Here is a 72,089-nt window from a genome sequence, read left to right on the forward strand (position 1 = left end):
CTATTTCTTCCTCTTCGCCTGGTAAAAGCCTTGATGCTAGTAACCAGGAGGTTAAGAAGAAGAAGAAAGGGAAGAAGAAGAAAAAGAAGAAGAAGCAAGATAAGAAAGAAGTCAACCAACCAACCATGGCTGTAAGTGTTAATTGTGTTGAGGAAAATTCCGACATGCACCGTAAACCCAAATACCCTTGCAGGCTTTGTAAGGGTGACCACTTCCTTGTCAATTGTCCTGGTATTCCAAAGGTCTTGGAAGTATGGTAAAAAAACTCTCATCAACTTTCCGTTGATCCATCAACCAGTGATAGTCAGGTTCCTGGGAAAAAGGGTAAAGTTAGGTTTCCTTGTAAGTTATGCAAAGGGAGTCATCAAACTCACATTTGCCCTCACATGGATGAAGCCTCAACATTGTTGGAAAAACTTACTGTTCCACAGCAAGAATTTCCAACTGGTTACCGTAAACTTTCTCCCAACCTACCGTCAACTGACAGAGTGATTGATTTAATTTCAAGTACAGTCAATCACACTCTTCCATTGGAGAGTGAAACTCATGTCACTCAGGTTGATGATCCATTAGTTGATCAAGTGGTCGATTCAATTTCACATTCGGTCGATCACACTTTCCATTTAGAGAGTGAACTTCATACCGCTCAAGTTCTTCTTGTTACATCAGATTCTTCTATGCCTGGGGGCATTTCACCTGTTTCTACAGAACCCCCTCCAAGTACTGAGGTCTTTTCCTTTGACTGGAATAGGCTGACAGAACCTCGTCTTCCTTCCTCCATCCCTTTCCAAATCATTGTCAAGGCTGGTGGTAGGGACATACATCGTACTCAGGTAGATGAAGGTGCTTCTGTTAGTATTTTATCCTCAGCTGTTTGGAAAGCTTTGGGTTCCCCTCAGCTTGCGCCTATTACGCAGAATCTGAAAGCTTTTAACAGAACAATTAGTGAACCTTTAGGGATCCTTCCTAAGTTTTCTATTACCTTGGAAGGTAAAACTGTTTGTGTTGATCTTATGGTAGTTCGAGGTCCCTTGGATTTCAATTTACTCCTTGGGCGAGACTATGTTTATGCAATGAAAGCTGTCGTATCGACACTCTTTCGCGTGATGTCTTTCCCTCACAATGGCAGTATTGTGACTGTAGACCAGCTTTCGTTCCCTAGTCTTTTTTCAACTACCAATAATATGACACCCCTAAATGTTCTTGATTCTAAAGTGGTATCTACCCTGCCACGGGTAAATTATGTGGCAACTGGTCCCATGTTTTCAGTTACCGATGTAAGTGAGCCTCTCACTGTTGATTTAGATCCGGTAATTGACATGGAAAACTCTACGGGATTATTTGAACACGATGTTCTTATCCCTTTTGAGTCCCTTGACGTGTGTTCCTTCCAAAAAACTATTCTTCCTTCAGATGAAGACCTTTTGGAAGCCATGATCAAGGTGTGTCCATTGACATGTCTTTCTTCCAGTTGGAAGCCATGATCAATGTAACGAGGATAGTTTTTTCCTGTATCAACCTCGTTAAAAAATGAAATAGGCTGTAGTGAGGAAAGTTCCTTTGACTGTGTCAACCTCGTTAAAAAATGAATCAGTTAGTCCGAGGAAAGTTCCTTTTACTGTGTCAACCTCGTTTAAAAATGAATCAGTTAGTCCGAGGAAAGTTCCTTTTACTGTGTCAACCTCGTTAAAAAATGAATCAGTTGACGAGGATAGTTTGTTCCTCTCTCAACCTCGTTAAAAAATGAAATTGGATGTTATGAGGAAAGTTCCTGTTACTGAGTCAACCTCATTAAAAACTGAATCAGGTAGATAGTAGGTTATATAGGAAAGTAAGATTAGCGAGGAAAGTTCCTTTTACTGTGTCAACCTCGTTAAAAAATGAATCAGTGTGTTCGAGGACAGTTCCTTTTCCTGTGCCAACCTCGTTAAAAAATGAAACAGGCTAGCGTGAGGATAGTTTCTTCTAGTCTCAACCTCGTTAAAAAATGAAACTGGAAGTCATGAGCATAGTTCCTTGTCTTGTGTCAAGCTCATTAAAAAATGAAACAAGGAGTTGTGAGGAAAGTTCCTTTCACTGTGTCAACCTCATTTAAAAAATGAATCACTGTGTGTGTGAGGAAAATTCCTTTTACTGAGTCAACCTCATTAAAAAATGAATCAGCTAGATTTTAGTTTTTTGTTAGGTAGATTGTAGAATGAATCAGGTATGAGGACAGTTCCTGTTACTGAGTCAACCTCGTTAAAAAATGAATCAGGTATGAGGACAGTTCCTGTTACTGAGTCAACCTCGTTAAAAAATGAATCAGGTATGAGGATAGTTCTTTTCTTGTGTCAACCTCCTTAAAAATGAAACAACTCCCTTTTCAAGTTAAATATTGAAAGTAAACCTTCATTTCATCCAGCCAGTTGAATGAAATGAAGCCTGGGGGGCATGTACCTCGTTTTGCATCATTAAAACTGGGGGCATGCGAACTTTTTGAGCATAGTTCCTTGTCTTGTGTCAAGCTCGTTTAAAAATGAAACAAGAGTAGGTTAAATAGGTAGAGTGTAGAGTGTAGTCATGAGCATAGTTCCTTGTCTTGTGTCAAGCTCATTAAAAAATGAATCAAGGATTTTTGAGCATAGTTCCTTGTCTTGTGTCAAGCTCGTTAAAAAAAAAAAAAAATGAATCAAGGTTTTTAGAGTAAAGTTTTTGTTAGGTAGATTGTAGAGAGTAGTCATGAGCATAGTTCCTTGCCTTGTGTCAAGCTCATTAAAAAATGAATCAAGGTTTTTAGAGCATAGTTCCTTGTCTTGTGTCAAGCTCGTTAAAAAATGAATCTAGGTTTTTAGAGTAAAGTTTTTGTTCGGTAGATTGTAGAGAGTAGTTATGAGCATAGTTCCTTGTCTTGTGTCAAGCTTGTTAAAAAATGAAACAACTCCCTTTTCAAGTCTTTCCAAGATCTTGAAAGTAAAGCTTCATTCCATCCACCTCATTGAATGCAATGAAGCTTGGGGGGCATGTACCTCGTTTTGCGTCATTATGCTGAGGGCATGTGAACTTATAACAAGCATAGTTTTTCGTTTCAAGCTTGCGTAAACATGAAACCGAATCCGAGCATAGTTCTTTTCCTGTGTCAAGCTCGTTAAAAAATGAAACAAATCCTCCTCTACTTGAGTCGAGAGATTGACTAGATCTCATAAATGTTAAATATTTAAGTTAGTTAGTTTTGCATAATTTTCTTATAGTTTAGGTCGGGTCTTTCAAATGATCTCGTAACTCAACCTTCATTTCATCCAAATGAGGCTGGGGGGGGCATGCGCTCTAACAGTTATGCTTAGGGGGCATCAAGCACAGTTTTATCTCTGTTTCAAGCTTGTGAAAAAATGAAACTACTTTGAAGCATAGTTTTTATCTGTTTCAAGCTTTTGTAAAAATGAAACCTATTTCGAGTCAATTTCAGTTATTTTCAAGACTCGTTAAACTCATGAAAATACCGAGATTATTTTGCTATCTTTCATTCTCGTAAAACAAATGAAAATGCAAAGTTCTTTCTGTCTTTTCCTGCTCGTAAATTAAATTGAAAGTCGGCCATATGAGTACATTTTTATCCCTTTTTCGAACTCATTAAAATTTAAGAAAAAGTGAAAACCATGAGTACATTTTTATCCCTTTTTCGAACTCGTTAAAACTTACGAAAAAGTGAAACCTTGGAGTTCTCTTTTAAGCCCTTTTCAGACTCTTAAAACATGAAAAGATTGCCGAGCATTTCTTTTACACTCGTTAAAACGGAATTAAAAGACGGTCCCCTTTTAGCTCTTTTCTGACCGTAAAATCAGGAAAAGATTGCCGGGTTTTTGTCGTTTCAAACTCGATAAGGAAATAAAACGGCGTGTCCTTGATCGCTTTTTACTTTTCAGGTCAACGACACTATTATGAAAGTACTCCTTGGTCGCAAGATCAAGCGGTTCCCCTAGGTATTATTTTATACTTTTTCGGGCTTGAGGGACACAAATGTACGAAAAAGTTCAACGTGGAGTCTCCTTTAGTTTTTTCAGACTCTCTAAAATTGAAAAACGCCGAGTTTCTCCTATACTGGGCTCGTTAAAACTTTTACAGTAAAGGACCTGTTCAATTACAAACGGGAACGAACCACTCCTTCCTAGGGTTCGAATTTAAACTAGGTTGGACTCGTCCGAAGGATGAGCTTATAACCAAGCATATGTTATCCTCCTCAAGCTTGATAAAAATAAAGAGGTACTTGCCAGAAATGGTGGGGGAAAAGAGAGAAGAATGAACCTATTTGTCACCTTTTGTCTCAAACGAAACTTTATTACCACTCTTGAACACGACACTTTTCATTCACCTGGGTTGGGAAATCTTTTACCTCACAGTTGATCAAACCACTTTGAAAGTCTTTAACCGGGTTCCGGGGATTAACTTTGAGTTATTCGTCACCAAGCCATCTGTCGTGTCGTTATGTGTTCAAGAGGTCTGCAAGAAAAACTTTCATCTGCAAAATACTTGTCATCCATTTGACCATCCCTGAGTCAGTCCTTACAGCAACATTTCTTCAACTTGAACAATGATTTCGTGTTGCGGGCTTGCCTGCAACGGGTCGCTTTCTATCGACATCGACACATTATCTAGAAAGATGACTTAGGAATCGACAGTACCTTGAAGTCTGCATGCATCAATGGCAGGTTTCTCGCCTTTGACGACAGTTTACATCATTGACTTTCGATCAAAGGATTCCGTGAAGTGTTCGACATCAGAACATCTATTCACATTTCACGGGTTGTGCTTGGTACTTTGAGAACCATTGACATTACTGGTGGTCTCTCTCACGCTTGTTAACAGTTTACATCATCGACTGGTAATCAAGTGGTTTCTAACATGTTCGACATCAAATCATTTAATCACATGTTTAGAATCGTACCAATTCGGGAAGTAGAAGTGAAGACCCTGGATCTAGTTTCTACCATCCAGGCTGCGAGGAGTTTTGTATTCATTATCTATGTAGACTAATCATAAACAGATGGCTGCGTCCATACTGTGTCTACAAAAGTCTATAAAATGATGTACTGCAAGATCATTCCTGTATCAGACTAGTTAGTCCATTAGTTAAAGTTTTGAATCTGAGTATGGGAATGCCTACCTCAGTGATGATATAATCTTATACATGTATTTTGTGTTGAAAATTGCAGGTTCTAACCAGGTCATCCACAAGTCAATCCTTGAAATGATAAAGCGCTTCACCCTTCCTAGAATTACAAAATACCAATCTATTCCAGGCTTCGCACTTTAGGGGGCAATCTGTTACACTAAAAAATGTCACCTTGACTACTTACAGTTAGTATGGCTCAAATCAACAGTCATGCTACCCTCTTAGGCAAGTCTTTATGCCTCTGTTATCCATCTCAAACTCAAAGAAGAGAGAAAGTCTTGTAAAAACTTTGTTTATCTCTGGGGTCGCAGGTTCTCTCTAGCCTTACCTGCGGGGACGCAGGTCATGTTCACAAAAGCTGCATCCATGGACGCTCTGTATGTTAAAGGACAGGTGCGTCCTCCTGTAAAAGGAAAAATGCGCAAGTTTTATCTTGAGAAAGTTACTTGTGGTTACTTCTAGAACATTCTAGAGGTCGGTTTGATGAAATGGATGCGCCTCCAGTTGGTTCATGTATCTCTATTAAGAGGGAGCTTATCCCATCAATAAGGGAGCTATCCCACCCATAGAGGGGGATGATCCCATTGATAGTGGACCTGAATAACCTCTTTACAGCACTATAAATAAAGGCATTGAGCCAGAAGGAGGAGAGGTTGGAGCTATACATTTTCTTTGGGTAAATGCTGCAGGATTTAGGTCTTCCATTAGAACCTTTGTGAGGAGAGATTGTCTTTACATGATTCTACTTGGAAGTGGGTGAGCTTTGTCAAAGTAGGGGAAAACACTTGATGGACCCTGGGAGGAACTTGCACAACACCAAGGCTAGGTTGTAAGAGTTTCTTTGTTTCGTTATTAATACAAACTGGTTTATTTTTCTCAATAGCTTGTGTTAATGAGTTATTTCATGTGTTCCTTGGTCTGCATGTTGAATATATGTTTTATTATATGAAATGCAAGTGCTTGGTAATTGTTTGATTGTTTGTGGTTGCAGGAATTGACTTGAAAGAGGAGCTCATCTGGATCGTCAAGAACAGACTACAACAATAGCGTTTTGGAATAAGGTAAGCCTGAACACTTGTAGTTTTCATGTTGTAAATGGTGTATTTAGAGAAAGATCACTCCATTTTGTCTTGTTTGTCATTAGAATGTCTTAGACTTCTAGGAAGGTCAGTCGTGTCCGCACCCTTGACAAATTCCGTGTGACATGAGGCCATCGTGAAATGGATAGTGCATACTAATGTTTCTAAGGTTAGGATTTTCATTGGGAAAGCAGAGTAGCTGAGGAAATCTATAGGCTCATTTTCAGTGGCAACACCACTCCACCCCCATAATAGAAAATTCCAAGAGTTTAGAGTGGGGAAATGGTCAACAGGGGGCCCTTGAGGACATAAATAAGAAGATAAGTCAAGAACCAATTATGGAATTACAAAACTTGCATCAACCCTTCAAAGTGTAGGCAGATGTGAGTGGGTATGTTATGGGAGAAGTCTTGATGCAGGGAGGAAGGCATGTATGCTACCATTCAGAAGTATTTCATGGGGAATCTCTTAACTATGCTACCTATGACAAGGAGATCTATGCCATGGTGCAAGATGTGAAGAAATGGAAGCACTATTTGATGGTAAAGGAGAGAGTAATCCACACAGATTTCCAACCAATACAGTACCTACAATTCTAGAGTAAGATACAACAATCTAAACATTACAAGTGGATGGAGTTTCTACAAGAGTTTCATTTAGTGATTAGCTATAAGAATAACAACACAAGAAAGTTGGCCAACATGATTTCAAGGCCATCCACATCAAACATCATAGCTTTGGAAACTTTGATGCACATGGAGCCATACTTCCATGATTCATACATAAAGGAATATTCGGAGGATGAGGACTTTAAGGGGGTGTTTCGACTATCGCATAACATATTTGTGTGCATGATGGTGACAAAACCATTAACTATCATCTACAAGATAGTTTACTCTACATGCTAGATAAGTTATGTGTTCTTAAAGGTGATCATTTGCAACTAATCAAATAGGCTCACACCTCCAAGGTTGCATGACACTTTGGTGTATAAAGGAGAATGGACAACTTGTAGAGGTTTGCGTTTTGGCCTAAGATGAAAAAACAAGTGGCCAGATTCATGAGAGGATGCATGATTTTTTATACCAACAAGCCTAGTAATAGGAAATAGGGCTTATATCATCCCTTACTTATACCCACTTGTTGGGTGTGGAGCCTATTTATCTTCATGCTTTAGAGGTTTTGTTTCGCCCATTGTTGAATCCCAGTCCTTGATGGGGGGATGTGGGTTTTTTTTTTGTAGTCAATTTGAGTCATTCATTAGGTGGAAGATATGATAGTAGAACTAATGTTAATTTAGGTATTTTTTCCCTAGAAGGCAACCCTTAGTTTATATGATGGAATTGTATTGCAGTTGTGTAGTATTATTCTGTGTGAGAAAAAGAGAGGAGATTGTGTGAGAGTGAAGAGGAAATTACAATGGATTTTTTGTAGGTTTATATATTCATTTTGTTGGACAATATAAAATAAAGGACCAGATGTTTCTCTGTGACGTAGCCCAAATTAGGTGAAGCATGTATATATGTGTCTCTCTTCTTTTATTTTTTTCTATGCTTGATTTTCCACAATATTTTATGTGTTCCATGTGAAATTTCCTTGAAAACATAGCATCTAGAAAGTTATTCTTATAATTGATTAATTATGTAGTTTATTTGCTACGACAAACAATGAATAAATCACACTACAATTTCTTCACCATAAAATTATTGTGGAAAAATAAAAACAGGAACTGAGATATTAGAGCATGGACACAATACAATTGACATCATGTTTTTTGGGAAAAAGTCCCCAGAAAAACCCAATGTGGGAAAATCGGTGTAGCAGATGAGGATTTTATTATTATTATGCAATAGTGAATTTTTTTAGTATAATCTAGATGCCAAATTGGAAATCCTCAGCAAATAATCTGGCCAAAATTATTAAGGGAATTTTTCCCTCCACAAGAAATTTTGTAACCAACTGTTGCTCAAGAACATGGCCCTAGAATACCCCTGCATGGGCTTCTATGTTGTGTCTACGTAGCATATAAATCACATTTCCTGGAACTACCATTGAATTAGAATTCATGCATATTGTTGTTGATATAAGTTATCCTCTGGCCCTCTAAAAAATTATCATGGCCTCTAACACTTGAATCAAACTCTTTCTCAGTCAAATTGAATTTCCCTCTGAATTTGTCTACACGGCCTCCAGTGGAATAACTCGACCTTTTGTTGCTACCTCTCTGGAACTAGAAATATCCTCTAGAATCACTGTCTCTGGTCCCTCTCTATCTTTGTGTTCTTTCTAGCTTGAACTCTTCTTCCTTGCTCGACCTTTGTAGCTGGATAACTCGATCTTCCAAGGAACTCGCACTGCTAAAGTGTTTCTATCTCCAACCCAACACATTACTCATATAATCTCTCATTGGAGAACCAACAACCATGATTAGATCCCCATCAATGGCTAAGATCATATCAAAATCAATCTGTGTGAGTTTTTAGAGAATTCTCACCTTTCTCAATTAATTCTTGTTAATTAATCACTTTTCCTATGATATACTTAGGAAATATTTAATTATTGATCAATTAACTTAATTGAGCCATCTCTATGTGTTTTCTTTTGGATTGTTTTTTGGTTTTTGGATATATTATGTTTCTTAGCCTCTCTGATCAAATTCAATAGTAGAACACTTGTTTGATGCTACAAAAAACTAACATTCCATTACTCTGTTATTTAATTTCTAACGCCACTCATCCTTGGGAAATCATTTCCATGGACATTGTGGGAGGTTTACCAACAACCAAAAAAGGACATGAATACCATTTCATGTTAGTTGAAAAGTTTAGCAATATGTGTATTCTGATGCCCTGTAAAAAGACCATTAGTGGGAAAGAAGTAACAAAATTATTCTTTGGGCAGGTTTGGGTGCACTTTGGGATACTAAGGATCATCGTTTTAAACAAGGAAAATATTTATCAATGCATTTTGGAATACAATGTGGGAGAACATTGACATGAAGTTGAAGAGGTATATAACATTATGTTCTCAGTAAGATGGAAAAATAGAAGTAGTGAACATGATTTTGGTGCAACTTTTAAAGGGTTATAATCAGAAACATCCGAAGAATTGGGATGAAAAGCTAGTATATATACAACACTCTTATAATAGAGAAGCCTACTCTTCTACTTGTAAGTCCCCCATTTGAATTTTTTTGGATATTTGTCTCTTTCATATTTGGATATTGCATATGGGTAGCAAGGATGAGTGAGGGAGGATCTTATAGGGGATGCCTTGAGGACTAAAAAATTGTTGAGAAGGTTAGTCAGATCCATATGCACATACAAGAGACACTATAAAAGTCAAAGTGTTATGAATTAAAAAGTCATAACTAAAAGAAATATATATATTATTTAAATAAAACATAAATAGTTAATTAATAAATTATTAAGTAAATTAAGTTAATAACACTTAATTAATATTGAAGAGACATCGGTTCCAAGGATATGTCTTTTTATTTTGGCATGGCCAGTCAACTCCTATATAAGGAGAACCATAGCCATGTATTCATCAATTCATTCAATTAATAAAATACTATATACGATTATGTTTCATATCAATGTCTATGAAGACTGGAAGTGTAAGCACACAAACCAGTTGTACCATTGGTATCAGAGCCAACTGTTGTTGCAACACCAGATACACTGTTCCACATCCTGTGTGTTCCACCATCGACTCTGACAGCATTGTTATCCACCCTTGCGTGACAACCAGTGGTCAATTTAACACTGCAGTCATCGTGTTCGTATCCCACCCCGCCTCCCACCATCACCCTTCTGACAAACTCCGTCACTTCACTATGTTTCTCAATCTGTTTGCCACTGTAAACGTTGTTCATTGTCCAATCACCACTCCACCATTCACTCTTTTCAGTTGTTATATGTACCCACTGTGTTGTTGAAACCCCACCATCGAACACACATCGTTGAAATACAAGCGTCCACCCACTACCGTCAAACGATGTAACTTGATCAAACGTGAAAGGTTGGTCAACTGTCGAGCGACATAACTTGGACAAGTGTCGATTCATAGGGTTGAACGGAGGTTCGATACAATGGTATAATTGCAATTGTCGGGTTACGTTGAAATCATATAGTAAATACAAGTTATGTTAAAATCATATAGTTTTTTTAATCATATTAGTAAACTAAGTTAATATAATTTAATTAGAAAAAAAAAATGGGTCTACAAGGAAAAAGAGGAACAAAATGGCAAACATTAACAGTGACGATGTAAAAAAAATCCAGGAAGAACTCAATAAGATAAATAAGTGCCTTGATAATGTCGAGAAGATAGTTAGTAAACAAGACAAAATGGATGATGATATCACATAATTAAAAAACATGATGAGTTAGTTTATGGGAATGCGGACAATCCACCCTCAACCACACAAAGTCCCAAAACTCCAAAAGACGAAAATTCTCCAAATCATGATTTCCTGATACAGAGAAGCCACAAATATCACAACTACACTTCGAAGGTATTCAATACTATACGAAGTTCCCCGAAAGAGACCACCTCAAAATTAAAAGAGAATTACCAAAATACGATGGTAGGGACCACAAAGGCACCATTATATGGGTAAACAAGATGGACACCATTTTTGGAGAAAATCCACGGATAGGTGAACAAGAGAATGTCATGACCACATCCAACTACCTAGAAGAAAAAACGTATGATTGGTTCTTGTGGTGGTCTACTAAGTGTGCAACTCACTCCTTCAATTTGAAATTTTTTAAAAATACCCTGATAAAAAGGTTTCACGACGAAGAAGAGGATGATGTATAAGAGAGATTCATTCACCTCAAATAGGAAGGATCAGTGAGTGAATATACTCATGAATGGGAGGTGTTAGCAATAAGGCAAAGGGGATTCTCAGACGAAGAGTTATTAAAAATGTATCGTTGTGGCTTTAAAGATTACATCTGGGAAGAATTAAAATTATATAAACCCAAAACCATTAAGGATGCCAAACACACAACTATAATTATTTAATGAAAATATAAACTCCATAAGGCACCATGTGCTAATAATGAGAAATCATACAGCTATTCTAAGGGGAAGTCAAATAAATTGTTGCCAGAAAACACTGGTAAGTACGTTCCACCTCGAATGCATAATGAAGGAAAACAATAGTTTGGTGTTTAAAGGAAAAGGGATGGTAATTGTTGGAAATGCTTAGACAAGTATTCCCCAGAGCACAAATGCACAATGTAAACAATTTACAACTGCGAAGAAAAACAAGAAGAAGAGTCTTCAGAAGATAGCTCTGATGAAGAAAACAATGAATAATATGAAAATCCTAATCCAGATTTAGAAGAAGATATGCCACGAATTTCTCTAGTAGCCATCACAGGGATAGCTCAACCACAAAAACTAAAGCTTAAAGGCCATATCAAGAAACATAACGTTATCGTTCTAATAGAATTAGGAAGTATGCACAACTTTGTAGATGTCAATGTCGCAAAAAGACTGAACATTTTTGCTTACTCTGTAGCAGATCTAAAAGTTATAGTGGTATATATGAAACGAATAGATGGAGTAGGAAAGTGCCATAAAGTTAAAATGTAACTAAATGAAGATGAAATGCAATCCAGTTTCTATACATCAACCCTAGGAGGAGTAGACATCGTTTTAGGAATACAATGGTTGAAAACACTAGGCACTTATTTGACAAATCACCAAAAGCAGTTCATTAAATTCATCCCTAATCCAAAAGTATGAGAAGGCTTTTCAAGATTTACCAACGAAATTACCCCCGGAAAGGAAAATTGAACACATCATTAATGTCAAGCTAAACTTGACACCAATAAATGTAAAACCATATTGTTACCCCCATCATCATAAAGCATAAATAGAATGATTGATACAAGACCTATTAAAACATGGAATCATTATGAAGAGTAGAAGTCCATACACTATACCTGTAGTATTGGTAAGAAATAAAGATGGATCCTTCCAATTATGTATAGATTACATAGGACTAAACAAAATTACTATTAAACATAATTTTTTGATCCCTTTCGTTGACGAGATGCTAAATGAGTTCCATGGTGCAGAATATTTCTCAAAATTAGATTTGAGATCAGGTTACTACCAAATGCAGGTAAGATTAGAGGATGTCAAAAAGACAACATTTAGAAATCACAAGGGGCACTTTGAGTTTAAAGTTACGCAATTTGGATTAACAAATATGCCAACCACCTTCCAAGAAACCATGAATGAACTTTTTCACCCATACTTGCGGAAGTTTGTATTAGTATTTTTCAATGATATTCTCGTTTACAATAAGACATGGAAGTAGCACCTAAAGCAACTCGAGGGAGTACTATCTGTATTAGATAAGAATCAATTCTACGCCAAGTTATCAAAATGCACATTTGGAAAAAAGGAAGTTGAATACCTAGGACACGTTATATCCAGGGAGGGAGTCAAGGTGGACCCTAAAAAAATCAAAGAAATCGAAGAATGTGAAAAACCAAAGAACGTGTCTAAGCTAAGAGGATTTCTAGGTCTAACCGGGTATTACAGAAGATTCATAAAAAACTATGCACACTTGATAGCACCCCTGACAAACTTGTTAAAAAAGAACACTTTTCAGTGGAATAAACAAGCAAATGAATTCTTCGAGAATCTAAAGGAAGTAATGTCATCCACACTGGTACTAATAACTCTAGACTTCTCCAAACCATTTGTAGTAGAATGCGATGCTTCAGGATTCAGAATTGGGGCTGTATTAATGTAAGACAACCACCCTATAGCATTTGAGAGCATGAAACTTAAAAAACGAGAGAGTTTTAAATAAACTTACCAAAAGGAGATGCTTGGCATCATACATGCCTTAAAGAAATGGTGCCAGTACTTGCTAGGAAGTAAATTCTCAATCCAAATAGACCATAATAGCATTTAATTCCTACTTCAACAAAAGACATTGTCAACAAAACAAAAAAAATTGGATGGAGAAGCTGTCATCTTTCGACCTAGAAATATTGCACAAGAAAGGGAAGGAAAATGTTGTAGTGGATACACTCTCACGTAAGGATGATTACAACACAACATGTGCCGCCATGGTAGTCATTCAAGAATGGTTAGATGAAATACGAACTAAATATGCCAAGGATGAGGATTGTGATTCTATGATTGAAAATATCAATCAATATACCGATTTTGAATGGAACAATGACATAATATGGTACAAAGGTAGAATTTACCTAACACCAACATCCAAATTTAAGTTGAAAAATCTAAAAGAATCTCATAGTTCTCCTGCAATCGGACATGTAGGATTATTCAAAACTTACTACAACATTCGACAATCATTTTATTAGGAAGGTATGAGAAAGGAAATCCAAAAATGCGTTGTGGAATATGATGTTTTTCAAAGGAATAAGAGTGAAAGTATCTCAACCCATAGTTTACTACACCCACTACACATTCCAAATTAGAAATGGGAGGAGATTTCGATGGACTTCATGGAAGGACTACATGTATATGATGGTAATGATAATATATTTATCGTAGTCGACAAACTCATTAAATATGCCCATTTTATGGCTATCAAAGAAACTGGCACAAATAATCAAATTACAGATATGTTTTGTAAAAACGTATATAAACTACATGGGTTTCCCAAGGTCATATTAAGTGATAGAGACGCAATGTTTAAAGGTAATTTTTGGAAGGATCTGCCACCAAGCAGGAATATTTCTCAACATGAGTTCGACATATCATCCCCAGATAGATGGTCAAAATAAAGTCATAAATAAATGCTTGGGAACATATCTTCGTTGCTTCGTCACTGACAAACAAAATAGATGGACCTGGTGGCTACACCTGGTGGAATGGTGGTATAATACCACCTACCATACTTCATCTAAAATGACACATTTCCAAGCCTTATATGGTTATGAGATGCCTAGGTGGAAGGAATTTGCACTACTCGATTCTAAGGTTCCAACAATAAAGGACCACCTAGAAGGAATCCAAAAAGTCATTAACTTATTAAAAGAAAATCTAACCATGACACACAATAGAATGAAACAACAAGCCAACGAGCGTCACACTGAAAGAGAGTTTGAGGAAGGGGATTGGGTCTTTGTTAGGCTCCAACCTTATAAGCAACTTTCATTAAAACAACAAACGAAAAATAATCTATCACCTAAATATTATGGCCCATATCAAATAATAATAATTGTCAGACATATACATGGCGGAGGCAATATGAAAGATAAACATTAGATTACTTTTCTTATTCACAATGGTACATATTTATAATACATAGGAATGACCCTTGGTTTCATATTCCAAGTGGTCCCTTGCACTCCCTCTGGTTGTTCAGCTTCTACACCAACCCTTGGAGAATTAGGTGTCCAACATTCCCCCCCTTAATCTGAAGGGTTATGTATGAGTCAAAGAAGAGATTTGTAATAAAAAATGTGAAAAAATGCATGGCAACACTAGGCTAAATGTGCTCTCTGAAATTTTGGTATAAAGGGAGGTGGTTTAAGGATGACCACCAACACGAGAATGCTTAGTGCAGTTCCCAGAACTCTTCCAGGTCTAGCAAGAAGCAAAGGTCTTCTGCTAGAGGAAGTGCTCCTGATGTTTTGAAGAGGGAAACCTTCAACCTTAAAAGGGAGGTATCACCTCACATAAAAAGGGAGAACCTCAACTTGAAAAGGGAGGTCTCAACCTATGATGGTTTAAGGATGACCAACAACTCTGGAATGCTTAATGAAATTCCTGGAACTCTTCCAAAACTGGCAAGAAGCTAAAGTTTTCTACTAGAGTAAGTGTCCCCAATTATTTGAAGAGGCATCACCAACTGAAGGCATGCTCAAGGGCATATTTGTCTCTGGATACAACTTTGAATCTGGTATGGAAGGTTGTGGCTCAGGATCGCTTGATGTGGCTTTGAAGCTTGTAGATGACCATCACTTCCCCCCCTGTCAGACACAAGGTGAGATGATGGAGAAAACTCAACTGCAAGATTTTTCAATAATCTAGAACAAGCTCTGACATATGACTCATCTTCTTGGTTTTTGAAGCCCATTGCCAAGAAGTGATCCATCCAAGATGAATCTTTGTTCTTGTAGGAGACTTGTTTATGAAGCATCTGTTTGAAGAATGACTGGTTTTATGACAGTTCTTACATGGATGAAGATCAAAATAATGATATTTCATATGGCCAAATCGGCCACAATGTTGGAATTTAACAACCTTTGGTTGCAAATATGGAGGAGCAGAATCTGGAATATGTGAAGGTGAACTGTCATGAAGGAATCCAACGCTCTAAAACTGGATCGACTTTGAGTAATTTGGAATGTGAAAGGAAACCTCCTTATCATATCCAAGACCTGTTATGTGCTTGTTATGGACAAGCTCTTCCCAAGGTCTGATGATTGGCTTGGGAAGTGTAGGCTGGACTTCTAAATCTGCATGCACATCTACTCTTGAATCTGCCTCAACTTTAATATCTTGATTAGTTTCTGCATGTTGATGGGAGTCAATTTCTGACTCAAAAAGAGAATTGTTTTGAACAAAAACAAGTTCAGAATGATGATTACGCTGTTGTAGCTCATCTCGTTGTAAGTGTGATTCAAGCTGCAAAAATTCAATGTTTTCTTGTGCATATTGTAGATAGGTTCTAATGTCAGCAAGAGTGTCCCTGTTGATGTTTACCATCCCATCAATAGTGGAATGAATTAAGGTTTTTAACAACTCCAATGCATCATCAAGTCGATCCATTTCACAATAATTGAAGCAGAAAAATGGTGTTGGCTTGCACACATAAAAATAGTTCCCACTGCTAAATAGATGTAACTATAGGATGAATAGAAAGCTTCTGTTGGACTCTTGACCACGTCTAGTGCTATATATGAACAAAAACAAATTCAAGCATTCTCAAAACAATAAGTTGTGAGTAAGCTTTACCATCACTTGTGGAAATGACGCAAAGACATGGGCGCAGAGACAAAGATTCATTTGTTTATACATAGTTCAACCACCAATTGTAACATATGTGCTCACAGAGAAGTGGTGAATGATCGGCTTCGTATAGTTCTGTAGAGATTTGATCAAATGTTGTATCCAAAAACTACAGTTTACATGCAAGGCAGTTCTACTTGGTGACTGCTTCTTCCAATCTTGTGATTGCAATTTTTTTTTTTAGGAATGCAAATCTTTTGCCTTCAGTTTACTAGAGCCAAACTCCAATGATAATTACAATGCCTCATGATCATGAATCTAACTTTCTACCTCCTCTCACAGAGCTTCAACACATATATACAAGTTTCGAACTTGCGCCCTCCTCTCATGGAGCTTCAACACATATATACCAGTTTTGATTGCACCATTCAATGCATAGAAAATTTCAACACACTTATAAACCAGGAATGTTAATGCACACCACAAGTAATGACAACAATAAAGGCAGTGTGGCTACTCCGCAGGCCTGGAGTGTGGCTACTAGAGTTTTATGCGACCACAAAAAATGGGATACCTTCCTGCCAATGCACAGTGATGAGCCAACGACACCACAGATGTTAAAGAGCCAAAAAATCACCTTATACTGTCTTCCAAACTATGTTACCAAGACTACTTCAATTATGTTCCGAAGTCAGATTTACAAGTCAGCGAAGAACCATAGTTTAGAACTAACATTCAACACTGCAGAAATTTCACACCATAGAACCAACAATTTGAATTCAACTATAGGGGCACAATGAGAAGTTGATCGTGGAAATTTTGGGACATAGAAAAACAACACAGTGCAGAGAAATCAGGAAAACGTACACTCAATTGCTCAGTTGTATGAGGAGTATTTCTTGAGGCGATTGCAATCAGAACTCACATGGGATTTTGAGAGAGCTCTGCTCCTTTGGTCACTAGATCCCCTAGAACAAAATTCCCTTTTAGCCCATGAGTCAATAAAGAAGTGGAGTCCACAGAACAAGTCACTTCTGGAAATCTCTTGTGCTCTATTTTCAACTGAGCTGTGGTCAATCATACAAGCATATCATATACGACCATAAGAATTCCTAGAGTCACTATGAATTGTTATCAAATGCATTTTTTTTCCTGAAATATACTTTGCAAGGGTTTTTAGGTTGGCAAAGACTTCTATGAAAATTCCATTACCTATTAAGGAATCAGCTTGACGTTTAAGGTATCGATGCTCTGGTAAGAAAGCAAAAATAGCTAGTAATAAGTTGGCTTTGTTATAAAAGTAGCAGTAACGGGAATGGTTTTTACTGTGGGTTCTCCAATTACTAAGTTAGAAGATATAAACCACAGAGGTCTTAAATCCAGAACTAGAATATAGTGAAATTCCATACAATTCGCTACTTTGATGTGTTGGATACCTTAAACAATTGAGGCAATGAAGACATTCCAAAGTCTATAAGTATTCTGCATATAGATAGTTGGAATTTTTATTATCAATTGCAGGAAATGAATATAAGATGCATAGGTCAAGGTTGGGCTACACTCCCTTTATAATTTTTGAACTATGCAGAACTCTTTCTTTGCTGGATGAGTGTGTGAGGAATGCTATTTCCCTGTTATACTTGTTTTTTTTTTAACATAAACTTGGGATGGACGAAGAAGCCCTTATGCGAGTGGTGGTGACTCGTGTTGAGACTGTCCTGAGTAATATCAAAGAAGAATACCACAAAAGAACTAGCAAAACATTAGAGCATGTAATAACAATAGATACCTCTAGAGACTACGAATAATTTCTACTTACTTCGATAGGAAAACAATAGTTTCTAACTGACAAAGATAATAGAGCTCCCATAACAATGCATTTCTCAGGACTTCAAACACCAGGAGCATCTCTTCAACAAGGAAAATTTTAAGGATGGAAAATTTTCTTGAAGTTTAAAACATTGGCGAATCTCACTAATCCCTAATATGCAAATTATAAATGTTTATTGATATATTTGTAAAATTATTCAAATTTATAATTATTTTATATATAGTCTCTATATAATGTTGGCGATTTTTAAGGTAAAATAATTTTATATTCTAAAATTTGGGCGAATCGTCTTTTATAAAATTGGAAATTGGCGAATCTTTTTTTGTGGAAAAATCATGGAAAATTAGCCCACTGGGCGAACATTAGCCCCTAAAATTTTCCATGCTCTTCAAGGAGGTAGTGGACCGGAGCCAACTTGCTATGGGAGAAATGGTATTAAAAATTCCACTGCACATCAAGAATGCCAACAGAGACAGACATGCTCAACGCATCTAGAGAAATCTGTAGCCAGCAATCCCAAAACACGATTCGAGACTATGCCCACTCGCTCAGAAAAATCTTCCAAATAACTTCCATTGGTTTTCAGGAGCAAAGAAAATGACAGTTACAGGGCAAAGATCATAGCTAGAATTTAGATGAGAAAACATTCATGAAATGTAGAACTGATGGCAGAACTGACATGCACAGAAAGGCCATAAAACAAGTGGCTCAAATATGAGCAGGGTTGGATATCACCCCCTCTGATACCATGTCAGACATATACATGGCAGAGGCAATATGAAATATAAAAAATAGAATACTTTTCTTATTCACAATGATACATATTTATAATACATAAGAATGACCCTTGGTTTCATATTCCAAGTGGTCCCTTTGACTCCCTTTGGCTATTCAAATTCTACACCAATCCTTAGAGGATTAGGTGTCCAACAATAATAAATAAGTAGTGTGGCTTATGGACTAAATTTACCAAACAATTGTCGAATCCATGACACCTTCCATGTATCAAGTCTCAAAAACGTACTAGGGAAAAACCAAATAGCTCAAACAGAGATACTAGAGATCGATGAAGAAGGAAGAATCTTGATATAACCTGAAGGTATACTCACTACCAGAGAGAAGGTATTATGGTCCAAGACAATTAAGGAGTACCTCATCAAATGGAAGAAACTACCAGAGGAAGACTTATCTTGGGAGTCAGAACGTTTTATTTAACAACACCCAACCTTACCTATGCTTTTAGGACAAAGAATTTTGAAGGGAGAGGCAATGTTATGAATAAAATTTCATAAAATAATATATATATATATATATATATATATATATATATATATATATATATATATATATATATATATAGATATTAATTAATTATTTATGTTATTAATTATTTATGTTATTATATATATATATATATATATATATAACATAAATAAAACATAAATAATTAATTAATTGACTACTAAGTAAATTAAGTTAATAACACTTACTTAATATTGAAGAGACATCAGTTCCAAAGGACATGTCTTTTTATTTTGGCATGGTTAGTCAAATCCTATATAAGGAGAACCACCATAGCCATGTATTCATCAATTCATTAAATTAATAAAATATTATATATGATTATGTTTCATATTAATTTCTATGAAGACTGAGAGCGTAAGTGTACAAACCAGTTGTACCACAGAGGAAAATAATAAGGTTAGGCATGATCAACACAAAATAGAGAAGTCTTTCAAGGTGGGAGACAAAGTATGGTGACTATTGAACAAGGAGAGGCTACAATTTCTTAGTAAGAAAATCAAGGCTCTGTGATATGGTCCCTTAAGATAATGGAAAAGGAAAGATATAGTTCCTATAGACTTATTCTACCCCCATACTTGCACATTTACTTCGATGTGAATGTGTAGAATTTGAAGCTCTACGAGCCTTCTGTTATAGACATATTTGGGCACTTCAACCCCAATCACATATGTCGATAAACCAAGGGCTCTTTAACCCCTAAAAGTGTTTTTTCATACCCTAAAGAATCATGGTCAACTGATTACATCATTTCCCAGAAGTTCCACCTGAAAAACCACTCAGAACTGGCCAAAACTGGACCATACTGGCTGCTCCATGGTCAAGGTGCGATGCATACTAGCTATTACACTAGCTAGGTGCGATGCATACTGGTTATTACACTAGCCAGGTGCGATGCATACTGAAGAGACCTTCTATAGGGTGTGATGAGCGAGAATGGACAAATGGCTGAGACAATTTGCTAGGTGGATGCTCATGGAATCTTCTAGAAACTTCTCCTATGAAACTTTCCTCTCTGAATTCGCCCAGGGATGAGTAAGAGATCAATGAAATCTCCAAGTGGAACCAAGAACTATCAGTGGAATGACACTAATCAAAACCTAGAGCTGACTCACACCCTTGCAAGACATCTATAAATGGATCCCTCATCTGAGAGATCTAGAGGCTGGAATTTTGTAATTTGTAAGGAAGTGTTGTTGGTTTATTTTTGAGAAGGAACATTGTATTGTTGGGTGATCTTGCTTTTCATGAGGTGAAGAGGGCTTTGATGCTGGGAGAATGATGCTGGATCAGACAGCTGGGTTGTAATCCTCTCTTCTATTTCTACTATTAATAAATTTCTTTAAGTTTTCCTCCATACAATCGTGTATTTGTGGATCTCGTTATTTGTGAATGCAATTGTATGTTCAATGTATTTCTGATTTTGCATTGGTTATGATATTATAGATCGAGATGCTTTGATAGTGTTTTGTTACTTTGGTTCTATAGGTATTCTCTAAGCGAGACAAGTAGGAGAGGAGTGGCAAGCTCTATCAAGGGAGAGAGAAATCAAGCAAGGAATCAAGTGAAAGATTCAGGTTGGTCCTATTTGCTTCTCTTTTATCTATCATACATAAAGGAAATCACAAATTGCTTTGATTGTTTGTTTCTAAGATAGCTACCCATCTTAGTGGGCTAGCAAATAAAAAAGACACTAGTTTTCTCGGAAAAAAAATGGCGACTCCATTGGGGAGCGATTAGTTAGTTAGTTTGTTAGCTTTATAAACTACAGACAGAGCCTGAAGTTAGGCAGATACCCTTCGAACTGCTCTTGCTATGCAAGTGCAACGTAGATGAATGTTGCTTCAGTCAATCTCTGGGTTGGTTTATGAACTGAACATCTAACTTACAAGAATCCTAAACGCCCTTGTGGTAGGTCAATAACCTCTTCAGATCATTCCCCTGTACCTTGTTTTTATTGTTCATCATAGCTCAGCCTAAATCACTAAACTTAGCTGCAAATTTTGAGCAAAAACCCAGCTCGGTTTCGCTCCCTGGCCCATCGCATTGTCTGTAACTGGGAGTCTGTATGCATCATACCTCCCGTGTGTAGCTGGTGAGATGCATCCCTGTTTTCTTGAAGGACAGGGGCGATGACTGAGTTTTATAGTTTCTCTCTTTGAAATTTGGGTTTTTCTCCTTGTTTTCAGCTCTATTCAGTTGTTTTACTGCTTATGATCAGTATATCATTGCTGAAGCCTCTTTCCTTTACATTGTTCAGCCTCCATTGATTAGGATAAGTAGATGTTTTTGTGTATTTGTCATCATTTATGATTCCTAGTAAAAAAGTAGCTTAATCGAACTGTCATTTTTTGATGCAAAAGTGTCGTAATTGTCATTTTGAGTCAAAAAGAAGAGTGTCGTAAAGTCTTCCTCCTCTAGATAGTCGATTGTACTTTTGTCATTGTACTTGATTTGAATTGTTAATATTTTAAGTGTCGAAAACAATTTTCTAGTCGAAATCGAAAAGTGTCGTTTTAGTCTTCCTTTCATTTTGAAAAGAAATTGTCGAAATGTCGCTTTGAAGAAAATAATTCAGATCTTTACTTACTTTTCCTTTTTGGCATTCCCACATTAAGGAAACAAAAAAACAAATACATGCATGTGCATTTGCATTTAGACTGTATGCGGAAAATGATTTAGGAAAAGTGCATTTAGTGTGTGCTCTTTTCTCTCCATTGAGAGAATCGTTATCTTCTTTCCTTAGTAGCTAGGAGTTTCATTACTAAAAGAAAATAAACGATTGTTTATCATTTTAGATTGCATATTTAGGAATTTTACACCTACATCACACAATGAACCTTGAAAGACAAACTCCTAAACAATATCAACACTAAAATAAATCTCAATGAACATAAAAATACTTTGGAACCTAACGCAACACATCTAGAAGTCTAGGCTAGAGACGTATTCCGGCGTCATAAAACCTGGTAACTATCGTTTTCATCAAAGGTTGGGTGATTTGTCCTCTTTAATACGAAAAGTGCTAGTACGGACTTGTGCTCCCTGTACCGTCGAGTATATATTGGGAGACCACAATAGGATGATATCTTTTATCCATAGGAAGTCGTTTTTGCCACCCTATCGATCACAATGCACTAAACATAGCATTCGTGAAGATTGACTGCCGTACATAAGTCCTTGGCATTTTCTCTTTAATTTACCACCAAGGTGTATATTGCAGTTTCGCAATTGATTTGGTAATCCCTCTGTCTAGATTTCCAGAGTAGTCACTTTCGTTCCTTTTCAACTCCTTAAAATAAAAGGTCCATCTGAGCACTTGTCACTTTAGGCTCATTAAAAATTGAAGGCAACTAGAGTCATCTTTAGCTTTTTCTTGACTCTTAAAAATTGAAAATGCAAAGTTGTGTCAAAGCGTCATTAAAATTGATTTAATTTTGAATAACATCCCTGTTCCTTCGTTGATCTTAGGTTGAGGTAATGGAGTCCACCAATCAAGGAATCCCTCTTGGGGGAATCCTAGTCCTTTCTCTTCTTGGGGAGATATTGGTGCTCCACATATGGCTACATTTTCCCTTCCGCGAATCATAATTGGCCTACTAGTATGGCTATTCTCAACCTCTTTCGTTCAAAATATCGTGATTCCTCAACAATAGAATCAGCAAACAAATGATATTGAAGTTGTCCCTTCACCTTTGACTTTGTTTGTTTCTCCCTCCCCTTCTTCCTCTTCGCTTGGTGAAACTAGTGATACTAAAAATCAAGTGGCTGAGAAGAAGAAGAAAGGGAAGGAGAGGAAGAAGAAGAAGTCTGTTAAGCAAGGGGGCAACAATGAATCATCTGGTGAAAATCCACCCATTAAATCTCCTAGATATCCTTGTCTAATTTGCAAAGGAAACCATTCTCATCAAGATTTTCCTTGCATTCTACGGATCTTGAGAGAATGGTCTCCCCGTTCGCACCATCCGGTGTCACCGACCTCTAGCGACCAGGTTGACAGCGCACCATCAACTAGTGAAAATGAAAGTCCTGGATAGGAAAGAAAGGTCAAAAATCCATGTCTATTATGTGAAGGAGACCATCACCTTCCCTGTTGTTCTTTTCTAGATGAGGCAAAGAGAATCTTGCATACTCGTCCTACTTCACCACAACGACTTCCACCTGGATACAAGAAACTCTTACCAAGTCCATCACTAGTTGAAAACTCGACTGGCGTAACTACATCATTTGTCGAAATGCCTATCATTGAGAGTGAACCTTATGAGTCCATACCAGACCAAAGTCAATAGGTCGAGATGGCAGTTGAACTAGTCTTGCCTTCAGAAGGTCCACCTTCAGATGACACTATTTCCAAAGAGAATGAAAACGATGCCATTCAAATTCTTTTTGTTAATACAAAGTCTGATGAACTTGGGGGAAATCCACCCGTTCCTTTACAACAAGAGGAAAGTCCCCTAGTTCAAGGGGTTCATTTAGCCATTTATCCGGTACCCCCTCCGAGCAGTCTAGTCGTTTCCTACGATTGGAATCAACTAGCAAGACCCCGCCTTCCGTTTAATGTACCATTCTGGATCATAGTACAAGTTTACAAAATGATCATGTCTGGAACTATCATAAATGAAGGGGCTTCAGTGAGCATCCTTTCCTAAACTACTTGGAAAGCGCTTGGTTTGCCATCGCTTATGCATGTTACTCAAAATTTGTCAGGCTTTAACAAAGGAACCGGTCGACCGTTAGGGATCCTTCCGAAGTTGCCTATAACTTTGAAAAGGAAAACCATTCACTTGAAAGTGATGGTAGTCCAAGGACCATTAGATTACAGTCTACTTCTTGGACGTGAATATATATATAGAAAGGAAGCTATTGTTTCCACACTCTTTCGAGTGATGTGTTTCCTGCATGAAGGCAAAATGGTATTGCTTATCGACCAGCTTTCATTTCTCGGTTCAAACATAGCTTCAAGTCAAACATCAACCCTAAATGGTCTCTTTGCATCAAGCATGTCTCTTCAACCTTCATTCCATCCACCTAATTGCATCGAGTAGTCCGATGAATATAACAAAGCTTAGGGGACATGCACCCTGGTCTGCGTCGGCAGACAAACCCAGCTGAAAAGATAGGTTTCCTTGTAGGTTATGTGCTCGGTCTGAAACACCATTTCCTTGTAGGTTATGTGCTCAGTCTGAAACACCATTTCCTCGTAGGTTATGTGCTCGGTCTGAAACACCATTTCCTTGTAGGTTATGTGCTTGGTCTGAAACACCATTTCCTTGTAGGTTATGTGCTTGGTTTGAAACACCTTTTCCTCGTAGGTTATGTGCTTGGTTTGAAACACCATTCACCTTTTTCCACTATGTGGGCATAGCCAAGGAAGTGTTTTATCTAGCCACTGATAAAAAAAACCCTACTTAACTGCAATGACTTCCACATGGTTACCTAGAGACTCTCCTTTTCTTAATACCCGGGGGCATGCAAACCTTTTTATGCAAGTGAAAAACGACCAATTCCATTTTTTTTTAGCTTTTTAGTTTTAAATTCTTAGGTTAGGTGATTGGTCTAACCACCATTCACCTTTGTTTATAGCGCACAGATGAAGCAAAGGAAGTGTTTTCTCTAGACAAAAGACAAAACTATCCTACCTAACCTCAGTAGTTCCTTAGCTTTTAGTGTAGTTAGTTTTGTAGTTTGGTCATTTCTAGCCTACATAAAAAAACAATGAGAAAAGTTTCGCATGGTGCAAGCTCGCTAAAAAATGAACCTACCAGTGAGAGAAATCTTTTAAACGAATGGCATGAGCAATGTTCCCGCAAGGTTCAAGCTGGTTAAAAAATAAACCCGCTACTGAGCATATGTTAACGCGAGGTTCAAGCTCATTTAAAAATAAAACCACCTTCAGTAAATGACCTCTGTGATTGCCATGCTATCAACCTTTTGAGCCTTGGTTGTGTTCTACCATCACCTCCATTCATTTGGCCAATCATACGCTTCCACTTGATTGTTTGCCCTTTTAAGTAATAGCTACGACGAGTGATTCTGTTAGCCACTCTCTTCACACTGCCATGTTTTGACAAGCTCCAAACTTACCTGGAACCAATTGCTACCCGAAAACATCACTCGTTCCTAAAAAACGAGTCTCTTTTAAGCTCTTTTTAGACTTGTTAAAAATGAAAAGATTGCCGAGCTACTGGCCTTTCCATCTCGTTAAAGTAAGGGGAAGCACCATCCCTCTTGTATTTTAATCTCTTTTGACCTAAGGGATTATCTCACGAAAAGATTGAGTGCTTGTTTTTTTGGCTCGTTAAAACGATTGAAAAGTCATCCCTTTCATATTATTTTATACTTTTTCGGACTTAAGGGATTATGCTATGAAAAAGGACTGTTGGAGTTTCCTTTTTGTCCCTTTTCAAACTCTCTAAACATGAAAAGGACTGAGTTATCCTTGTCGTTAAACTCGTTAAAACAATAGTGACAAACTTGTCCACCCAGACAAGAACGAGTTTCATTGTCGCTAGGCTTGCTAAAACATAGTGACATGTTTTCCCAAAGGGAAAATTATAGAACAAGCATATGTTATCCTCCTCAAGCTTGACAAAAATAAAGAGGTACTGGTCAGCAATGACTGGGGAAAAAGGGAAGAAAACTTGAAGAATTTTATTGGTAGCAGGTCACTCTTGAACATGACACTTTCACTCCATCACCATGATTGAGTCGGGTTGGGTTATTCTGTTCACCGGTCATATCACCATTGGTCCTCCACACCATCCATATTTTGGGGTTAACGCTACCAATCCATCTTAGTGTCGCCTATATGTTCAAGAGAAGTTATTCAAAGAATTTACCGCCCAGCTAATGCCTCATCCACTACAACACCTTCACTCTCGATTTTTCATGAATATCATTCCTGAACCATGTATCATCAGATCATTTTCACCTCCATAAAATAATTTTCTTCGTTTCGTGTCGTAGATGTGGGGTACATTAAGGCCCTCCTATGACAGGTCACTTCTTGTCGACATCAGCTCATTATCCAAGAAGTTGACTTAGAAACAACCCTTTTAGTACTTTGAAACTTGCATGCCTTAATGGCAAGTTTCTCACTTCCGGAAACAGGTTTACATCAATGGCCTTCGACCGAAAGATTTTGCGTGGTGTTCGACATTGACTCATATATTCACATCACGTGAATTTTACTACAGTACCTTGAGGGTCATTATCATTATCGATGATTCCTCTCGCGCCTGTTAACAACTTACATCATTGGCTAGTAATCAAGCGATGTCTTTCCATGTTCGACTCCAAAACATCTTTTCACATGGATCGACTTGTACATCGAGCAAAGATTGAACGAGTTTGAAGACCCTGGATCTAGTTTCATCCATCTGGGCTGCGATATATTCAGGAAAATAAAGACATCATATGTACACAGTAGCTGCATAGATAGTCATCCAAGCCAGGGATGATGACCCTTCATATGAAGAATCACCAGTCTGCAACTGCAGACGATTATCTGTTCTATGTACATGAAAATGAATTAAGCTAAGCATGGGAATGCCCGCCTCAGTAGATCATGAAAATAGTATGATGATGATGTATTGTATTGTATCTTATACAGGTCACCTTCCAGTTCGAATTCCTCGGATCCTCATGATAAAGCATTTCACCTGACATCAAAAGATTTACAACCTCATGCTTTAGGGGGCAACTGTTATAGACATATTTGGGAACTTCAACCCCAATCACATATGTCGATAAACCAAGGTCTCTTTAACCCCTAAAAGTGTTGTTTCATACCCTAAAGGATCATGGTCAACTGATTACATCATTTCCCAGAAGTACCACCTAAAAAACCACTCAGAACTGGCCAAAACTAGACCATAATGGTTGCTCCATGGTCAAGGTGTGATGCATACTGAAGAGGCCTTATATAGGGTGCATTGAGCGAGAATGGAAAAATGGATGAGACAGTTTGCTAGGTGGATGCTCATGGAATCTTCTAGAAACTTCTCCTATGACACTTGCCTCTCTGAATTCACCTAGGGATGAGTAAGAGATCAATGAAATCTCCAAGTGGAACCAAGAACTATCAGTGGAATGACACTAATCAAAACCCAGAGTTGAATCACACCTTTGCAAGACATCTATAAATGGATCCCTCATCTGAGAGATCTAGAGGCTGGAATTTTGTAATTTGTAAGGAAGTGTTGTTGGTTTCTTTTTGAGAAGGAACATTGTATTGTTGGGTGATCTTTCTTTTCATGAGGTGAAGATGGCTTTGATGCCGGGAGGATGATGCTGGATTAGACAACTGGGTTGTAATCCTCTCTTCTATTTCTACTATTAATAAAGTTCTTTGAGTTTTCCTCCATACAATCGTGTATTTGTGGATCTCGTTATTTGTGAATGCGATTGTATATTCAATGTATTTATGATTCTGCATTGGTTATGATATTATACACTGAGATGCTTTGATAGTGTTTTGTTACTTTGGTTCTACAGGTATTCTCTAAGCGGGACAAATAGGAGAGGAGTGGCAAGCTCTATCAAGGGAGAGAGAAATCAAGCAAGGAATCAAGCAAAAGATTTAGGTTGGTCCTATTTGCTTCTCTTTTATCTATCATACATAAAGGAAATTGCAAATTGCTTTGATTTTTTGTTTCTAAGATAGCTACCCATCTCAGTGGGACTAGCAGATCAAAAAGACACTATTTTTCCTGGAAACACTTTCCATGTTAGATCAGGAAGAGGAATAGGTCATAGCTTATGTGGAGGATTTAGAACCATATTCTCAGGCATAGTTGATAGAATATACAATTTTGTAGAAGAGGTCTAGAACTACAAGATGGGGGAAGCATGACCTTTGGAACTATTAGGTCCCTATATACTAGTGCATGCCCATATTATTATTTTTGTGCTCCATAGAAACCCACTATTTTTTTTTGTTCCCTTACACTATTATTTTTGTGTAGGCCCCAATTATATTTTGACCCTTTAGACTCCTCTATATACCAAGGAGGTTTGTCATTTGAATCATCCAAGAATTGTTTATTTATGTGATGTAAAGGGAGGTTTCTGCCTTAAATTGGCTTACTATCAAGTTAGTGTTCTATATTTTCTTATGTTTCTATGTTATTCTAAATACATAACATTTGGTATCAAATCTCTTGATTCTATGGTTTTACTCCTTCAAACGAGTCATCATGAAATTTTGCTATAATTTTTTTGTTTTTTTATGAGGCTTCAGACTATGAAATTGTTACCACATGGAGAACAAATCTTGATGAAAATAGTAGTACAATTTTAGATCTTTGTTTGTTATATTTTCGGAGATATGGTTCAAGTAAGTTAAGGTTTTGGTATACTACAACATTTAGTCTCGACAAGTGCCTCAAGGAAAATAATCATAAATTTGTTCTCAAACATTAGATTTGAATTCCATAAAAAATTATGGAAATTGCAAACTCTATAGTTTCTATTATATGAGTTTTCGGGTTGAAGGTTGAAATAGTGACACATGGCAGTTCCTACAATTTCACTTTACGGAACCCATCCATAATCAGGTCATAGTGGGAGATTTGGCATAAATTTATCTTGAAAAATCCAATCTCAGTGTAACCTATTGGGTTAGAAAGAAGACACAAAGAGATACATCAAGGTGGAATCTAAGACCTTGGGGGGCTGAAATCATAGAGATACAATCGTTTCAAATCCATATCAAGAAGCTCAAAATCAAGCCCTTAAAAGGTGTGTATTTTTAAATTTGCATAAATTTTGTTTGAAAAAACAATTTGAAGTGATTCAAAGGGCATAGTGAAGACTAGATATCATTAAGTGGTTCCAAAATGAAACCTAAACAAAAAAATTCTCCACCCATTAAGGCCTTAGAAAACTCTATTATGATGCATGAAGAAGAGGAATAAATACAACATGATATATCAAAATTACAAGAACAAGTGCAACAATTTTTACTATCACAAATAGCAACCAAAAATGAATTGGTAGCTAAGATGGATGGTTTAGAAGAAAAATAGAAAGGAATATGGAAGGTTTAAAGGATGGTTTAAAATCATAAATGGAAGTTTTGACAAAGATGCTACAAGAAACACTTCCTAATGGTGACAAGGTATTCCATGAAATTCATGATGAGAACAAAAGGAATGTGAATCACGATTTTAGGAACTCTAAATTTGGGTTGAATACCAACCATATTCCAAAGATCGATATGAGGAAGTTTGATGGAAAGGATCTGGTAACATAGATACTACAGATGGATCAATTATTTGATCTACATGATGTGCAACACACATTAAAGATACATATTGCATCTTTATATTTAGAACCCAAATAGTTTATGTGGTATCAATGGATTTTTCTTGTATATCACTTGTCACTTAGAAATTTTTTATAGAGTAATTAATAGTGAGTTATGATGATAAAAATAGAAATACCTTCTTTATCCTATTGATGAATCTCAAACAAAAGGGTTCAATGTTAGAGCATATTGATCACTTTTAAATATTGAATATCAAGGTAATTGAAATTCCAAAGGAGCATCTAATTGTTCTCTTCATAGGGAGTTTAAAGGATAACATCCAACATGAGGTTTTCCTTTGGGAACCTAGTTCATTGTAGAATGCATTCAGGGTGGCAAGAAAAGTTGAAAGAAAAATTATGGCAACAAGGAGGTCTACCACTCACAACTATAAAGATGGAAGCGGTGCAGCTCCTAGCCTCCCACAACTTACAAATTTAATACCAAAAACAACTGGAGGAAAAAAGAGAAAAAGGGATTTGTTATAGCTATGATAGAAAATGCACTAAAGGTCATAAGTTTTCTAAGAAGAATTTTTACATAGATTGTGAAGAGGAGGGAGAAAATGAACAAGAAACATCAAAGGAAGATATACACCAAGAACCAACGCCAGGGGTTTAAAAAGAAGAAATGAATATAACCATATCTTGCAATGCATTGGTAGGAATTACCACTCCTCAAACTCTCAATATAGAAAGATATATCAAGAAGAAAACAATAATAGTAGTAATTGATTTGGGTAGTACCTATAATTTTACTCATTGTAAGATAGAAAAAAATTGAATTGCTTTCTATATCCAAAATTAGAGTGTCAAATGATGGCTGCAGATGGAGGAACTATAAATTTCTTAGGGAAGTGCAATAATATCAACCTAACCATGGGGAAATATGTATTGAATAGTCCAATGTTTGTTTCTAATGGGTGGTTTTGATGTTGTACTAAGAGTCCAATGGTTACAATCTTTGGGTATCAAAGAAATTTGAAAATTTTCAGGGAAGGAAAGGAAAATGAATTAAGGGGTATCATAGGGAAACCTAAGAATATAGTTAATTTTCATGGCATGACAAGGCTTTTGAAAAGGAAAAACTAGGGGTAAATGCACAATTTTGCTCACTAGATGTTCAAACATCTAAGTCATCAATTTCTCCATATATCCAAAGAGTCCATGAAAATCATTCCAAGGCATTTGATACTCCCAAAGGTCTCCCACCTATTCACAATCATGATCATGTTATTCACTTGATTTAAGGAATTGTTCCTCCAAACAATAGACCTTACAAATATCCCTATGCCTAGAAGAGTAAAATTGAATATATGGTTGCATAAATGTTAGAGGCAAGTATAATTCAACGAAGCCAATTTTTTTTTCTCTTCTCTAGCAGTATTTGTGCAAAAGAATGATTGAACTTGGTTTATGTGTTTGGATTATAGAGAGCTCTACAAGCTCACTATTAAAGACAAATTTCCCATTCTTGTCATTGATGAATTTTCGGATGAACTAAATGGAGAAATTTACATCACCAAGTTATATCTTCATCCATGATATCATTCAATTAGAATGAATACATAAGACAGTCTAAAAGCATCATTCAGAACTCATGAAGGCCATTATGAATTTTTGGTCATGCCTTTTAGCCTTTTTAATGCACCTTCCACATTTCATGGTTTTATGAATTCCACTTTCAAACCCACCCTTAGAAATTTTGTGTTAGTATTTTTGATTATATATTAATCTACGACAAGTCTTGGAAATATCATGTTGACAGGGTGCTCAAACTATTGGAGGATAAACGATTGTATGCAAAACCCTCCAAATGTTTCTTTGGGTACAGGAATTGGAATATTTGGGTCATATTGTATCACATGATGGTTTTAAGGTAGACCCTAAAAAAATTAAATCCATCAAGGAATAGAAAATCCCCACAACCTTAAGGAATCTTCGAGGATTTCTCAGTTTGAGAGGGTATTATCACATGTTTTCTAAGAATTATGGGAAAATATCATCACATATAACAACATTATTGAAGAAAGATGTATTTTTTTGGACTCCAGAAGCAACTAAGGTCTTTGAACATATTAAATAGGTAATGTGTCGAGCTCGTGTCTTAGCTACACTAGACATCACAAAATCATTCATTATGGAATGTGATGCCTCAGGAATTCACGTAGACCCACTAAGTTTGAAAGTAGTCCAATTGACAAGAGATATTATTTAAACAAACCTATTTATGAGAAAGAAGTGTTGGAAATACTTTAGGGGAAATGGCACCTTTACCTAATGTGAAGACACTTCAAGGTAAAAAAAATCATGATAGTCTTAAACACTTCTTGGAACAAATATTATCTTCAAAAGATTAGCAAAAATGGTCACGAAGATGTTGGGTCGTGACTTTGAAAAAGGGAAGCAAAATTTTGTCGCAAATGAACTCTCAAGAAGGGATGAGGATATGGATGAATTAATCTGTGTAATTTATATTATCCAACCTAATTAGATAAGTGAAGCAATGGATGAATAGAATAATGATGAAGAGGTGTGGAAAATCATTCAAAAGTTGTAGCAAGATCTCATTGCATCTCATATATTTATCTAGAAAAGCGATTCATTGTGGTACAAAGATCACTTATATGTATGTAAGAAATCCTAAATAAAACAAAATGTTATTTTGGAATTGCACACCTCTCCTATAGGTGGGTACTCAATATTTTCAAAAACTTACCAAAGGGTCAAGAAGGAATTTTTTTGGGATGCCCTTAAATTTGATATTTAAAATTTTGTGGCAGAATGTTTGGTTTTCCAACAAAATAAAGTTGAGACAATTAAGACTCTTTGTCTTTTACAAGCATTGGTCATTCCAAGTCAGTGTTTGGAAGAGGTATCAACGGATTTTATCAAAGGTTTAACCAAGTCCAAAGGAAATATTTTCATCATGGTGGTAGTTGTTAGACTTACCAAGTATGCACACTTTTGTGAATTGTCTCATTATTTTAAGACTAGTACAATCACAACTGCATTTGTGGAAATAGTTCAAAAGCTACATGAAAACCCAAAGATTATTGTAAGTGACAGAGATTCCATTTTCACTGGAATTTTTTGGATAGAATGCTTTTCTTGTCTATGTATTCAATTAGCTCATAACTCAACTTATCATGCTCAATATGATGGGAAAACTGAGTGTTGTAGTCCATTTTTTCGCATCTATTCAATATGCCTACAAACTAGATCAATCCACATCTGTGAACATGTTATCATCATGCCTACGCAAATCCATGAGCATGAACATTCCACAATGTCTATGTTTCTGAGATTAACTGCTCAAAATCAAGCTTTTAAGCCCCAACACACCCTGCCCCTTTAGAGACATGTGTTCAATGTTCGTTTCTCCCTTTTTCACCAACATTGATCAACAATAACTTGCTCCTTTCTGGGGGTGCAATGATTCTATAAATTCATGAAAATTAAAAATATTTCTAAAGAATTCTCTTCTAGAAGCTTCTAGGGGTTGTTTTAACCATTTACCTTGGATATGAAGTTCGAGTCCTATCTGATCCTACCTTGGAGACTTCACCTCTTATCCCTTGAGCTCATCCTCCCATATTAAGTGGATCTCAAGCCTAGATTGGTAAATGGATAAGAATTCCTAAACTACCATCCCTCTCCTATAAATTTACTGATATCTACAACATCAGGGTTGGCTTTTGGAGATTGATCATGACCTCATGTTGCTGCCTTGTGCTTTGTTAAAATGAAGAACAAGTCAACATAAGGAGATATCTACAAGATAAGCTACTATTCTTGGTTGTAAACTCTCCCCTATTTCTATTAATACAAAGAGTATCTTGTTTTCCTATATGTTTTGTGTTACACTTACATTCATGTATTTCAATGTCTTGTTGATTCATTGAATAGAGTAATTGAATTGTGCTACATAGATGTTGTGGATCCTTGGCTTGTTTTGGTTATATATGCAGGTTCTAATTATAGCAATCATAGCTACGATTGAAGCTTACAAACTGGGAGGAAAGTAAATCTTACAACAGATTCCAAGTAAGCTTCTTTCCCATTCTTCAAATTATCTAAGGGAAACTATATATTCTTTGCTTTATATTGTTCTAAACTAGTCCATTAGGACTAGGGAAGATAATTTTGTCCAGAATCATACATTTTGCTTAAGAAATTGGTGACTCCACTGGGGAATGCTTATTTCCCTTAGTGGTTTCCTTAACCTTTGTTAGCTTAGTGGGTCCTGACCTAGGTTGAGAGTTAGTTGTGCTAAACAAAACCCTACACTACTGGCCCTTTCGACATCAACTTGTGTAGCGCAAGTTGAAGTCTCACCCAAAGCAGTATGGGGGGATGCTGGAACCAAGTTTCCACATCCAGAGATCAGTGTGATGTCTTTCATTGCCCTAGATTTTTCTTCGTGTAGACATATAAGCCCCTAAGGCTTGGTACTGCAACTTCACTTAAATGGACCTTAGACCTCTGCGAAGGTCTATGATAGGGCTTTGTGGACCCTTCACAGATGAAGCATTCAATTACGCACACCATAAAACAACCCTAGATCTGAGTTCGCCCAAATCTACTTAAGATTTAATAAACATAACATAATGTATTATAAGCTTCATGTAAATACTTAACATGCATTGCGTATAGTTAACAAGACTTATCCAATAAATTCATGCATTGATACATCAATATTTCATAAAGAAATTTATTCCATCATGACATATATCATGAACATAAATAACAAAAGTATACAGATAAACACGTGAATTTCTCTAACGATCTTCTTTATTGATACTCAATATGCGGTTACAGACTCAAAACTGCCATGTGCACTCAGCTATAGGGGTCCACGCACTCAGTTGTGGACTCTACTATAGGCCTCTGGGCACCCAACTGCAGAGCCTTTTCCTCCTCTAAGACTCACTTCTTTACGCTATCTTCTATTGACCCATTACATCCATCGTTCGTTACTATCTCTTAGACTCTCTAATACACCTATATTTATCAAAACCGACTCAATTTTACATAGATGAGGGTTAAAACCCTTTTTGACTCCTAACCACCTACATGCTCCACATCCACAAAGCACGAAGACTTTACATCTTTTTACAATATTTACATCAAAACTTGGGTTTTTAACCCCAAAACTCTCCCAAGAGACCACATCCCAATAGGCCCCCAACACAAAGGTTGTGACTCATCCTCGAGTCACTCGAATGGCATGGTGATCTTGCTATGAATATCCTCCAGCTCCACCTACATAACTTCTACCTCGAAAGCACTCTGCATGGCTGCCTGCTTAACCCTTCGACAAGCTACTATGTAGCTGGATGTTCTGCGACTAGCTTGATCTATTGTTGTGTTTGCTGCAAGCCCATCAACTTCTCCTAAATGTTGGTTGTTACTTGGTAAGCTTCGTATGACCAAGGTCCCAACCTAGCCTTAAGCACGACCTCCTTTTGTTGGGATGATTCTACCTGTACGCGGAGCTTCTTCCCCTCCTGTAACTTGGCGAGGCATTGTGCTGGAGCAACAAAGTGCATCGTCGCCCAGACCTCATCATAATGCTTCTGCAGCTCGCAGACTTATGTGTTCAGCATCTGCAGGGTTGGGTCTTCCTACATATTCGTCACTAATTCCATCGCCTATTCAAATAAGGTCTAGCAGTCAGTGACTGCAGCATCCAAAGTGGTCATTCCTTCTTGTATAGTGGCTCTATGCTTCTCCCTGACCTCGGGCAGAGTCGAAGGCTAATTTGACTTACAGCTATGTGATTTTCATGTTGATTTCAAATTAAACTCTCCTAACCTCTACCTTGACCTCTCGGACACCTGTAGCTAATTTTCAGATCTTGGACTCTAGTTGTGCGTCCTCGGGTATGTGCAACTCTAACATTATTTTGCATGCCTCTGCTACCACAACCATCAGCTTGGAACTCTGTGCCTGGATAGTATCTCTCTCCTTCAGGGCCTGTGTCTTCTCGATGAACAATTTTTCATTATTCACCCAGTACGCAATGATTAAGGTGAGAGCACGTTGCTCCCAAGCTCACAATTTCTCCATTACTCCGACTTGCAGCACATGAAGAAATTTGTTGGGGAGAACTGCAATGTTCAGAGCGATATCCTTAAGGGTGCTCAAAATAACTCAGTCATCAGCTGATCCTGCTCACAGGGACCCTTTTGGTAGGGAAATCGTGCAAAGGTCGAATCCCTTTACCAGTTTTGCAGCCTAACTTGTCCCTGGTGCCAAGCTCATTTGTGTTGCGCTCACTTGACCTGTGCCCACCTATATCCTTCTATTTTGGATTTGTAGCTTGTGCATATCCTTCTAGATCCTCCCCAATGTCTGCATGTACTATTGCTCAAACTGTTACAGAAACTCAATTGTAGTATCCCTGACTTTGTCTCCGATCTCATCGAGATCGCCCTCCGTCAAGGTCATTGGATCCACTACGTGAAGGAAATGGGGTGCTCTGCTCCTCATCTCCTGTGTTGCCCTGTTCAAGTTTTTCTTCCTCCTTTGTCATGGGCAAAGGGGATTTACTGCTTCTCTATGATTCGTGTTGTTCCTGATCAACCTTCTCTTTGGAAGCGCGCTCTTATTCCATCTAGGCCTTCTTGGTGGCTTCGTTCTTTCGCTGCGTAGCCAACTTTTTCACGGCCTATTTTGTTGCATCCTTCCTCTTTTTCTCAGTCGAGCTGCCCATGCCCTTACTAGTTCCTACATTCAAGTTTGATAGGGCACGCCATTCTGCCAGCCAGCGCTTGATCAACTCCTAAATTTCATGGTATGTGACTAAGTATGGTAAATTTTACCATTTATGTTGTGGGTCTTTGCGCGTCTGAATGTAGATGTGGTGGAAATCAGCTTTAAATGCGGCATATGCTGACAACTGCTAATATAAGGTTGGGGACAACCTTGACTCCTGATTGATGGCCATGCAGAAACTAATTTCCATAAAGACCCAAAAGATATTTGTTTCTGTGACACACGTAGGGTCCTTTGTGGCCCAGAGGGAGGTGAACTATGCAGCCTCCGGAAATCCTTACGTCAACGGAGGAAACTAGATGTCCTTCGATAGCTCCCATGAAACTAGCATGATGGAGAGAAACAACCACGCATAGTTTAAGGGCTTGCTCTCATCTTAGACCTCGCGATAGTTTGCAAGGAATTCATTGCATAAGTACTGTGACTAGTTAAATTGCACACCCTTCACGCATTATGCAGCTAATGATACCACAGGTGCTGAAATCTTGTCCTTGCGGCACTTCCTCATAACCTTTCTGACTAGTATTTGCGTGCCAATATTTACCGCAGGATCGTTGATAGACATGATGGAATATTCGCGCATCTTTTTCACAAGCTCAAACTCCTTTTTCATTTCACCCGCCAAATATTTTTCTCGTGCCTTTCTTCCGAACTCCTTAGCCATGCGGCAGGTGCATGATCCTATGGATGAGCATGTCTGTGATGGGCATAGGTTCTCCAAGCCATAAGCACCCATCGTGCATGAGAGTAAGTAACTGCCACACACAGGTGGTATTAACCGTAGTGCGGTGATAGTGGGGTACCCACAATAGGTTCAACAACCCGGAATTCTCTACTTCGCGGATCCATTCCACCAGCTCCAACTCGGTGACACCTAAATCCCGGTAGTAAACACGCTTCATAAAATTTGCGGTTGCGGTGTGGGAACCTCTCATGGTCCGTCAGGTCCGAATCCTCCATCTTCAACAGGGGAATATTCACGAGGTGCAAACCTTCAAAGGGAACCTGCTCTAGCGGCTGGGGCATAGAGATGACAAACTTGTCATAATCCGGGTCCTTGGTGACCTTTGTCTTCCCTTTGCATGGAGGGATGTAATCAAGTAATTTGATAAAGGGCTATACTCCCTTGGTGTCTATGTCTTTGGTTCCCTATCCCTCCTCAACCTCCAAATCAGAAACCCTCTCAGTTTGCTTTTCCTTCTTCTGCTTTTGAGTGGCAAAATGTTTTCTAGGTGACTCACGCACCAGCATCGACTTCTTCTACTTATCATTCTTCAGCTTCTGGGTTTCTCTAACAGGTGTAGGCTTCGGCCTCGGTGACCTCGACATCATAGGTACAAGCGTCGGGGCTTCCACACTCACAACCTCTAGAGCAACTCCTTTTGACACGACATCTCTCCTAGTGTTCATAGTCTCAGTAGGGCTTGGTCCTAACATGGTTTTCAGGATAAAATTCTGGTTTAACTCTAGTAAATTGGCAAACACAGGGCTCGCGACCAAATCCTCAAAGAACGAGTAGCTCATAAGCAACAAACAATGAAACTCAAAAATTTTAAGTGTGCAAAGTGTTCTCTGTTAGACCGGCATGCGTAATTTTTAGGGGTTTTTCAATTCAAATCCGACTGTTCCCCTCAAAACTCAATCATTAATGTTGTTTTTGTGGCAGATTTTCAAATATTTTGGCCTTAAATGCCACCAGCTCGCTCCTCTTAGCCATCTCCTACTTGTCAAGTCATGAACAATGAATCCAATGATCACTTTCCTATTGTGCTGAGTGGTAACTTTGTTTGGAGCGCAACTCCCTTCGCGCAGAGTCAGCCTGTGACTTCAATATTTTCTGCGTAGCCCGCCCGTCGCGTAGTCCTCCAACCCAGGCAGTGTAGTTTATAGTCCCGTGCTCCCTTGCAGATGCATGGAGCACTAACACTGTCCTGCGTCATATAGTCATTGAGTCGGATCCCATGTATATGGCTTCAATCAGATGCCATTCACCCTTCTCTGAAAAGGTTCTCCATTCAACTTCGCAAGCTGAACTGTGCCTCCATTTGTATTCTCTTTGATAACATAGGGCCCAAGCTAGTACATCTAAAATTTCCCCATAAAATTTGTGAACTTTCTATCATATAATAATACCAACTCATTTACTTGAACGTGTGCAGCTTGATGTGTCAATTGTGCCATGTTTTTTTGTGCTCCTTCTGTACTTGTTGATGAAATCCAACCAAGAATTTGTCTCCTTCAAGCTCCATCAGTTGCATGAGCCATTCTTCCAAGGCTTAGCGATCTGTCATTCCTGTGAAATCTCCTATGCGTAGGCTAGGCATGATATATCCTTAGGAATCATAGCATCTACATGATAGACCAATCTAAAAGGTGTCTAACCTGTCATATTTTTGCAAGTGGTCTTATACGCCCATAACACTGCAAGTACGTGCACATCCTAGTCATTCCATTGTGCATTGCAAATATTCATCTGCGCATTCTCCAAGATCTCATTAAAGGCCTCAACTGTTCCATTAGCCCGAGGATGATAAGGTGTGCACCTCTGATGATAAAACTGGAACTCTTTAGTCAACACGTTGATTGTTTCGTTTAGGAAGTGCGTACCCCAATCACTCATCAACACTTTTGGGTAGCCAAATCGGTCCAACACATACTCAAACAAGAATGTTGCGGTTATGGCCCCTGTACAATTCTTTACCAGCTATGCCTTCACCCATCTGGCTAGATACTCAGCCGCAGTGATGATATAGCATGCACTTGTCTTCTTTTTTGGGGGCTAAATTTGTCCAATGAAATCTATTGTCCATTTTTCAAATGGCTGCAACGATACTTGAAGATTCAGTGGAAACTTGTCCCTTCGCGATGGTTTTCACATTTGTTTACATGCATCACATGCCCTACAATATACTTTAGAATCTTTATGCAATGTAGGCCACCACAGCCCTGCACGCAAAATATTTTGTGTTGTCGCTTTTCCTGCATAATTTCCTCCCACAATCCCCCCATGAGTTTCAACAAGGATGCTATTTCGCTCAAAATCTGGCACATATCATTGCAAGATCTCGTCTACACCCATCTTATATAAATGTCCTGTAATCACCAAGAAATCTGCCGTGTGCACTACTAACTCCTTCTTTTTCTAACTGGTGTATCCTTCTTGTGTCGTTCTTGTAGTCAAAAAGTGGATAATATCTGCAAAGTGATTATCTGCTACGTGCACCGCGAAGAGCTACACATCGAGCAACCCTTCCTCCAAACTAGTAGGCTCCTCTCCTGTCTCAATCCACGACAGATGGTCAGGCCCTGCATTCAACCTACTTGGCTTCACAATCACCTCGAAGTCATACTCCTGGAATAGCAGAAACCATCGGCAAATATTCCCCCTCGACACAGGCTTATTGACCAAGTATTTCAAGGCAGAATGATTTGTGTACATTTTGAAATGTCTGCCAAACAAGTAGTGCCTGAAATTTTGAAGTGTGTACACCATATCCAATCCTTCACACTCTGTCATTCAGTAGTTCTTCTCACACTTAGATAATTTCCTCCTTGCAAAGGCTATAGGGTGGTCCATCTCTCTTTCACCATCCTGTGTTAGCACTACTCCCAATGCAATACATGAGGCATCAACATGCACATGTAATTTCTTCTTCTAATCGGGAAAAATGAGGATCGACGCAATGACCATCTTCTACTTCAATACATCCAAACTACGCTAACATTCTTCATCCCAACAGAATGTAGCATCCTTCTTCATCAGTTTCTCCATGCCACAGTAATATGAGCATAAGCCTTAATGAATTTTGTGTAATATCTTGTATGCCCAAGCGTTGCGCACAACTTCTTGACACTTCTTGGGGCTTCCAAATTTACTATCAATGCGATCTTGGCAAGGTTCACCATCAACCCTTGCTTGCACACCACATGACCTAGCAGGATCCAAAACGGGACACAAAATAAACACTTCTTCAGGTTCAGAGTGATCTAGTATCTATGGCACGTATCCAACATTGGGCGCAGACTTACTACATGGTGCTTCACTAAGCTGAACATCATCCAGTCATCGAAATACACCTCTAAGAACATATGGATGAATTCCTTAAATGCTGATATAAATACACGAGAGAATATCACGATTGCATTCTTGAGTCGAAACGGCATGACAATGTACTGAAAACAACTCCATTTAGTCGTGAAGGTTGTTTTTCTCCTATCTTCTAGCATGATCTTGATTTGATGGTACCCCAAAAATCCATCAGTGAAGGAGTAGGCCTCCCGCCCTCCAACATTATCCAATACCTCATCAGTAAACAATGTCAAAAAATGATCATGGACGTAGGCATCATTAAGTTTCATGAGATCTACACAAATAATTATTTCTCCCTTCTGTTTTTTTTCTTGAACCACCATCAGGCTCACCTAATCAGTTTCCTCCATAGGTTCAATAATTTCTACCTCAAGCATCTTATCCAACTCCAAGCAGACCTTTTCCTTGTCCTTGGGATTAAGGTCATACGGGCTCTGCTTAATAGGCTTTGCATTCGATTTCAAAGTGATTTTCATCACACCCAAGTCACCTATGATGCCCTTCAGGTCTGAAAACCTGGTAGGAAAAATATTCTAGTACTTGCAGAGTAACTCAACAACTTTATCCACTGTGGCATCATCCCAATAGTCCCCGAAATTTGCAAATTTTGGCTCTAATTTAGTACCAATGTTTACTTGCTTGGTTTTCAATGGCGTAGTGATGTTCGAGTTCTCTATCTGCGGACCTTTAATTTCACGATGGCCTTCTGCCTTTGGAATATTGATATTTCTTGGATCTTCATCCTTTCCCTCAGTGGTCACATCATAGAATTCTAGGGCATGACGTAGCTGGGTGCTCCAATCGGGCTACACCAACTCCAAAGGATCCTGCGGAATTCTAAAGATCGCTACCTTAAATGCTTGCAGAGCTTCATCAATGCATTCTAACCCGTATTGAAGATTGAAGGTCATCAAGAATACCTCCCTTAATATATCCCACTCCACAGTGCCATGGCATAGCTCTGTTTAAAGGTCACAATTCATAGGGATTGTATTCAAAGTATGACAGAATAAGTGCACCCATTTGGGCTGCAGTTCTGTTCCATAAACTTTAGTCCACTTTGCTTAATGATCACAGATCATTTCTCCCATCATACTCCTCAGTTAGTTGAATTTTAGGACAACCAAATTGCAACTTCATCATCATTCTATAATATCGCCATTCCTCAAAGCTATCCTTGTGCGTACCCTACCACCATGTGGGCATGGTGTGTATCACCAAATCCAATGCTTGGAAGCGATGATCCTCAGGGACCTCTCATTCAAAGGCATCCAAAAACTTATCTACATCAGTTAAACCATCATAATAGGGAATTTTTCTTACCTTTGATGACACACAATGCAATGATTTAGTCATCATGCTGCAGCGCAACGTTGATACTTATTCATGCAACCTTTTCTACAAATGCTCTAGTTCTTCATCTGAATCTGAGATATAAGAAATTTACCAATCCCATGCAATTCATCCATCAATTTTTGGATTAATCCAGTCATGATCTCATGCAGTTATTTTGTAAATCTGATCCAAGTCATCATCACTTTCTTCATAGTCACAGACTGGTTTAGTATAGCGCGGTCCTTCTGCAGGGTCCAATGGTACTACAACCTGAATATATTTCCTCTCAAACGACATTGTTCTTTTTTTCAAGTTGATGACTCCATTCATTGTTGGGTTGTGTTATATTATTTCCATGAATAACCAATGTAGTGAACCAGGGGGTTAGAGGGGGGGTGGAGCCCCCCCTTCGTTGTGCCGATTGCATAGTGGGGGGAGTCACAGGGGGGTTGATGGGTGTAGGTAACCCCACTCTATGGGGTTTGGGGAAGCACCCCGGAAAATTTTGGTTTTGGAACCTATGTTAGGTTGGGCGAACCCACCTATGGTTTGTGCATGATTTTCGCACATGTTTTGGACGCGATGGTTTTTGGTCCATGGTATTGGATGCTTTAGCATGTATAAATATGTATTACATTGAAAGGAACATAATGAAAAATCAAGCTGGTAGTCTTGCTTTTGGGATCCAGGGGAAAATCTTTGTGTATATGTGTTTTATATGTTATGCTCTGGCATTATTTATTTTTGGTGTTCTAGAATTCATATGCAGGTAATTTTTGTATGGGGTTAAAACCTACATTTGGTATCAGAGTTGTTTTGGCTTCAGGGGGACACCTTTGTTGCTAAGGGGTTTCACTTGGGCTTGTGGTAGACCCTCTTCAGTGGGAGATCTATGAGATCGATTCTAGTGGTGAAAGAAGATGGCAAGCAATGGAAAGATAGAGATCGAGAAATTTAATGGTCAGAGTTTTGAGTTGTGGAAACTCAAGATGGAGGATCTGTTGGTGGATAAATATCAGTGGATCATGGTAGATTCAGGTACTAAACCAATGGGAGTGTTCGATGAGTAATGGAAGAAGTTGGATCGGAAGGCAAAGAGCACAATATGATTGTGTGTTTCAGATTCAATATTGTTGAATGTATCAGGGGAAGCTATGGTGAAGGCTTTGTTGGACAAGTTAGGGACTTTGTAGCAATCTAAGTCTTTGGTGAATAAACTATGCCTGCAGAAAAAGCTGTATAACACGAGGATGAAAGATGGAGACTCAGTGACAGAGCATCTGAATGCATTTAATGTTTTGGTAAGTCAATTAGCATCTGTTGATATTAAAATTTCAGATGAAGATAAGTGCATCAGTTTGTTGTGTTCTCTACTAGATTTGTTGGATAGTGAAGTTATTGCAATAGGTAGCAATGCAACTACCTTGCAGTTTGATGCAATAGTCTCATCCTTGTTGACAGAGGAGATGAGATGGAAAAATATGGATAGCCAGAATGGTGATGCCTTGTCTTTACGAGGACGGTCCCAGAACATAAAAAAAACTAAGTCATTGAGTGGGAGAACTAAATCTAGAGGGAGGTCTAAATCTCCAGGAAAACCTATAAAGGTGGTGTGCTGGAAATGAAAAAGGAAGGGCACTACAAAAGGGATTGTAAATCTAAATCTCCTGATAAAGGAAATGGATCTGATGATGCTCCTTCTTCAAAGGCAAAAACCACCTCAGATGAAGGTGGGGATGTGTACCTGGCTTCTTCAAGTACATATGTAAATCATGAGGCATGGTTGATTGACTCAAGTGCATCCTTTCACTTCACTCCCCATAGAGAGTGGTTCTGTGAGTATGAGAAATACAATGGTGGTGATGTATTCTTAGGGGATGATAGGAAGGCTAGAATTGTTGGTCGTGGAAAAGTAAAGTTGAAGTTGCAAGGTGGAAGGGTTAGAACACTTCTGGGTGTTCTGCATATTCCTGCATTGGCCAAAAATCTGATTTCTGTAAGCAAGTTAGATGATGCAGGTGTAAAAATAGTGTTCGAGATGGATACCTGCAAGATGGTTTGGGGAGCACTGATATTGATGCGGGGAGTTTGGATTGGAACTCTGTACAACCTGTAAGGTAGCATGGTTGTTGATGGGTGCAATAGTTCTGTGGTTCCTGAAAGTGGAGCAGAAAATCTAGTGGTCTCTGGATAAAAGACCATGTTGTGGCATCAAAGGCTTGGACATATTGGAGAGAAGGGCCTTCGAATACTTCATGGTAAAGGTATGGTAGAAGGTATGAATAATAGCTTTCTGGATTTTGATTTCTGTGAAAATTGTGTATATGGGAAGTAGAATTGGGTGAGTTTCCCCTCTGGTGGTAAGCGGGTGAAACATATATTAGAGCTTGTGCAAAGTGATATGTTTGGACCTATGAAGGTTCCATCACTGGGTAAGTCTATGTACTATGTATCATTTATAGATGACTTCTTAAGGAATACATGGATATATTAACTTAAGAAGAAATCTGAAGTCTTTGGTAGGTTTAAAGAATTCAAGGCTCTGGTGGACAACCAGATAGAGAAGAAGATAAAGGTGCTAAGGACTGATAATGGTGGAGAGTTTTGCAGTAAGGAATTTGAAGAACTCTGTAAGAAGTGTGGTATAGCATGGTAGAAGAATACTCCATATACACCTCAGCAAAATGGAGTTGCAGAAAGAATGAACAAGATGTTGATGGAAAGGGCAAGAAGCATGCTTAGTGGTGCCAGGTTAGGACAGGAATTTTGGGCAGATGCAGTGGAGATAGCATGTTACCTGGTCAACAGATTACCTTCATCAGCGTTGTAGGATAAAACTCCACAAGAGGTATGGATTGGTAAGAAACCCTCTCTTTCACATATGAGGGTATTTGGATATGATGCATATGTACATGTTCCAAAGGAGAAACGAACCAAGTTGGATAGTAAATCTGAAAAGTGCATCTCTATTGGGTATAAGGATGGTTTAAAGGGTTATAAGCCTTGGAACCCAGTAACAAGGAAGGTTGTGCACAACCGAGATGTGGTGTTCAGAGAGGTGAAAGATGTTATTAAACATGAAGTCTAACCAAAGCAACATGAGAAGATAGAGTTTGAGCTAAAGGAGGAAGAATCAAACTCTACAGCATAGGAGGAATCAAAAGATGAAGAGCCACAAACTCCGGGTGTGAGAAGATCAGTTCGAGAAGGAAGGCAGCCAGAAAGGTATAGTTCATCTACTTTCTGTTCAAAATTTTCTTTATCTATTACTGATGATGATCCCATAACTGTGAAGGAAGACGTAAATTCCGAGGATGGAAAACTCTGGAAAGAGGCCATGGTTGATGAAATGGAATCTTTGCACAAAAATGAGGCTTGGGACCTGGTGGAGTTGCTGGCTGGAAGGAAAACCATTGGCAGCAAATGGATGTTCAAGAAGAAGACAAATGTAGAAGGAAAGGTGGAGAAATACAAAGCTCAGTTGGTAGCAAAAGGTTATTCCTAGGTGCTGAGAATTGATTTTGGTGATATTTTTTCTCCTTTTTCCAAGGTAACTTCTATTGGATTACTTTTATCTATTGCCATTTCTTTTGATTTTCAGGTAGAACAGATCGATGTGAAGACAACATTTCTTCACGAGGATCTGTAAGAGGAAATCTACATGAAGCAACCTAAAGGCTTTGCGGTGAAGGGTAAGAAATAACTGGTATGCAAGTTAAAGAAGTCTCCGTATGGGTTAAAAAAGTCACCAAGGATGTGGTATTAGAAATTTGATACATTTATACGGGGACTTGGCTTCACCAAAAGCAAAGCAGATCACTGTGTGTATTTTAAATTAATTGGTGACCGTGGTATATATTTGGTCTTGTATGTGGATGATATGTTGCTGGTTGGAAATGACAAAGAAGTTATCCAAGATTTGAAGACCCAATTGTCCTCCAAATTCGACATGAAAGATCTTGGTGCTGCAAACTATATTTTGGGCATGTAAATTAAAATATATTTGGAAAAGAGGAAGCTCTGGTTAAACTAGAGGAAGTATGTTGAGACAATATTGCAGAGATTTAGTATGTAGGATACTAAACTGGTGAAGGTTCCTATTCGTGTAGGTGTAAAGTTATCTGTTGAACAGTGTCTCAACACATAAGAAGAGGAAGAGGACATGTCCCATGTTCCATATGCAAGTACAATGGGTAGCCTGATGTATGCAATGGTCTATACTAGACCAAACATTGCACATGCAATGGGAATATTGAGCAGGTTTATGTCAAAACCAGGAAAGGAGCATTGGACAACAGTGAAGCAGGTTCTTAGGTATTTGCATGGCACTAGTGATCATGGTTTGTGCTACCAAGGAAGACCAAGATTGGACAGAGTGTTGGATATTCATGGCTTTGTTGATACAGACTGGGCTGGAGATCTAGATAAGAGAAGATCTGCAAGTGGGTATGTGTTTAACCTATTTGGAGGTGCAGTCAGTTGGATAAGTAAGAAACAATCTGTAGTGCCACTATCAACTACAGAGGCGGAATACATGACAGCCACTCATGCAAGCAAGGAAGCAATTTGGTTGCATAGATCGTCTTCAAGTATGGGGTTCGTATAGGGAGATATAAGGATAAACTGTGACAGCCGAAGTGAAATTTTCTTGGCAAAGAACCTTGCATATCATTCAAAGACAAAGAACATTGATGTTCAATATCACTTTATGAGGGATATGATAGAAGACAAAAAGGTGTTGCTGGTAAAGGTGGACACTTTGAAGAATGCTGCAGATTCATTGACAAAATATGTGAGCTCTAAGAAGTTCTCTTGGTGTAGAGAAAAGATGGGCATTGCAGGGCTGGATAAATGACTAAGCTCTTTTATGGCCCCCTGTGGAAAGAAAACAACAAGTGGGAGAATGTTTGTTTGTGTTATATTCTTTCCACGACTAACCAATGTAGTGAACTGGGGGGTTAGAGGGGGGGAGGAGCCCCCCCTTTGTTGTGATGATTACGTAGCGGGGGGAGTAACATGGGGTTTGAGGGGTGCATGTAACCCCACTCTATGGGGTTTGGGGCAACGCTCTGGAAAATGTTGGTTTTGGAACCTATTTTAGGTTGGGTGGACCCACCTATGGTTTTGTGCATGATTTTCACACATGTTTTTGGACGAGGTGATTTTTGGTCCATGGTTTTGGACGCGATGGTTTTCGGTCCATGGTATTGGATGCTTCAGGATGTATAAATATGTATTATAACATTGAAAGGAACATAATGAAAAATCAAGCTTGTAGTCCTAGTTTTGGGATCCAGGGGAAAATCTTTGTGTATATTTGTTTTATGTGTTATTCTCTCGCAGTTTTTATTTTCTGTGTTCTAGAATTCATATGCAGGTAATTTCTGTATGGGGTTAAAACCTACATTCATATCAATGGCCCAGTAAATTCCAAGGAGTGTGGGGTATGGATTTTTGTTGTCCATAATTTCTATTACTTCAAAATAAGCCGACACGCTTGCATCTTCTATATCTATGGTGACTCCACGTAGTTGTCACATAGGGATGATCTTTTGCTGGTTCGCCATCCTCAGCTGGATCGGAGACCACTACAGCATAGGTCTCCCCATTCTCTTCCATGTCTGTTTAGGAAAAACGTTTGTGTTAGACCCCAGATCCAGAGTAACCTCGTCCATCTCATAATCTCCTATCTGTGCAGTGAGCCTCATCTCGCGCCCTACTCTTGCCTTATGTTTGCCAATTTTTCTTACTACGCAGTGTCCATCAGGAGCATTTTCTTTACCAACACACTTGTTTATTAATTCCTACAGGCCTTTCACATCCTTGCTATCGCGCATAAGTTTCATGGAGGTTTCTAAGAACGTGGTAAGTACAGAGGGGTCAACCTCAGTAGGCATGCTAGTCTCTAGTACTTTTTTCTAGCTTTCTGAGGTAGATGCCTCAACAAAGCTTTTCTTGGCCTCCATAAATGTTTCCTTTGCGCCCTCTAGATCAAATCCAACCTCCTTTTCTAGGGCCTTGCGGACCCATCCATCCTCTTCAGGCTATTTTCCCTTATCATCCCCAGTCATTACTCTCCTTCTTAGCACTATAATCACATTTGGATCTTCCTTGTGGGGCTTAGCCCTTATCATTTGTAGGTTCTATGTAGGTTGTTGAGGCTGTGCTTTCTTCTCCTGCATCTTTAGCTATCAACGCAGGGCATTCTTCTATGGTGTGGTCAAATTGGTTGTAGTATTGGCAGGATGGGCATGTCTGATTCTGACACTCCCCTGCGTAGTGCCCTGGTGTCCCACAGTTATAGCTTATAACCTGAACGCATGCTCTACCAAGTCCTCCTCCTTCGTGGCCTCATCCTCTTCGCTAATATCCTTTGCGCGCTCCTTCGACGCCCCGATCTGCAGGCTGAGTTTCTGCTTGCATTCGATAGGTAGGCGTTCTTTCCATCATTAATTCATAGTTGTGACAATGGCGCTCATTGTGACCCACTGATTTGCTGAAGTTGCAGAAAAATTGTTTTGGTGTCTATGTTAGCACCTAAATCTGCCCTAGGCTGAAGGAAGGCAAAATTCAGGGTAACCACAAACCACTCTCAGTCTGGTAGCTAGCCCTACCAGAACAGGAGAGGGCTCTCTTTGAGTCACACTCAGTGAATAGATAATCAAAAGTGGTCTGAGGTGACTTACAGTGCAATATTGATCTTAGGCTAGTAAGTGAATATGGATACAAGAAACAATTTTTATGAATGACCGAGCTTCTGGGATGGTATGGGACCAACGGTCAGCAAAGAACAGAGAATTTAATACAAAAGCACAGATTACTTCATGAGGCAAGGCAGGCAGAAAGTGTAGCAATTTAGTTTGGAATAACGTGGAACAAAGAGATTGCTGAGGAGTGTGAAAAGGGCATAGGAACATGAATCCTTTTCAATAGAAGAAGAACACTGAACATGAAATTTTCCCATAGGCAGAGCAATAAAATTGAATTCTACCTAATCTCACTCAGAAAATTTCACTGGAAATGAACATGAATTGAATTATGAAACATAATGAAATGCATATGAAAACATAAGAGACACATTTGCTACACTCACAACCACAATAATCTCATGAAATAGAGCCCCTACCTTTCATTAATTCTCTGTCAAAAATATACAGTGAAGAAACAAAGTTTCTTTCCCATAGTCTCCCAGAAGTTACAAGCCAACCAACCCTTTTCAAATGGTTTACATACAATATACAGAATGTGTCATGAAGAGATAGAACGCCCAAGGGTTGGGGAGTTACTCGAATCATTACAAAATGGAAATGAAGAACCAACCATCAGTTATAGGTGCAACGTTACAATTGTGACAAATGGCTTGGGTGACTGTTTGCCTTCCTTCTCCACTTGGATAGAAGCCAATCTGGGGAAAAAATAATTTAAATGATGCCTTAGGTGCCAAAAAACCGAAGTGTAGATGAGCGGGCCCACCTGGAGAAGTCGCGAATCGAAAATTCGCGAAATGGAAGCAAATTTGACAATTTTTCCTATGTGCGCTGCGCCATTTTCTCTGTGCGCCGCGCTACTTTGGAACCTGATTTGAGGCACTTAAAGGTGTCCAAAATGTTCCCAAGTGTGCTTGTTGGAAAGCCTGTCCTGTTTTCTTTCTAACCCAACTGGAATTTCTGAATTTGGTGCTCGTTTTCCCCTCCAAATATTCATTCTCCCAAGACTACTTCCTGTGTGTTAAAATAGGGGTAGAGAGTCATTGTTTGGGTGTTTTTGACCTCCTAGAGACTTAGATCTTGCCCAAATTTCTTGTCCAAGCACCAGTAGTCATGATTTTCCATGCTGAATCCAAAAATTCAAACCATTCTTCATTTGGAGCTCCCAATTTTTAGCGCGCCATAGGGAGAAAAACCATGTGTTTTGCCCAAAAATTTGTCATGTGACCAAAAATTCCCCAAATTTCTTGAAATTTGGGCTGGAGGTTCTCTATGGGGTGTTATGATGGGCTAAGGAAGCCTCAGCCAAGATTCAAAGCTGATCTTGCTCTTTTTCCTCTTTTGCCTTTCTTGTTGCTTTCCTCAATTTCGCCTTCAAACTCTTTATTCGGGCCTTGGCGCTCATGTTTTGTGCCCTGTAATGAAAAGCCATGTGTCTCAGTAGAGCAAGGTCCTGATCGGCCTTTTCCAGTAGCCTCTCCAAGTGCATGTTGACCCTCTCGAGGTTGGCCTCCCGATCCTCATTGATTTCTTGCTCTAATGATGTGAGCTCAACTCTTCTCCTTTGAGCAGCTTGGCGATGCTCACGAATGTTTTGCAGCTCCATAATCACCTGCCAATCCTCTAGCTGTTTGTTTCTCTGCTCCAGGTACTTCATGTTCCACTTGGCCCTCTCCAAGTCAAGGGATAAGGCCTCAATCATTGATTGCTGCTCCAGGATGATCTCTGTAAGCTCTGCATTTGTTGGTTCTGTATCTATCTCATCATCATGGAGGAGAAAAAATTCGGTCTCTCGTTCACCTGATGGCCCTTCCTCCTGCACTGGCTCCTTATCCTTGCCCTACTCCTATGATGCTGATGTCGGAAGCGAGGACCCTTCCACCCCGGGTGGAGATAACACTCGCTTTGCCGCTGCAAACAAATGTCTAATGCCTCTCTAATAGGTGATGAATAATTGCATAGTAGTGGTCTCGTGGCGCTCATACTGATGTGAAGGACCACCTATCTCATGCTCTGCCTCTGATATTACTTGTGGAGTTCTGAAGAAGTCACAGGAGATGAAGTCCTCCCAAGCAATGCCCTGCAATCCCAACTGATGATCCACCAAAATCCGGATAAGAGCAAAGTGATAAACACTGTTGAGCTGCTGCCAAGGGGTCTTATGCTGCATGAAATTTTTCATCCTCTCTATGTTCCTGCAAATGAAAAATGGGAGGTTCATCATCTGCACCCTGGTAAAGTGCATGAGCAGCCTAATGTGATAGGCATAAAGGTGAGAAAACCTCCCCTCACAATTGAAGTACTTCATGATCAATTTCATGAGCAGAGCATACTCATCTCTCAAAAATATGAATGGGAAAACTCTCGTGAGCTGACTCAAACAACTGGCCTTAATGTAAGGCTCATAATGATGCCTCTCCACCTTCTTCTTCTTATGCCACTATTCTGCAACATTTGGTATGCCTGTTGCTACTGATATGGCTTCGGGTGTCAATGTGAAAGTGACCCCAGCCAAGATAGACTGATCTCCATGTAGGTGAAGCGCAAAAAGACGGGCCAACTCATGATGAATTCTGACATTTGCCACCCTTTGACAAAATTCAAAACATGCTAGGTGCTGGAAACATGACATAGCAAGAGGGCATGCCTGCAACTCACTGAGGGTGTTTGGCTCATCTCTAACATGTTTGCCACTCCGGTGATGTCTCCTAGGGGCCTGTTCTCCTGAAGCTGTATCACTGTGGGTCTCCACCTCATACTCTGATGAAACCTCAGATGCCATGATTGCTGTTTATAAACTGTATTTAGGTTTCCCCTTTGATGATGGTGAAGTTGGTTGTTGTTTTGATAATCTGCCACCAAGGGGGACAATGAAACAAGGGAGTATTAGGAGGGAGTAATGAAATGGGAATATGGGTTATAGGAGAATTTTGTTTGGGGATATGTAGGGGGTTTTGGGTATTTTGATAGGGTAGGGTTTGGGTTTTTTGGTAAGGTAGGTTTTTAGGGTTTGTATTGAGTAATAGGAGGAGGGGCAACATAATATGAGTTTGGTAGTGTTAGGGTAGTGATAGTAGGAAAAATGGCATAGGGGAATAAGGAACAAGGGTAGGGTAGGAAAAATAAGCCTTGGCAGCAATAACACTATTACACAACCCTAACAAGATGGTTTCTTGGTGTATTTTTATGGTGCTTTAAGAGTTTTGTTTCATTTCAACCATGGGCATAAAAACCACCATATCTTTATCAAATTTGATGAGCAAGTGAGTTTGAGAGCCTACCTTGCAATTAGAGGGGCTTCACCAAATATTTGAGGGATTTTTGGCACCTTCTGGGCGCTTTGTCTCTGTGCGCCATGCGCAAAGCCCAGTGCGTTGTGCTCTGGGTGTGCGCCGCGTTGGTTATAAGTTTGAACTATGGGCGGGTTCTGTGTGTGCTGCGCCCTTGTAATCACCTCCAAACTGCTCCAAACCATGCAATTGCTCGCTCCTCGACCTTGCAACATTTTTCCTATGCCTTGATTGCACAATGAGTTTGATTTGTGATGGAAACTTGTGTATAAGACTTGGAGGTCATGATTACATTTACTTTTTCAAAAAACCCACCTTTCTAATGTCGTGTTTGGCACTTTTTTCACTAACTTTAAAACAACCCTGATTTTCACTTTTCCTCTGAAATTTTGGCTCAAAGGATGAAATTTTCGGCTCTGTTTGCAGGGATTGTATGACAGAGCATCTGGTCACGGAAACCATGATTGCACCTGAAGAAATCAATTTTCAACCCTTTTTGAAAATTTTGTCACAAATGACACTATTTGACTTTTCTTCAAAACAGAGTTTTGAAGAACAGTCGAAGTCTATCAATATGATGATGAAACTCTACAGATCATTACTTTGCAAGAGCATCACTCTGGCTTGCATGGATTTACTGGACATATTAAAGACCAAATTGATCAATCCTTAGACCTAATGACCAAAAATGACTTTTTTCTGTTAAAGGACCAGACCTTGACTGTTATGGACGTTTTTTATTATTTGACACAAAGACATAAGCCAGTAGGAGCCAGACATGAGGGGAGACGACTAGCATGACCTTTTCTGTCAGATCATGGCATGCCCCTAGCGAAATGCAGCTGAGTGAATGGAGAGGGACACCTAAAAACGAAATGCATAAAGAGTTTTGATCTCTGACAGAGGACTGACCAGACCGACTCTAACAATCTAAACGAAATTTTGTAGCAAATGAAAATTATCCGTTACATGTTTTACAGCCACGTGACAAATAGCGCACCGTAACGCGGGCCCTGCACTCAGTATTTTTGGAGCTTCCTTCCTTAGGGGAATTGGTCCCCCTCCTATAATATAATTTGTGAAGACAGGGAAATTGTCTTTATCATGTCCTTGGATCTTACACTTGAGGCACCAGACTTCTTCACACACTTTTGTCCTAGCCTCCTTCTCTTTTTTCAAGCTTTGTAATTCCCAGCAGAGGTTCTGCAACTGCGAGTGAATCTGTTGGACTCCCAAAGTAGCATCCTTTATAGGTGTCTCGTGAAATCTTATAGCGATTTCCAAGGCTTTTGCCTGAGTTCCTATCTTATGTTGTGACAAATCAATCCTCTGGTGGGTCATAAATGAGGCTATAAAATACTCGCAGTGCTAACCATCTGTGAGATGCATATTAGCTTCACGGATCACACATTTTAGCCTTTGGTCTAACTCCCTGGGTGTTTCACCAGCCCTCATCATGATTTACTTAAATCCAACAACTAACTGCAAGTCAGACTTAGGCTTAATAAACTCCTTTTTTAAATCATCCTTAGTATCTGCTAGCATTGCTAAAGGATGATCAATGCAATACTTAATATACCATGTCAGCACGCGATCCTGCAGAGTAGTAACTAAGTGTGTATTCCTTATATTGTCATCAGTGATCTGTTGCATGGTCCATACATCATTCGCAACAAACCAGAATTGATTGGTATCTTCACTCCCTATACCCTTGAAAATCGTTAGCTTTATTAAGTTCAACATGTTGAACAACAGTGGTGGCAGCGGTGGTGTGGGCGAGGGTGTATGCTGTGGAGGTGAGGGTGGAGGTGGAGTGGATGGATGATCTATCTACAAAAAACCCTATCTTATCAATTGGACAACACTCTACGGTGATGCTTGTACTGATCCCTCATCGTCACTTGAAGGAGTTCCAATCAACAGGCTATATTCAAGACCTGCTTTCCCTTGATTTCTAAATATTTGTCCACTTCGCGTAGTTCCAAACATCAAGGCAGTGGAATAAATTGTTTCTCACACAAGAGCATCTTAATCCAAGTATTCAAAGATCTCAAATACTTACCTTGCAGTCCCTTGAAGAAGTGCACCCTGCTTCGTTGTATCTGATTGAGGTATCAATTGTGAACTCTGTAACAAATCCTCCTATAATTCGATTGATCTTGTTATAGACATTTTTGGGCACTACAAACCCAAGCATGAAATGTCCATAAACCAAGGGCTCCTAAGTCCCTAAAAGTGTTGTTGTAACCCCTAAAGGAACAAGGTCAACTGATTACAGCTTCTCCCAGAAGTTCTCCATGAAAAACTCCTCAGAATTGGTCAAAACATGATCATTTCAGCTGCTCCATAGGCAAAGTGCGTTGCATCTCACCTAAACACACTGTGGGGGCACGTTGCATTTCAAAAATCCCTTCTATGGGGTGCGATGGGCGAGAAGTGACAAATGGCAGTGTCATTCCGCGAGGTGGAGAGGCATGGAAACTTCCAGAAACTTCTCATGTGACGCTTGCCTCTCTGAATTCGACCAAGGATGAGTAAGAGATCATCAATCTCCAAGTGGAAGCAAGAACTATCAGAGGGAAGACGCTAATCAAATCACAAGTTGACTCATCCCCCTTACAGATATCTATATATGGATCCCTCATCCCAGAGATCCAGAGGCTGGAATTTTGCATATTGTAAGGAATTGTTGTTGGTTTCTTGAGACAAACATCAGATTGTTGGGTGATCTAAGCTTTGTATGAGGTGAAGAGGGGCTTCCTTGCTGAGAGGATGATGCTGGGTCAGAACAACTGGTTGTAACTCCCGTTGGCTCTTTCTTGTTTATCAATAAAAGCTATTCAAGTTTTCCTCCATGCTCTTGTGTCATTTATGTTTGCTGCATTTGTATGGGCAATTTACATCTGATCCTAGATTGTTTATGATTATGGATGCATGTTCTTGTATAGTGCTATGCTACTGTGATCTTACAGGTACTCTGTGAAGCTGGGTGTGCAAGGGAACAAGTAGCGAAAGACTATCAAGAGAGAGAGGAATCGAACTGGGAGATTAGCGCAAGACAGAGGTTGGTCTTCGTTGTTCTTCTCTCATCTATACTTCATAAAGGAAAAACAAAAGTAGCTTTACTTTGTTTGTTTCTAAGGCAGCTATCACACCTTAGTGGGATACGCAATTATGAGTAGACACTTTTCCTTGTAACAAAATGGCGACTCCACTGGGGACGAATTAGTTTGTTTGTTTATCTTCCTTGTTGTCTATTTCATAAACTTACAGACGGAGCCTGAAGTCGAGCCAAGTAGCTTTCGAACTGCATTTGCTATGCAAATGCAAAGTAGATAAATGCCGCTTCAGTCAGTCTCTGGGATCTGTTTATGATTTAAACAACTGATTCAAAAACTCTCTGATTGCCCCTTGTGGTAGCTCTTAGATCCTCCTTAGATCTACCCCTGATTGTTGCGTTACTGATTACCATTTGCTCGGCCAAAACCCATGAACTGAACTGCAAACTCTGACCCGGAACCCAAGCAAAGTCTTGTCTCTGGCCCAGCACAGGTACTGTTCTGTGAATCTGAAATTCAGCGCACTTCCCGAGTGTAGTAGGTGCGTTGCATTTCAAATTCCCTGTGTTACAGGTGCGCTGATCAGACTAGGCATTGTTTAGTTTTGGTTTCTGTGATTCATTCTTTCCAGTTCTATTCATGAATTTTGCTGCTTGTGATCAATATATCTCTGTTTGAAACCCCTTTTCCTTGCTGTTATTCCGCCTCCTTTGTACAAAAGAATTGTAAATGTTTTTCTATGTTTGTTGAGTCATTTTCAGTTCTCCTTTGCAAAAAGTAACATAATCACATTGTCGTCCTTTGATTTGAAAGTGTCGCAAGTGTCGTTTTCAATCATAGGAAAGAGTTTGATTGCTGTTGATAGTCGGTTATCCTGATACTATTGTATTTGGTCTGAATTTGTAGTTTTTCTAGTGTCAAAAACAAGTATTCATTTCCAAATCGTAAAATGTTGTGATTATCTCCATTTTTTATTTCAAAAAGAAACTTGTTGATAATTGTCGCTTGAAAAGTAATTCAGATTTGTGCATCAACTTTCTTTTTATCATTTACATACTAAGAAAGTCGAAAACAAATACATGCATGTGAATTTGCATTTAGACAGTCTGATTGGTTTGATTTAGGAAAGTGCATTTAGAGTGTGCTCTTTGCTCTTTGTGAAATAATTTTCTCTTTCTTTCCTTAGTAGCTAGGATTTTCATTGCACAAAGAAGATAAAAAGATTGTTTATCATCTTAGATTGCATTTTAGGAATTATACTACATCTCGCGGTGAACCTGAAAGGCAAACTTCATAAACAAGATCAACTATAAAATAAATTCAATGAATCTAACAACGCTTTGGAACCTAACGCACAACATTTAGAAGTCTAGGCTAGAGACGTATTCCGGCGTCGTAAAGCCTGGTAACTGTTGTTCTCAATGATGGTTGGGTGATTCCTCCACTTTGAGACGATAAGTGCCAGTACGGACTTGTGCTCCCATGTACCGTCGAGTATATTTTGGGAGACCACAATAGGCTTAATCCTTTATCCATAGGAAGTCGTGTCTATCGCCCTATCGATCGCAATGCACTGAACATAGCATTCGGGAAGATTCACTGCCATACCGTAAAAAGTATTTTGCAGTTCTGCGATTTGTTTGGTAATCCCTCTACCTATATTTCCAGAGCAGTCCCTTTCGTTCCTTTTCAGACTCCTTAATGGAAAAGGTCCATCTGAGCACTTGTCACTTCAGGCTCATTAAAAATTGAAGGCGACTAGAGTCATCTTTTTTTTTCTCGACTCTTTAAAATTGAAAAAACAAGTTGTGTCAAAGCGTCTAAAATTTATTTTAAACAGAATAATCATCACCTTTTCCTACGTTGATCTTAGGTTCAGAAAATGGAACCCACCAACCAAGGAATTCCCCTTGGAGGAAATCCTAGTCCCTTCTCCTCTTGGGGAGATGTTGGTGCGCCCCATACAAGGAAAATTTTAAGGATGGAAAATTTTCTTGAAGTTTAAAACATTGGCGAATCTCACTAATCCCTAATATGCAAATTATAAATGTTTATTGATATATTTGTAAAATTAATCAAATTTATAATTATTTTATATATAGTCTCTCTATAATGTTGGCGATTTTTAAGGTAAAATAATTTTATATTCTAAAATTAGGGCGAATTGTCTTTTATAAAATTGGAAATTGGCGAATCTTTTTTGTGGAAAAATCATGGAAAATTAGCCCACTGGGCGAACATTAGCCCCTAAAATTTTCCATGGCCCCATATGGCCACATTGTCACTTCCAGGATTGACAATCGGCTTGCTCGTATGGCTCTTCTCAACCTCTGTCGTTCAGAACACCGCAATTCCTGAACAATCGAGTCAACAACTAGATGAGTCCAGAGTTACCCACCAACCTTCTACTTCCTCCAATTCTTCCTCTCCTCCTTCTTCTTCGCTTGATGGGGTTGGTAAAGCCAAAAATCAAGTACTTGAGAAGAAGAAGGAAAAGAAGAAGAAAGAGAAGAAGAAAGAGAAGAAGAAGAAGGAGCCAAAAGCGAAAGGGGGCAACCAAGCGTCGTCTAGCGAAAATCCACACATTGCACCGACCAGGGCTAAATCGCCATGTGTCATTTGCAAAGGAGACCACTATCATAGAGATTGTCCTTGCATCCCTCGGATCTTAAGGGACTGGTCTCCTCGTTTGCACAACCCGGTGTCTTCAATCTCTGATGATCATGTTCAAAACACACTGTCAACTAGTGAAAGTGAAGCCCCAGGAAAAAAAGGAGAATATAGATTTCCTTGTAAACTGTGCGAAGGCGACCATGCCGTCGACCATTGTCCCTTCTTAGACGAGGCTAAAAGTGTTTTGGACGATCGTCCGGTTTCACCGTTACGACTTCCTCCTGGATATAAAAATTCTTGCCGTGTCCGTCACTAGTTGAAAAGCTGGCTGACCCGCTCAGGTGGTCAGCCGAAGCATCTATCATTGAAGACAAACCATCTGAACCCATACCAGATGAAAGTCAAAAGGTCGAGGCGGTAGGTGACCCGGTCTTGCCTTCAGAGGTTCCATCTTCAGATGATACAGTCACCGAAGCGAACAAGGATGACACTATCCAAATTCTTTTCGTAAGCACAGACTCCGATGAACATGGGGGAAATTTACCCGTTCCTTTACCGCAGGAAGGAAGTTCGTCAGAGTCATACCTGGCCATCTATTTGGTCCCACCTCCAAGGAACCTGGTTGTCTCCTTCGACTGGAACCAAGTAGGCAGACCCCGCTTATCGGCTAGTGTACCATTCCGAATCATTGTTCAAATATATAGAATTGTTATGGCCGGTACCATCATAGATGAAGGGGCTTCTATGAGTATCCTTTCCTCGACTGCTTGGAAAGCGCTTGGTTCGCCATCGCTTTTGCCTGAAACGAGAAATCTAGCAAGCTTTGACAAAGGAACCAGTCGACCGTTAGGGATCCTTCCCAATGTGCCCATAACATTGAGGGGGAAAACCGTTCAAATGAACGTAATGGTAGTTCAAGGACCCCTGGATTATAATCTACTCCTTGGACGAGACTATATTTGTTGCATGGGAGCGATTGTCTCCTCACTCTTTAGAGTAATGTGTTTTCCGCACGAAGGAAGAATGGTCAAGCTCATAGACCAGCTTTCATTTCCCGGATCACACAGAGCAAATAGTCATGTGCCATCCCTGAATGGTCTTTTCACACAAGGAATGTCTCATCAATCTCCAGTTCGTCTGCCTGATGAGCGCGAGTGATTCAGGGGACATGACTAAAACCCAGGGGGCATGCACCCTGGTCTGCTTCGGCAGGAAAACTTTGGGTATAGGGTAGGTTTCCGCGAGAGAATATGACTAGTCTGTACTCCCGTCCGTGATTGGAAGAGGGGGTTATTCTGGAATAAGATTCTCTTGTCAAAGTTATGTGGGTTGGCAGGCATTGCCACTCACCTTTGTTTATTTCGATAAACATCGTCGAAGAAGTGTTTTGTTTACGTCGTGAATAGAACAATCTTTGGTAACCTGTAAGAGGTAGACCTCTCTCGGTAAAACAAATGTTTTGATGAAAGGAAGAAGGGGTAACCTTGAAATTCTGTTTTATACCTGGGGGCATGCAAACCTTTTGGCGTGCAAGCAAAGAGAGACTATTTATTTTTTAAATTTGTAGGTTCTCTAACCCTTTAAACTCGTAGGATTGGTCATTTCCTAACTTGCATAAAGAAAGGATGTGAGGCAAAACTCTAAAAATTTCCGTTTTGATATGAGATTCTTATTATACGACTGGATTAATCGAGCAGTTTTAGGACATAGTTCAAGCTCGTTAAAAAATAAACATAAGTCATGAGAAAATGTTTCCCCCCAGTGTTTAAGATCAATAAAAGAAAATGAACCGATTTCCAGGTAAATAACCATCGTGAATGTAGTATTTCAACCTTTAAAAGCCTTGGTCGTGTTCTCATCATCACCTTCACTCTGTATTGGCCGATCATTCACCTCCATTTGATTGTTTACCCCTTTTTAGGAACAGCTGTGAAGAGTGATCTCACTAGCCATCCTTGTAACACTGTCGTGATTGGAAAATTCCAAACCTTACCTGGAATCAGCTGCTACCCAATTTTATCACTCGTTCCTCAAAAGACAAGTCTCCTTTAAGCTATTTTCAACTGACTCGTAAAATATGAAAACATTGTCGAGCCATTGGCCTCTCCAGCTCGTTAAAGGGACCGGAAGTGCTATCCATCCTCTAAATTTTAATCTTTTTGGACCTGAGGGATTATTACACAAAAATATCGAGCGCTTGTTTTGTTCGGCTTGTTAGAAGTATAAAAAATTCATCCCTTCTGTATTGTTTATACTTTTTCGGACTTAAGGGATTAGATGACGAAAAAGGAATTTTGGAGTTTCCTTTACATTCCTTTTCAGACTCACTAAAATTGAAAAGGACCGAGTTATCTTTGTCGTTAAACTCGTTAAAATTTAATAGCGACAAACTTGTCTATAGACGAGAACGAGTTTCACTATCGCTAGGCTCGTTAAAACATAACGATGGGTTTTCCCGAAGGGAAAATTATAGAACAAGCATATGTTATCCTCCTCAAGCTTGACAAAAATAAAGAGGTACTGGTCAGCAATGACTGGGGAAAAATTGGGAAGAAAACTTGAAGAAACTTTGTTGGTAGCAAGTCGCTCTTGAACATAACACTTTCACTCCGCATCCAAGTCGGGTTGGGTTGTTTCATTCACCGGTCACATCACCATGGTCCCATCACACCATCCAAATTTGGGGTTAATGCTACCAATCCATCACGTCAGTGTCGCCGATATGTTCAAGAGAAGTCATTCAGAGAATTCACCTGTGTCTCACTCGCTACAATACATTTACACTCCATTCTTTCATGACTGCCACCCTGAACCTTATATCACCAAACTGTTTTCACCTCCATTAAAATCATTTGCTCCGTTCTGTGTCATTGATGTGGGATTCATTAAGGCCCTCCTATGATGGATCGCTTCTTTTCGACATCAACTCATTATCCAAGAAGTTGATCTAGGAACACCCCATTCAGTACTTTGAAGCTTGCATGCCTCAATGGCAAGTTTCTCACTTCCGGCGACAGGTTTACATCAATGGCCTTTGACCGAAAGATTTTGCGTGGTGTTTGACGCCAAGTCATTTATTCATGCCACATGAATTGTACTATAGTACCTTGAGGGTCATTATCATTATCGGTGATTCCTCTCACGCCTGTTAACAACTTACATCATTGGCTGGTAATCAGGTGATGTCTTTCCATGTTTGACTCCAGAACATCTCTCGCATGGATCAACTTGTACTTCGAGTAAAGATCGGACGAGTTTGAAGACCCCGAATCTAGTTTCATCCATCCGGGCTACGATATATATTGAGGGAAATAAAGACATCAAATGTACATCATTGTTGCACAGATAATCATCCAATCAAGGGGATGATGGCTCTACCAGAATCACCAGTCTACACTCAGACGATTGTCTGTCCTATGTACATGAAAATGAATTTATAAGCTGAGCATGGGAATGCCCGCCTCAGCTAGATCATGAAAATATTATGAAGATAATGTATTGTATTGTATCTTATTACAGGTCTCCTCCCAACTTGAAAGAACTTCAGATCCTCATAATAAAGCATTTCACCCGACATCAAAATATTAACAACCTCATGATTTAGGGGGCAACTGTTATAGACATTTTTGGGCACTACAACCCCAAGCATGAAATGTCCATAAACTAGGGGCTCCTAAGTCCCTAAAAGTGTTGTTCTAACCCCTAAAGGAACAAGGTCAACTGATTACAACTTCTCCCAGAAGTTCTCCATGAAAAACTGCTCAGAATTGGTCAAAACAGGATCATTTCAGCTTCTCCATAGGAAAATTGCGTTGCATCTCACCTAAGCACACTGTGTGGGTGCATTGCATTTCAAAAAGCCCTTCTATGGGGTACAATGGGTGAGAAGAGACAAATGGCAGTGTCATTCCGCGAGGTGGAGAGGCATGGAAACTTCCAGAAACTTCTCCTGTGACACTTGCCTCTCTGAATTTGACCAAGGATGTGTAAGAGATCATCAATCTCCAAGTGGAAGCAAGAACTATCAGAGGGAAGACACTAATCAAATCACAAGCTAACTCATCCCCCTTACAGATATCTATATATGGATCCCTCATCCCAGAGATCCAGAGGCTGGAATTTTGCATATTGTAAGGAATTGCTGTTGGTTTCTTGAGACAAACATCAGATTGCTGGGTGATCTAAGATTTGTATGAGGTGAAGAGGGGCTTCCTTGCTGAGAGGATGATGCTGGGTCAGAACAAATGGTTGTAACTCCCCTTGGCTCTTTCTTGTTTATCAATAAAAGCTATTCAAGTTTTCCTCCATGCTCTTGTGTCATTTATGTTTGCTGCATTTGTATGGTCAATTTACATCTAATCCTAGATTGTTTATGATTATAGATCCATGTTCTTGTATAGTGCTATGCTACTGTGATCTTACAGGTACTCTGTGAAGCTGGGCGTGCAAGGGAACAAGTAGCGAAAGACTATCAAGAGAGAGAGGAATCAAACTTGGATATTAGCGCAAGACAGAGGTTGGTCTTCGTTGTTATTCTCTCATCTATACTTCATAAAGGAAAAATGAAAGTAGCTTTACTTTGTTTGTTTCTAAGGCAGCTATCACACCTTAGTGGGATATGCAGTTCTGAGTAAACACTTTTCCCTGTAACAGATCCAGTGGTCAAAAGCACGTGCAATATTGTCTTTAGAAGCTTCCAACCTTCTCACTAGCTCTGGAGTCCACACTATCAGACCATCAAGCCTCCACCTTCCTTGGTTGTTTGCCAACTTAGCTATCCACTCATATAGTTCGATCGGGAAGGTGTACAAGAAAGTTTCATGTATTTCTGTGTACAAGTATTTGTCCAACCACTGCTCTTTTAATAGGCACAGGTTTTTGTTCTCATGCGCCACGAATTTGTGGATCCTCCTATCCACCCACTTTTCAATTTCATTCTTGGTTTGATTCCAATGATGCGACATCACAGATCTCCTTAAGCAGATCCCAGTCCCGACAACAAAACCATTTGTTGGCTTAGTGGGTCCTGACCCAAGTTCATAGTTAGTTGCACCAAACAAAACCTTATAGTATTGGCCCTTTCAACATCAACCCGTGTAGCGCAGGCTGAAGTCTCACCCGAAGCAGCATGGGGGGATGCAGAACCAAGCTTCTACATCCAGAGATCAGTGTGATGTCTTTTATTTCCCTAGATCAGTCTTCACACAGTCCTATAAGTCCATAAGGCTTGGTATTGCAAATTCACTTAAACGGCCCTTAGACCTTTGTGAAGGTCTATGATAGAGCTTTACGGACCCTTAACAGATGAAACATCCACTTACGCGCACCATAAAACAACCCTAGATCTGAGTTCACCCAGATCTACTTAGGTATTTAATAAACATAACAAAATGTATTATAAGCTTCGCATAAATACTTAGCATGCATTGCGTACAATTAGAAAGACTTATCCAACAGAGTTGTGCATCAATACATCAATATTTCATAAATACATTTATTCTATCACTACATATACCATGAACATAAATAGCAAAGTAAACATATAAACACATGAATTTCTCTAACAGTCTTCTTTATTAATACTCAATATGCGGTTACAGACTCAAAAATGCCCTACGCACTCAACTGCAGACTCTACTCTAGGCCTCTGCGCACTCAGCTGTAGAGCTTTTTCCTCCTATAAGAATCACTTCTCTGCGCTATCTTCTATTGACCCATTACATTCATCATTTGTTACTATCTCTTAGACTCTCTAAGACACCTCTATTTATACAATCCCATGGTCCGCGGACCATGGGTGGATCTCAAAACTGACTCAATTTTACATAGACAAGGGTTAAAACCATTTTTGGCTCCTAACAACCTACACGCTTCGCATCCACAAAGCGCGGAGACTTTACATTTTTTTACAATCTTTAAATCAAAACTTGGGTTTTTAACCCCAAAATTGACCCAGGGGACCCCATCCCAACAACCTTAGTACCTGTTTTACCTATTGAACAGACCTTCATTTCCTCACTTAGACCTTGATTAACCCTAGGAAGACCATTATTTGAGCTTGGATTGATTTTTTGTGTCGTTATTTTTTTGGATCTACATCAACGCTCCCCTGGTTTGGAGACATAACACTTCAATACACTCTAGCCTTCTCTGCACCTACGTTGGAGAGCACTAGTGCAATTTTTGCACCTGTGCTGGCCCATGTTAGATGGAAAAAAATGCCTTTTATGCCTTACTCTTTGATTTGCTTGGTTTTGGCTAGTTTTCCTTCTGTCCCTAAGTGTGTCTTGGTCTCTGAAAAAGCCTTCACTTTGTTTTCTTTTGGTTTTAGAATCATTAGATAAGAATTTGTTTGGATTTTGCTTTGTTCCTATCGATTAGGCCATTAGAAAATTGTTACTTGATCATTGATTGTTTGAAATAATCGATATTACAATCATCATTCTGTATAGTTTCTTTTATTAGTAATTCAAAAAGCATCTGAGTTTTCATTTCATTTGGAAATTAAGTGGATTGAAAAGAAAAATCTCATGCATTTTACTTTTCATTTAGGGTTTTGTGTGTGAAATTGGAAATTGGAATAGTTGCATTAGGGAGTTGATTAAAAAAATTTTGTTTGTTGCATCTTGTATAATGCATCACTCTTTGTTCTCTTCCCTCTCATACATAGATTTTCATTCAAAAGAAAATTTCATTTTTTTCATGCTAGATTGCATCTTTAGGATATTCAAGTGAAATTTGTGGTGAGCCTTGAAAACTGAAACATAATTCAAGATAAAATTTAAAATGTATTGAATCAATCTTAAGGAACATTTGAAACATTAATGTAAACATCTAGAGGTCTAGGCTAGAGACATGTTCCGATGTCTATAACATAAGAGTTGTCATTTTTTGCTAGCATTTCATTCCATCGGTGATATCTCGTTCCATATACGTAAGTGTATCAGACCGTTCTCCATGTACCTTTGGGTATATCGTATGGCACTCCATGCATGAAAAGTATATGGGAATGCTATCATTGTACGATTACACATTAGAGAGTGCTAACACAGACTACACTTCCATGTACCATTGAGTATATTTCAAAAGTCCACCATAGTTAACTGAGTCGACTACCTTATATACTGTGATACACCGAACACAACATTCGAGGATATTTCCTACCCATATGTAAATCCTTGGTTCTCTAAGGTAGTATATTGTTGTTCATAGTTTCTTGGTAACCATTTTTCCTAGATTACCCTTTTAGATTTATTTTTTGTTGTTAATTTTTAAAATTTATTAAACCAACATGGAAGAACAACACCCTACACTCTTTCATTCACATAGAATGAAAAATAAGCATCATCTTCCACTTGAGGAAACTCCTGAATGTCATTAGAAGAAAAAAGATATGCAGACCATTGAATCTAGTACTTTAGAAGCTACTACTTCTGATCCTCTACCTGAAATAGATGCACGAGAATCGTCACTTCATGTGAGCATTGAACCCGAGATTACTTCTGCATTTGTTGGAGAGATTGACACAGTCGAAACAAAAGCACCTGGCATTTCATTACCTGAGGTTATTGAATCTAACTACACTGAATCATAGAAAACATATCATGAGGTTATCCACACCTGCTAATGAGCCTCAGTATCGCAACAAGAATGTTTCAACCCCTAAGACTACCAACTTTAATTATCAACCCGGGGTTCATACAAACTTAAGAGGTATCAGAACTATATGTCCAACATACAATGTGTCCTTCTTTTGATGTCATGATGTAATGGAGTGAATGTAATGAAATCAAATCCTAAACTAATTGCATAAATGGAAATTTTACTTTGAAAAGAAATTAATCCTAGGCAAGAACAACAATTTGTAATTGAAATCCTAAGAGCATGAATTCAAATAAATATGCCTAATCTACTTTTTTAAAATGCATGTCCTAATTGGTGTTTTATTCTTCCTCAATCAAGGATTTAGAGCACAAGAATTATGATTCAACCCTAAGAGACAAAATTCAAGATTTTTGAGCAAATCTGGTCAAGTTTACATGTGTTAGAGGAGTGCTACAGGAAGTTACAGTGTTTGCTACAGGAAGTTACAAGTTTTCTACATGAAGATATAATTCACCAAATGACCAAGTAAATCAAATAAAAATTGTATGGGAATTTTATTTATTTATTGAATAGGATGTATTAGGTCTCCATTCCAAGTGGAATCACTCAAAAATACCCCTGTTAACATGTGCTAAAAAATAGCAGAAAATTACTAGTCTAAAATCTAGAAATTCAAGAACTAGTGAGCTAGTTAACCTATCAAATGACTAACCTAATCAAGTGAAAATTAAATGTGCTAAATTGATTTATTAACTTGAATTATTTTATGATCTAATTCAAGTGGAATAAACTCAAATGAAGCTCATTAGAATGTTCTAAAAAATAGCAGAAAATTACTACTATTTGCTACAAGGGACTTCCAGAATATTTTAGATTTGTGAATAAGAAAACTAATCCAAGTAGCTCAATGATTACTATGACCTTTCAAAGTTGTTCCAAGGATGAAATAATTATTTTTATCCTACAAAATAACTCACTTCAACCATTTAACCCAATCCTACAACAATAAATCATCAATATTAAATGCAGAAATAGGAAAAATAAGAACAAGAGATGCATGTGAATAAGAAGTGAAAAGAAGAAAAGTAAATTATACAAAAGGGTTATGAGGCTCCTTGGATTACCAAGCCTAAGGATTCTTATATTCCTATGAAGGATACCAAGCTTTAGAAGCTAAAAATGGCACAATTATTCATTATTTGAATTAATCTAAGTGCATATCTACTAGAAATGAAAGTGGAGCTGCAAAAATACAAGTTTTCTCCACAAGAAAAGTAAGAAAAACTAACCCCTAGAGGAAAATTCAAATTGGTACTTATAAAAAATGATTAGGAATAATTATCCTTGAAAGTAGGAGGATTTCCCCTCCAAAATCCCTCAAATAGTGGATATGGTTCCCAACACTAGGAATATGCATTAAATGACAAGGAGCACATTCCTAGATTTTCTCAATCATTGGAACTCTAGAATTTGTGCAATAATTTCATAATATGTTGTTTATTTATTATCCAATATTCATCCTCCTATAGTAGGGAGCAAGTCCCTAAATTATCTCCTCCTCCAAATCTTCATAATATGCCCAATATTCTCACAATATTCGAGAAAAAATAAATAATAATAGGCACAAATATGAAATTATCCATAAAACTTCCTAATGAACATATTAAAGCTAAAAACATTATTAATTGTATAAGGAGAGGTTTAATATAGTCTTCATGTGCCTAAGATGGTTAGATTGGCCTTAATGTTTGTCTAATTTGGATGCCCATCATACACCCCTCCTTGCCCATCCTCTAAGCAACCTATCCATCTTCTTGCCCTACTTTTATTTTCTTATGCCTTAGATGATTTTCATGATCCCATACTGATGTGGATGTTACTACCCCTATTAGATAAGATTTGTGTTTATATAAATTTCCCATAATTCCTTTGATTCTCCCTCTCCTCTCATGACTTCAATAAACTTTCGTCAATGTAGAACAAGGAGTTTCTTTTTCATGCTACAGGAGTGGGGGTGTTTATGGAAACTTCTTGTAGTAGTTTCTTGACCTTCTTGTAGCTTCCTGTAGATTTTTAGAGCCCTCCTGTAGTGCTACAGGATCTTCCTGTAGCAATTACAGTCTTCTTGTAGCAATCCAGAGAGGGGTTGAAATTTGATTTTTGAGCTACTGGGATGATGGAGAGTGGTGAGTACATGAGCTGCACACAACTTAAATCTTGTAGAAACTAATATTTGCATGCCAAGAGGTGGTGGGTCCACCTTTTATTTCTTTTATTTTTATTTTTTGTTGATTTTTTTCCATTATTTTTTCTCTTTTCAAATTTTCTCTATTTTTTCATTGCATGCAAAATAAACTCAAAGTGATTTGAGTTAATTGAGTTGGCCTTCACCTTCTCTTGTGCACTCCTTGTCTTCCATCACGACTAAATGACTACATCCCACTTTCTCAAGTCCTCTTCACTTTTATCTTGTCCTCTCCCCCATGTGCAGGTGTATTGGTGGAAAAGTGAAGTTAATTTCTAGATAAGGTCGAGGTTTCTCTGGTACTAATATTGGCTATAAAAACCTTTCCCTTTGTACACTTGCAATGTTTTCAAGCTAAAATAACTTCATACGAAAGGTTTAAAGGATTGAATACTTGAGCCTTACCCTTGATGTGTTTTTGCAGGTGATATTGAGGTTATTGATATGAATGTTGAAGTTTCCTTTGGTGGTCCTGAAGCTTCTACTAATGATCTTGAAGCTGCATGTGATAATCTACTAGAGGTCTTATCGCTGATAGCCTTAAATCTGGAGGTCTCCTACATTTTTTTGTTGTTGTTTCTTCACATCCTTGGCTAAAGTGTTGTTGTTGAGCTTCATAACATGATGATTTAGGAGGTGTTGACTTCCTTTATTTTTTGATGCATAGGTCTTCATAGCATGATACTTTTTTTTACTAATGAAATATTTTTTGTGTGCATCCCTCTTTCTTGTGTTCAATTTGTTGTTGTTGGAGTTGATGAATGAACTTACATATGCTCTTTAGGGATGGTGTGACCCTTCTAAGATTCAGGAATGGCCTCATAATGCCTCAGGGTGGCTGGATATTCTATTATGGAGCTGGAAAAAATTTGGTTCAAGATCTTGTTGGAACTGTGCAGGATCATCTTCTTGTAGTGGTCATTAAATTCCTCTTCAATACCTCATTACTACATGTGGGAGTAATGGAAATTTGCAGGAGGTGTAAGTATAGGGTTAAAATAACCAAGGGGTGGTTTAGGTGGTGGAAAATTTGATGACACCATTTTTTTATTTTTATTTATTTATTTATTTATTTTCATGTAAGACAGAGTGGAATTTAAAGATGAATTTTGGTTAGATGGAGTGGATGAGTGATGAAAGTGGTGTTGGGGGACCTCTATCAACCTTCCCTAAATATTACATGACCTTTTGACCCTTTTCTCCAATCCGATTTTCCTCCTATAGCTTCTTCTCGGCCATCCTGTAGCAATTCAGACCTTCCTGTAGCATTTCAGGACAACCTCATGTAGCAAAAGTGTTTTATGCATACCTCTCAAATGGTAGGTTAGATTAACCAGAAATTTTCTAAGCATGTTTCCATCATCCTTATGCATCTACCCATAAGAAAATATTGGCCAATGGATGCATAAATCTCGAGAAAAATAAAAAATGGTTGTAGGTGATGGAGGTCGAATTCTCGAAAAGTGTACACCATTATTTTCTGAAATTTCTTGAGCATGTTACCATCATCCATATGCATTTCTCCATGAAATAACTCAGAAAATGGATACATGTTTTTCAAGATATGATAAAACAATTTTCTTCTCTTTGTATTTTGGCTTCCTGTAGCAGAACAGAGCCCTCCTGTAGCATTTTAGGACAGTGAGGGAAATAAATGGGAAAATATTGGGAATGATGGGTGGATGGTGGAAATAGATGAGGATGATGGATTGGCATGGCCTTGGTCCTTTTGGAGAATTTGAGAAAAGGAGGAGAAAGTCCAAGTTTGACTATAATTTTGACCAACTTTTTCTTTTGGTGATAACTTGTTTTTGTTGCTTGAAAATGTTGGAGAGAACATGCATTCATCAGAGAGAGCACATGGAGCAATTTTTATTTTTATTTATTTATTTATTTTTTCCGTTTTTTTCTTTTAGGCCTACGAGCTACCTCAATGAGGTTTTCAACTAGTAGGTCTGCCTATGTGCCTCAAAGGGGGTTTTCACCTATGATCTTTTCTTTTTTTCTTTTTTCTCTTTTTCCAACCCATTCATTGCATCATGGATATTTTCAATCAATGAGCCAATCTCAGGTGCCTAAAATAAGGTTTTCACTTGATATTGTTTTCTTTTTTTATCCTACTCTACTTGAAAAACAAAATATATTTCAAGTATAGGAATAATTCCAATGGAGCCATGTGCACATCAATATGATAGATAAACTGATGTGTAGGCTTAAAATATATGCTTTGACATGTACCTAAATTTCAGAGACCAAATGCTTTGACTTTGAAAATATCAAGCATAGTTGAAGAAGAGTGTGTTGTTGTAACTTAATGATTGTATAGAACCATATTTCAATATAGCTTTGATGCCCATGGTTTGCTTGCTTATTTGGATCATTCTTCATGTATTATTCTACCAAGACATTCAAATCTTCCTCTTTTTGCAGATTATTCTCTTGAACGCATGGAGGATATGATCATAAACATGCGGGAATTTTCTCAATCTTTGATTCTGCTGTCTTCTCTTCATCAAGTGCAATCCATGATTCTTTGGCCTTCTCATTTGAATCTTTTTTTTATGCACTGTGTCCTTCAATGGAATCAAGAGAATATATTTTATGCAATAATCTTCCTGAGCTAAGATGAATACCATTGAGATCAAGATGAGATGTCAAGTGTTGTGCCTCAACATTGTAAGTGTGCTGAGCTACTTCCTTGTGTGGGTTTGGAAATGATGGTACAGGTAGTTGAGTGGGAGTGGATGTTTGAGATGGATGTGGTTGGGGTTGTGGTTGTGGTGGAGGTGGATGGTAGGGATAACATGGATCTGGTTATGGAGGATATTGTGGATTTCTCTCATAATTTCCTTGACAACCTTGTTGCCAAGATTGGTTTTGGGGTTGAAATGGCCAAGGTTTCCAGGGAAAGAGTGCGTTCCAATTACTTTGAGATGAATCTGCATAAGCTTGAAATTGTGAATTAGGCTCTTGCATCATACTAGTTTGACTATGTTGCCATGGTGCTCTTGGAGTTACATAACATAGCTACTTTGGTGATTGCCTTGCTCTATTGTCCTCTTGGTAAAATTCCTTCAACCTTGGTAATGATGGGCACTATTTAACAACATGTGATTATGCATGACATCTTCTTTTTCTTCATATTTCATTCTTAACATTTCTACTTGTTTTCTTAGATTGCTAAGAATTTATGTTTTAAAGTCATCAAACAAATTTGAAAGTTTAGCTTGACTTACCGATCTTTATGTTGATTTACTTACTCTTGCGCTTCCTCTTGATATGTGTTTGCATGTTTCACAAATTTCTTCAAATGATAATTATTATACATTACCTCTACTCATGAGGTAAAGGAGATCAATCCACTCATCCTAATTGTTCTCAGTAAGAGGGTTTTTAGTGTGTCAGATCCTAAATGATTTTAAGAGCGTTTTTAGTATGTCAGATCCTAAATGATTTAATTTTTCCCTCTTAACATTATACATGAACCTCTCTATTAGATCCTCAAGGGTCTAATCTTCTTTTTGATTCATTCTAAATATTTCTTCTTTAAGATCATGATATTTATATTTTTCTAGAAATATCTTTTGCATATCATTCCATGATCTTATTGAATTAGTCCCTAAAATCATGAACCATTTAAGAGCTCTATCCTTCAATGTTGCTGGAAACGATCTCATCTTTTGAGTGTTTAATAAGTAACCATAAGATCTAAAAACAATTTCAAATTAAAAGAGAAAGTTTTTTGGATCCTCTGACCTCATACCATGGTAGCTGGGAAGGAAAGATGGAGGGATGTCCTTCATATGCACACTAACATCAGTATCTTGAATGGGAAATCCAAGAGTATCTTCTTCATTGTCATCATCTCCATCCATTTTTTCTATCGTATTTGTCACCTCCTCTTCATCTACCTACAAAAGTGGATGATGATGTGGCTCTTACTACACCACATGATCAAATGGGGGGCATTGGTGTTGGAGAAGTTTTTTTTTTGAATAAGAATGCTAATGAAATGCAATTTTCTGTTCTTGAAATGAAATATGCCTAATGCAAATCTTATTTTTTGTAGAAACTAAAAGAAATGAATCAATTAGGGAAGAATAATGCATACTTTTACACTTCATTGAAAACGGTGCCAAAAATAGATGAGCATCAGTATTGAAACAATAATGTTATAACTCCCAAGGCTACCAACTTTAATTATCAACCCGGGGTTCGTACAAACTTAAGAGGTATCGACATTATATGTGCAACATACAATGTGTCCTTCTTTCACTGTCATGATGTAATGGAGTGAATGTAATGAAATCAAATCCTAAACTAATTTCATAAATGGAAATGTTACTTTGAAAATAAATTAATCCTAGGAAAGAACAACAATTTGTAATTGAAATCCTAAGAGCATGAATTCAAATAAATAGGCCTAATATACTTTTTAAAAATGCATGTCCTAATTGGTGTTTTATTCTTCCTCAATCACGTATTTAGAGCCTAGGGGTTATGATTCAACCCTAAGAGACAAAAATCAATATTTTTGAGAAAATTTGGTCAAGTTTACACGTGCTAGAGGAGTGCTACAGGAAGTTACAATGTTTTCTATAGGAAGTTACAGGTTTTCTATAGGAAGTTACTGTGTTTGCTATAGGAAGTTACAGGTTTGCTACAGGAAGATATAATTCACCGAATGACCAAGTAAATCAAATCCAAATGGGATAGGAATTTTTTTTTTT

The sequence above is a fragment of the Pinus tabuliformis genome, chromosome 3_1 (genome assembly GCF_031772625.1).
Source record: "Pinus tabuliformis cultivar Carrire ecotype Pingquan chromosome 3_1, CPIR1, whole genome shotgun sequence".
Lineage (NCBI taxonomy): Eukaryota > Viridiplantae > Streptophyta > Pinopsida > Pinales > Pinaceae > Pinus > Pinus tabuliformis.